The 59,836-nt window shown below is 33.8% G+C and overlaps 3 protein-coding genes across 4 annotated transcripts; all 3 read right to left on the reverse strand.

The window, feature by feature from the left end:
- Positions 1-4,955: 4,955 nt before the first annotated feature.
- LOC111367413 lies at positions 4,956-6,330 on the reverse strand. The gene has a single exon (XM_022988267.1). The coding sequence runs from the start codon at positions 5,980-5,982 to the stop codon at positions 5,218-5,220; it is 765 nt and encodes a 254-aa protein (XP_022844035.1). The 5' UTR covers positions 5,983-6,330; the 3' UTR covers positions 4,956-5,217.
- Positions 6,331-24,100: 17,770 nt separating this feature from the next.
- On the reverse strand, positions 24,101-24,538 carry LOC111366710. Its single transcript, XM_022987415.1, has one exon. The coding sequence runs from the start codon at positions 24,536-24,538 to the stop codon at positions 24,101-24,103; it is 438 nt and encodes a 145-aa protein (XP_022843183.1).
- A 28,170-nt stretch (positions 24,539-52,708) lies between these two features.
- Positions 52,709-56,549, reverse strand: LOC111367414 (F-box protein At3g12350-like). Of its 2 annotated transcripts, none has more exons than XM_022988268.1 (2): positions 55,688-56,549; positions 52,709-53,083 (listed from the first exon to the last, which is right to left on the reverse strand). In XM_022988268.1, exons 1-2 carry the CDS (start codon positions 56,051-56,053, stop codon positions 52,835-52,837), a joined length of 615 nt encoding a protein of 204 aa, XP_022844036.1. In that variant the 5' UTR covers positions 56,054-56,549; the 3' UTR covers positions 52,709-52,834. The 2 variants fall into 2 exon arrangements, with proteins under 2 accessions (XP_022844036.1, XP_022844037.1); XM_022988269.1 differs by having other exon boundaries at positions 52,709-53,283.
- Between the last annotated feature and the right edge of the window lie 3,287 nt (positions 56,550-59,836).

Raw genomic sequence — 59,836 nt, forward strand, 5'->3', positions numbered from 1 at the left:
TCTAATAATGTCTGAGAATTTATAATATCAATATCTGTTATCATATCTATATCTGTTCTAAAAGGTATATCATATTTTGAAATATTTTTCTTCCTTTTTTCCAATTTATCTATGATATCTTGTATATCTTTTATAATTATTGTTCTAACAATTCTTTTAGCAAAATTTTCTAATAAGTTTTTTTTGAAGCATTTTAATATTTCTTGTGATGCATATAAATGTTCTTGATATCCTATCTTATCAATTTCTTTTTCAAACTTAATTTCTTTTTTATTTTTAACAACCTTTTTTATATTATATTGTCCTCTCTTATATTTGGGTTTTTCTATTTTATAATTAGTCATTAATAATTCTCACAAATTTTTAGAAAAATTATTTGTTAATTTTTTAAGAACTTAAATAGAAGATTTATATTAGATAAAGGGTTGTTCTTTAATATTTGTTTAAGGGTATTTTAGGTAATCCAAAATGTTTAGAAAAGTCAAAGGCTATTTTGGAAAATCCTTCCTTTATTTAGGTCAATTTGAGGTATTTCCCGCATCTATAAGCTATCTGGCAGTTATTCCCGATATGGAAATAGAGTTGCCCATGTTGTGTGGCTAGTATGAATGTCTCCCATTTTGGTCCTGGAGTGATCGTATCTTGTTTTATTTGCCGTCGTTTTGGGTTCAAGACGACTTGATTTAATGAAAGTTTGAATTTTCCCTTCAAAAAAGGAAATAATTAATAATTAAAATAAACTTACCTTGATTATGGTTGTTATTATAAACTGAGAACTTTAGTATAAAAAAATTCAATTTATAGGGTGATCAAAATTAATTATCCTATGTCAAATATTTTATTTTGAAACGGATTTCAAATAACATATCTTTTATGTGCATAAAATCAAACAAAAATTTGATTTACCAAAATCGAATATGTAAAGTAGAAACAAGAAATGCATGAATATGAATTCGGTCGAGGCAAGAGTTTGACTCTTTCTCTTTAAGACAATAATGTTCTGCACGGGTGCTATCGATTTTTCGACATGTCTTCCAAAACACAACGATCACATCTCATAATAGGAACACTCCAAATTACTTAGACTAATGGACCTATTTATGTTAATAAATGCAAAATTTTGACATGAATATGTATTAATATAATAATGCAATTATGAAATGAATGAATGAACAAAAACAAACACATTATATCTACATATAAATGTTAAAAATATTTACTCAAGAGACACAACATATGAAAGAGATATAACTATTGGAATTAATATCTATATTTGTAGACACATGTCTATTAAAAAAATAATATAATGCCAAAAATCGCAATCTTTCATGCAGAAAGACATATTTTTTCAACCAAATAATTTTCTCACAATTCACGTATTTAAGTGACTTAAATTTGATTTAATTTTCAATTCACCAAATTATAATTTTCACATAAATAATTAAGAATTGGTTAAAACCAATTTCATATACAAATTTTCAACTGTATAGGCTCTATTGAAGTTTATTTTAAATTTGGTAATATATGAAAATACTCTTAAAATGGGACATAAACACGTAATATTTAATATATGCTTTTCACATGTTGAACTAGCGTCTAAATCCTGAATCTGTTATGAAAGCAAATTATTAGTCAGAGTTATTTGATGTAACATGGAGTCTGATTAATTTTATAATTAATATATCGTTGTTCTTTGATTAGTTAACGAGGATGAAATCGCAATCCAAAATCCGTGTCCTACGATCATTAATACGAGCAATTTAATATGAGTTATGATAATGAGATTGTTGGACTCTTATTTATGACTCAATCACAATATATTGTAAAGCGAAAACGTTAGTCGTGGAGTTTCATTATAGTTAAAGTGGCGGTTGATCAAACGAGGTACTTATAATTATTTAATGGCAACTTGTTAGAACGACTTGTAGGAAAATTTAATAAAAATTAAGTTGCAATTTCGGATTGATAATGAAAAAAGTCGAGACTTTATTGATTAGACTTTTAACGATCAAGATTTGATTACTACAATATTTGATTACTACAATATTTGATTAATCGAAACTTAAATCTGTATAGGCTCCTCACATGCTGGGTAGGGGGTGAGGGGAGAGTGCGTGATTATTTTTAAAAAAAATTATCCCACCCCCTGGATTGTGTGTGCCCTGTACTGGCAACAGAACCCATCAATTATATTCCATCACGTCCCTTTAATGGATTCAGTTATTGATTATAGCGATTTACAATTAATTAATTATGGAAATTGCAATTGATTATAGTAACTATGCGTAAATTATTTTATTTAAGATTGAAATACACTACGAATTCATCGAATGACAATGACAATAATGAAATAAGTAAGAACAAAATAAGAATAACAAAATTTATATGAAAACCCAAAATGGGAAAAATCACAGGAAGATAAAAAGTAATCGACTATAATCAATAGTAATTTATTTACAACATGACCTCAATACTCTGAATTAAGATCTAAAACTCTCAAAATGTTGTATGAATATTATAGGAACAATACAAACCGTGAATTATATATATATATATATATTGTAGATGAACATGAGTCCAAAATACGCATCAAAACGTGAAACGGGCATGGGATGGATATCCCTGCTGTTCGAACGACAAGCGAGTGGTAACAACTCCGCTGCTCGAACGCCGAGTGAGCGACAAGTCTCTGTAGAAAATGTACAGGCGCCGCTTGAGTCGCTAACTAGCTAGTGACAAGCTAGCAAAAATGCGACGACTTTTCTTTCCGTTCCATAATTTTGATCTCTTCAAAACCATTTTAACCAATACTCCAATATCCACTAGATTTTGAATCAAACAACAACAAAAATTTTTATAGGTAAAGATAAAAATGTATGAATTATGGGGTAGTATGGAAAATCGTGCATCGGATATGTGATATGAGGATACGGTTTGATATGATTTTGTTGTGAGAAAGGAAAATATTTTATCGGCCTTGCTAGTCATTTGCTTGAGCGAACAAGATGACTTACTCATGTGGAATCCCTTCTGGTGAGACTTTGTGAAAGAGCGAAAGATTATAGAAAAAAAAAAAAATCGTACATGAAGATCCTAACTTGTTAACTTGTCCATGAATGTCAAGGAGGACAATATTAGAGAGAAACGTCTCACTAATTTTATTATAATAAAAAATCAATTAAGTCCATCCAGGCTTATAATTCACATTTAAATTAACAATTAAACTTTGAACGTTAACCAAACTTCTAGATAATGATTAATTCTAGGCAAGGATAAGAATAAAGATAACGACGGATTAAAATCCTAATATAATTTAAACTAACAAAATTATTTAGAAAAACGTGTTTTTGGAGCCCCCAGACGTGGTTTGTTAATTGGGACGTTTTCACATAAAATAGACACAAAATTATCCGAAAATGAAAACTTGGAAAATTTATTTCTTTCGATCCCAATCTCACTTTTCCATGAAATTTTATTCTCTCTTTATTGTATCACTTTGCAAATAATTTCGAGAAAATTTGGCCCTTTAATTCATCATAACTTCGTGTTTTGGTCATTTTAATCATAGTTTTTAGACACAATCCGAGCATCGACTCTGATAAGGTATTGGGATTTGGGTTACTAGTTGAACCGGTGGGTCATTGCATAAAACTATATAAAAAGAATTAAAAAGTACAAAAAAATTTTTAGGCAAAATTATATTTTTTAAAGTTATTTTTTCACTAATTGTTTATGTTTATAAAATAAAGTAAAGGTTGGACCAAAGTTTTTAATGAAAAGTAAAAACACTTCTAGAAAATCTATATTGCACATAAAAATTATTAAAGTATTCTATTACTCCAATGGTGAGGAACTAACTGCTTTTGTTGGAGGTCCAATGTTCAATTTCATGAAGCCCCAAAATTTTAAAAGGCAATTTTAAAAGTCGGTAAATCGAGCCAACGATTTTCTCAGTCAAAGTCGGTTTTCGACTGAGTCGTGTGCATTCTTATTAAATTAATCTACCCTGCTCGGACAAGAACCCAGATCACCGATTTTCCGGGCCAACTGATCGGTCCGGGCCGAGTTTTATAACTATGATTTTAATGGTTTGCAAGCTATTATAAAAGTCTTTCTAGTTTTCTCGATGGGACGTACTTAAATCATAATCACTTTCGCGTCAATATGGCACATTCATTGTATTAGTCAACCAAATGTGCTCGACGCTATGCTTCAAGTGGATTATAATCTCCAAATTCTCCGAACATAGGAAAGATGTCTTTCAATTGCCATTGATTGGAGGGAAGACCCTCAAATGGCGCAACCAAAATTATGGAAGTTTTCCACCGATATGTAAAGCTCCAATCAACTCTCAAAGGCAAAAGTCGTGTCAAGTCCTCGTACAATTAAAACAACTCAGGAGTCCTAACAATATTTCGTATTTCATTATATACTTCACCAAATTAGAGAAGATTTCATATTTACTCGAGTAGGGCAAAAAATAGACATCTAATCTTTACATAGTTAACATGTCACATCAAATAAACTGGACACAACATCAAAATGCAATGTTATTACCAAGAATTACCAAACTACAAGTCCTAGTGCCGATCGGGTTATGAATATTAAGCAGTTTGAATAAAAAGGAAAATATAAATCAATATATAAGAGTTTGAGCCTTTTCTTTTAAAAAGGTTGACATTTTAAGCTGGAATCTCAAATCTTAAAATTGTATTAGAGTTTATTAAACTCCTACTAGTAATTTAATCTAATTAAGATTAAAAATGAGCACGAGAATTTTAAAATTGGTGTGCTCAAAAAAGCCACTTTCTTGTGGAACGTGTTAACAGATAATTTTCACATTGATTATCAACATATAGATTGACATATAATAATTTATGCTACTTATTTTAACAATGTTGACTTCTTAAAATGAAAACTAAAGTGTGAATAATAGATAAGGCATTACACCGATGTTAAGGCTGAATAATGTCAAGCCACCCAACAAAACTCGAAGTTGAAGACAATAATACAATAAACGACATGCCAGGGTGGATTATTTTTCGATTCAGACCCCAACCAAAATAATATTTACAATCCTGAAAGACAGAAACAAAAACAAATTCTCTGACACGAAAAATGATAAAGCGAAATTTGAGGGAAAAAAAACTGAAAAAGATGAGAAAAAGAATTCACAAGAAATTAAACATTTGAAGAATCAATCTTCACCATAGTTTCTTAGCCATGCTGTCGAGGGGACTTGTCTTTTGGTCCGTTTAGGACACTTCTCGGGGAAGACAATCCTTCACTTGTAACAATCTTTTTCTCACTCACTTTTTTGACATATTCCTTTTTCTTCTTTGGCTTGCTTGAATCTGAGCTCCCTCCGTTGATTGTAGGTATTAAATACCACCCAATAGATGTACACATAATGGCAAAAGATCGTCCGAAAATAGCCAATAACATAAGAATAAACATTATAACCACCAGAAAATAGTAATATGGTTGCCTAAACTTTTCCAACTTAAACCTTCCACATATCGAGCAACACTTCATATTCCTAAGGTCGGATTTTTCGTCCTTCGCTTGTTGAGCTTCATTTGTGACGGCCAAACCTTTGGACGTCTCGACTGGAGACTTCTCGGACACTACAGAGTCGTTTTTAGTAATTACGCGAGCATTTGCTTTGTGGTCTTGTGATCTTTTCTCTTTCACTTTCACGACGATCGGCTTGACGCGATTGGAATTTGAGTAAACAAAACGAACGAGAGAGACATCTTCGAAGCCCATCTGTGTATATATTTTCTGTCTCTTCTCATCAAGATCTGCTAAAAGTGCATAGAATTTCTCTAAACCCCTATTGGCATAAGGGTTCTTGTCTTTTCTTCTGCTGCCAAAACCGGTGCTTCTTTTTGATATTTTCGGAGGAGAATAGTCACATGACCTCAAGAGTTCATCATCTTCTTGAATGTTGAAGCCTCCACAAGTGAACGGACTGCACATTTGAAGAAGGGGTTGATCAATAAAAGGTTGTACTTTTCTTGTTTTTGGTCGAGGATTTGGTTTGATTGTCTGAGGATTGTGATTAGACGGACTGTCATATAAGATCGAATCAAGAAAACATTGAGAGACGCATAAGAAATATTTAAATAATTCTTTGGAAGAATTGATCAAAGAGGCGATTAGTCAAACAAATTGCAAGTCTTGCAAGCATAAATTATTTAATTCCATGGAAGCTTCTATGTTTTTGTAGATCTTGGATTTAGGATTTTATCGTCCCCTTTGACTTCTTGCAGAAGGGGTTAATGAAAATCTACATCCCGTTTGAATGTGCAAGATGGGTTTTCTTGGTATTTTCTGCAAATAGACGTGTGATTAAAGGAAAAGGAATACATGATAAAGAGGAAATTATGCTATCCACTTCAATAATTTTTTAAATTCCAAACTTAATATTCTTTTTTATTCTCAGCAACTAACTTTTTTCATTTATTACAAACACATACCCTCCCATCGGCACATCACCGCCACAAACCACGACTGCCAAACATGTACCACCACCCCTCCACCGTTGACCACAACCACCACTTACCACCATTCACCCATACGACCACTACCACTAAGGATGTACACAAAGATATTCAAACAAGAAAATCAAATCGGACCGTTTAAAAATAAAAATAAATTAAATTAAATTATATTTTTTCAAGAATTAGATTGATAAATGACAGCCTTACCCTTTAAAATAAAATATAACTATTGAAATTAATTTTAAAAAGGGTAATTTGGTCAACTGTCCATTACCAAATATTAATAATTATGTAATACCTATTATGAAAAGAGAGAATAAAAGTTAATAGACTTGTGTATGCTATAATGAGAACCAAAGTCCCATATTTATAGGGAAGGATTGGAATAAAATGGTAATAATTTTTAGGGCGAGAGTGGTACAATTGTCATTAATTAATAAACTTACTATTTACAATACTTCTCCTTAAATGACACATTAAAAAATATTATCTCTTTAAAGCCTTGTTTATTTAAAAACTCAATGGGACAAAAATGTCAAACGAAGGAAAAAAGTACAGTTATTTTGAAATATTAAAAAGAAATGCTCGCTCATTAAAACCCTACTAGGAAAATCCAGTAGAATAAAATATTAGAGAAGGAAAAAGAGTTCAGCTACTTTCTCTGATGTTGATTACTGAAAATTTTTGAGTTGACGCATTCTAGTCTCTTGAACTAATTTTTTGAATGTAGATGTCGGCAATACTTTTGAGAATAAATCAATCACATTGTAACTGGGCGAATTTGTGGAACACTAATGTCGCCATTATTTTTAAACTTACGTGTATGAAAGAATTTTAAAGAAATATACTTCATGCTATCACATTTGATATAACCTCCTTTGAGTTGTGCAATACAAACTGCATTATCTTCATACAAAATTGTTATAATATCTTTTGTTGAAGTTAATCTACATGATGTTTGGTAATATGTCATATTTCTCAACCATACACATTGTCTACCTGCTTCGAGGATTGCTTCACAAATCTCTATGATATAGCTATTCCTCCACATGTAAACACATATCATATTTGTGATTTTACTTTATGTAGATCAGAGAGATAATCTGTATTTACATATCCTACTAAAGCATATCCGAATTTTTGTGAATAAATTAATCCCAAATCAATAGTACATTTCAAGTAACAAAGAATATGTTTAACAACATTTCAATATTTTTAAGTTGGTATAAGCTATATCTTGTGAGAAGATTTAAAGAAAAGCTATATAGGCTAAGCATAGTTTTCAAGATTAGTTAATACTTTAATAGTACTAAGATATGGTTAGGGATGGTAAAAATCAGTCAAACTCGATATCCACAGGGCCCATCCCAAACGGGATGGAGATTACCCGCTTAATCTAATATTCGGGTCGGGTTCGGTTCGAGAAATTTCGCCCCGAGGCGGGTATGGATAATACCCGCCCAGCCTCGTCGCGCTCCGTTTAATTTTTTTTTAAAGAGTTCAATACTTTTAATGGAAAAACGTTACGAAATTTCATTAATTTTAATAAATGATGACAACTAAGATTATTTAAAGAATATGATAAATAATAAAAATCTTAGTTTACCAAATATATTCGAATAATTTAACTTTTAAAAATAAATAAATTAAATAAAAATTTTAATAACTATATTATTTTCCCACTTTAATGAATGGGTGCAACAAAATGAATTTAAAAAAAAAAATGGATACCTAAACGGACAAGACCTACCTGAGCCTACTAACGCATTAGAGATATAGTGGTAAGACTTGAAAAGATTCAGACACATTACAACCCTTCGGATATGGGCACGAAAGTGCTACCAATAGTAAAGTTTAGAAGTTGCAATGATCTTCTAAACATTGGTCCAGATAAATGATTTCCAATTTTATTGATTTTCTGTTAGAAGTGTCACTAACGGGAGATTTTTTTTTTTGCAAGTCCTTTGATACCATCTCTAAAGTATATTTAAAGGGCTGCGAAATGGTTTGACGTCTCCCATTGCAAAATTTTTGGTACGTATTAATGTAAAAATGAGAATAAAAAATATAGTCTTTACGATCTTCACACAAGAGATAGAAAGTCAAATATGATAGCTTGATGTGATTAATAACGTTCATATTTTTCATTTTAATGGGTAAATAATGGGAATCAAACATGGGCTTAATTTACACAAAATACATTTTCTATACTTCTTATCGAACATGTTATCAAAGTGCATTAAAGGTAGGGATGTCAAACGGGTCAAGCGGCTCGTTGGCTCGTTAAGACTTGGCTCATGGACTCATCCAAAAATTTGAATTTTTTTTTTTTAAAAAAAGGTGCAAAAAATGTGCAAAAAAATTTTAAAAAAAAGAGCTCGCGAGTGGCTCGTGGGCCGAGCCGAGCTCATCCCCGAGCAATGAGCCGAGCTCAAGTTCGGCTCGTTTTTTAGGAGCCACGAGCTCAGCTCACCATGAGCTCAGAGCTCGCCACGAGCCCGAGCCGAGCTCATGGTTTAAAGGGCCCGTTGCCATCACTAATTAAAGGGTCCACGAAATAGTCCAAAAGTCAACCATGAGATGAATTGAATAAATGGCATAATTTTAAATTCCATTCGTAGGTTAAACCCCAAAAAATAAATAAATTTAATGCGACTTAATAGATAGATATATGTCCATGTTTAGTGAAAATTAAAATAGAGATTTTAATTCAAATCAAAATTAATAATTAATTTTAACCACATATTTTATGGAATCAACAATTTTTTAATTATATATTTCATTAATTTCTATCAAAGTCTGTTAAAAATCTAATTTTAAGCCCTATCAAACAAGACATAGAAATATTAATTTTATGCCATCCAGATCAAATACTAAAAATATGATAAATGAACTCCACATACACCCTTAAGGCCATGGCACGGTTTACCCCTCACATACCTCTTTCTTTAATATTCATTTATTAGCCTCCGCTACCCTTAAAGCCATGGCATAGTTTTCCCCTCACATACCCATCTCTTTAATAGTATTCATTTATTACCTATTTGCGTGCTTTGCTAACTCCATTTATTTTATAAGATGTCACCACGTTTATGAATAGAGGCTCGTGTCGCTTACACAGAAAAAATGCCAAGTCTTCAACCTTTCTTTGTCGTGTCATAATGCTTGGAACCTAATTTTGCAGGCATTTTGTTGTTCAACATTTCTAAACCGTAATACTGTCGTCCGAAGTGGATGGTTTCTAAACCGTAATCTTTTTTAACCAAACCCGCCCCATGTGATATGCGTCTATTAAACTGACTGTGCCCCTATTTGGCCTCATTTTCATTTTCATTCTTTTTCTCTTTCTTATTTTCAACCACACAATCTTTCATAAAATAATATTACACGCAAATAAAAAACTTTTTCATTCTTTTTCAACCACACATTATTGAAAACAATACTATTCTAACCATTAAAATTTGGCAAGAATGGAGCCAAACGGGGGCTATATATTCATCAAACGGATGAGAACCGTCTACGTTAGATCAAAGTGTTACGACTTCATTTTATCATTTCCTTTTTGCATAATTACACACTTTAGGTTTCTGGACTGTATGTCAAGAAACTTTAGGTATTTTTAATAAGTTCAATTTTGATAGGATCGTGTATTTTTATTTGGTCAATCATTACTTCTGTCAATATGCTTCAACGAATTTATTTTGATATCCTCGCAATTTATAATATAAAGCGGTACATCATGTACAAAAACGTTAATGACATATATATATATATATATATATATATATATTTGATTCTATTTCTTTCTCATAACAACACAACTCATTGAGATATTTCCATTTTTGACATTTCAGATACTTGAACTTCTTATGAGGTTTTATAATTAGTTATGGCTATATTTTTTCAAGAGTATATGTCTCCTAAATGGGACAATCTTTCTTATTTGCTCAATTTTCTTTTGAAGATTTTTGTTTTAGAACCGAGTGTATTTATGCTTCAGGCTTCTCATAAATTTATCAAATATAATGTAAATGTATTGTTCTCCCAAGGTGCTAATTCAAGTTAAGCATTTAAAGTTGGTGTATAAGATATTATTGATTTATTTGATTAGCAAATACATCTAAATGAATTATTTTTCGAACTTCTGATTCAAATATCTTTAGCAATTATTTGGATAATATAATAATGCATTTATATATTATTTTTCAACTTATTAATTCCCCCCTAATGCTAAGAAAATTGTTTAGTCAAGTTAACAATTAACAAACCACATTATATAAATATCACCTATTAGGGTTTGAGACATTATATAAAGGTTTAAACTATACATTTATCTTCAACATTCTTTATTTTTCATTTCAATGCATTGTGATGGACCAATTGTACATATGCTGCACTATCAAAATAATTAGATTAAAAAAAATTAGACTCTGACCATAGGTCAAATATAACGGAAATAATTTTGATGTTTGCATGATACTAATAGCATTCCCTAAACGGAGTTGGGAAGTACTTTGTTCTCAATAGTAGGTTTGGAAATTAATTGAAAGCATTTAATAATAGTGTTAAATCATTTATCGTTATCCCAACTCACACTTATTAAAATGTTGAGATTTAGGCTCATTAGTATTAACAAAATGCACATTCTTTAATGTATAATTTGAAAATTTTGCTCATAATTTAAAATTTGAACAATTATTATGCAAACTTTTGGTTACAAATACCATGCAACTATCTAGATGTATTATATAAATAAAGCAGCTGATTCAATAGCATGGGCTATAATAAAGGCCCAGTGTCTAGTTATCTGAATAATGGATCTACGAGTGAAGATCCCTACTATGGTCGTTACACTCCTAGGTATTCTCTACTTACCCACCTGTGTTGATTTTGGGTACAGTCTCATGAAATCTTCCCTCTTTGCCTTCAATTACATCTGAAAATGACTTGTAAACAAACGCCCTCGATCAGTGCAATGGGATGTGGCCTAATTGAAAATGAAGTGAATTATGGATTGTGTCATAAAGACTCTTATGCCCTCGTCCCAATCCTTCCTTTCTTCAAACGAAAGGAACAGAGATAGAATTAGACCGATTCTCGAAATGCCTTTCTAGATATTTCTCAATCTCCCGGCTATTCACGTAACGTGAGGATCATCTGCTTCCAAAAAAATCGAAGAATTTCTTGAGAATCCTACAAGATCCGTTTGTTTTTTTCTCTCATCGTTGGTCAGAACTTCATCATATACAAATAATATCTAGATTGTCAATATAAAGGGTGAAGGCACCATATATCACTTACAATTAATAAGATTATAAGAATTTAATCCCAACATTAGTCAATGATGGTCAATGACCAATTTGTACAGAGAACAAGCATTACATTTGAATTTGTTGGATTGAAGAATCTTTCAGTTCTTTATTAATTTTCATTTGAATTCTCATTTGCTTCTTTATTGATCTAGTGATAATGTAACTTAATATCCCAAAAAATAAAATATTAGAATTATTAAATCTCTGGTTAATACAATATTTATTGCAATTGTACTAATATTAGTGTATTGTACAAATTAAGAAACATTGTTAGAAATTTTTTAAGTTTCTCTTTCATTTAGTGGAGAACAACTTAATAACAACAGTAAGTTTGTCTCTATATCACAAAATATTTACTATTTTGGAACCTTGAATAAGAATATGCAGATTCTCATATTTTACTAACATTGGTTTATACCAGTATCTAGAAATACATCATCTTTACTAAACAAAATGTGATATTCTTTTGAAATATTAATACTGTAAATGGATTCCATTTCAGGAATAATGCGGCAATATTCTTATAGAATATAAATATAAAATTGTGCTTTTTCTAGAGCAACACAATATTCTTTTAGAATATTGACTTGTATAAATTTATTTAAACTATTTTGTAATATTCTTTTTAAATATTTAAATATCTGAATCGTATTTCCTTTTTAGAACCACAACTGTTTATTCTTCTAAAATATTAATTTAATATAAAAATATGTTTCTTTTTGAGTAATATATCAATATTCATCAGGAATATTGAATTTGTAATGACATGTTATTCAAGAGCAAGTAATTTAAAATAAAATAAAATAAAATAGGATATCATTGTGCTTATTCGAGAGCAATAATAAATTAAACATATCAATTAAATATGTGCAAATAATATATTTTACTCTATGATCAATTATAATATGCAAACATAATTATGCACCGTGTAATTATTATAATATATACATATTCTTGCAATTTGTGTAATTAGGCTAATATATGCGATTCTTATAAGTACCAATTCAGAAGAACATATGATCTTGTGGATATAAATTGATGGGATCTGTACTCGACGTTTCAAAATATATTTTGATATTTTGATCATTAATAAATGAATATTTTTTTGCAAGAATTTGGCTAATGTCGCGAATGAAGATTTGGATTTTATTTATAATCGATCGGTTTCTAGAATAGTGAGTTGTGAATTTTCTGTCCAAATTTCATGAGGATCGGATCATGGAATGTTAAGATATCATTGTTTTAATCATAGCTGCACGTACTGTCCGTATCGTGTGAATTACTGTACTTTTGATCTCTAATTTTCTCTCTATCTTGAGTGAGATTCTTTGTACTGATAACGTGTTATAAAACTAAAAAAATAAGACAAGAATAAATAAGAGAAAGATGTAGCAAGTCAAAACTCAAATATGTATTTTATTGAGAATTAAGGCCACGTATATTTAAGGTTCAAAATGAGAGTTACAATCTGAGTAGAACATATCTAAGTATTCCAATAATACATCAATAATTATCTCACAACTTTAAACACAATTTTTTTGAGAGTGCACTTACTCTTTATTTTTAAAAAAATTGATTTTTTTTTTAATAATAATAGTTGTTAAGTTTGAAATTCAGCATTTTCTTGGTTGGTTCATAAGTCCCTGTTTGATGTCCATTAATAAGAGTTTTTGAGAAAAAATGAGTTTTAGAATAATTAATTTTTGGAGAATATATGATTAAGAAGTAGGAAAAATATTTTGGATTTAAATGTAATATTTTATTGTGAGAATTTTTATTGTTGAAAATGAATTTAAAAAATAAAAAAAGGAGTTTTTAAAAATGGAAGACAAACAGGGGGATGGATTGGTTAATACAGATTGAGCATTCCTAGTAATGAAAAAATTTGAAAACTTGCCTTTTCTTTCCTTTGCAAAGACAAAGACAGCATTTATATTTACAAGAAAACGAATTAGGAATGTAACTCAATTTGGATAGAATTTCTGTTGCAAGGAATGTGTATTAAAATGTTAACACCAGAAATTTCTAGAGTGACCTTTAAAATCCCAATTAATTCACATGAATATCACAAAGCAAGGAACTCGTCCATTTCAATAAAATACCGAAAGTTCAATATTTATTTACTTTTTTTTTTTGAGAAAATTAAATAGGCAATAATCAGATTGAGCTGATATTTTATGGTATCAAAATGGATTGGATGGTTTAGGCTCATAATAATTCACCCTATTAAAAATTAGGGAGGAAAAGAATTTCTATAATAATCATTTCCCTTTGAATTACTTCGATTTTATCTTGATTTAAAAGTTAATTTGAATATTGATTTCAATTTCTGCCGTCACATAGGCAAGATTTATTTTGTAACCTCAAAACCTAACCCCGTGAAAATATTATTTGAATGGATAATGACGAGACTCGAACTCATATTTTTTGTTTGTTCTGACAAAATATTGATACATAGAATTTCTAATTAAAAAGTTAATTATGTCAATATAAATAGCATAAATTCTTATATATTGATTATCAATGCATAATCGACAGTATATTCAGCCCTTGTTTGACACACATTATTTGAAAAATTAAAGAGTTTTAAATAGTATTTTTTGTATAATGTGTGGTTAAAAATAAAAAAAATTTATTGATTTGTGTATAGAATATTTTATTGTGATATGCGTGATAGATAATGATACTATAACAAATAATTTAAAATTTTAAAGGAGGCCAAATTGGGGCTTCATAGTAAATAATTGAGTCAAATTGTATGAATTAAAATTAGATTTTTTAATATTAACTTTACATAAATTAAAATCAAAAGATTTAAATATATATCAATTGAAGCTGAGAATTTGACATGATTAATTCACAGCATTGGTCGCACCCTTCCGTGTACGCCGTCGACTGGCCTCAGCTGTCAAGTCAGCCGCCAATACGAGAAGTCATTTTTTAGTGCAAGAACCGTAGTCTTACGGTAATTACCTGTCGTCAGGCTAAGAAAATATAAGAAAGTGTGGCCCCTCGCACAAGGTAGCTTTCCATTGATTATGTCATATTTAGGGGCGGAATCAGCGACTAATTAAGTAGGCCTGAAGGAGCCGTTCTTGACCATATCAGAACTCTCTAGTGTATAGTCGTTACTTTTATTATCCGTAGTAATTATCTTTAAAGATGTAAAATGTTAGGGGGTAAAATTTCACTAAGATTTCTTTTTTCTTATTTATAAAAATGGAAATTATTTAATTTGAAAGTAAGATAAAAATTAAATAAGCAATTTACTCTTTTTCCACTTGACATAAAATTTACTTATTTAGGGGTCGTTTGAGCCCCATTTTTCTCAAAAAATGCATTTTGAAAATAGTTTTATGATGAATAATGTGTTGTTAAAAAGTAAGATTTTTTTTTATTTTGCTTGTAATATTATTTTATTGAAAAATATGTGATTAAAATGGTGTTGAATCATGCTCAAAAATATATTTTAATGAAAAAATGAGGCTCGAACAGGAGCTAATTCAATTAAACCGTTTGGCTCTATTTCAAAGAATTAACTACCCAAAACTCACGTCCTTCCATTTCACTTTGTGCAAGTGATCTCGATTTTTTTTTGGATAATTGTAGCAGAAGTTTTGAAACTTTGAAACATTAACAAATTTTTTTACAAATTTTTGATTTGTTATAGCCGTCACCCCAACCTTTTCAAATATTGCATCTGAGACCCTTTTGGACAATTTTTATCAAAAAAAAATTTCGTCAATTGACCAAAAAAATGATTTTGACTACATTTTAACAATATTTAAAGAGGTAAAATGATAACTTTACAATAAAATCAAATTTAAAAAAAGAAAGAATAATATTTGTCTTCTTCCTAATTCACCCCAAATCCACCGCCATCCCACGAACCAAGAATAGAGAGAAACTATAACCTGCGGCCAGATTTATTTGGTATGGAGCAATCATTTTGGAGGAGGATCTCTTGTGCGTAGAAGTGTACAGGCGGTGGGAGGAACATGTGATCCAGTTGAGGCATAACTCGCGATTTATCCCCTCCAAGGTTCTAGGAGCAAGGATCTTGGGGGGTCCAGGATTTAGTTTAGTGTAAGTTGAGATACCTTAATTAAAAAAAAAAAGAGGGAGAGAGAGAGACTGAAAATGAAAAAATGGAGCTTTTTGTATTGTGGTTTAGGTGGTGTAAGCTACAAAAATGGTTGGTGGGAGCAAATGGAGTAAAGCGAGGATGGCTCTTGGATTGAAGCTAAATACGTGTCTTTATCTCCCAGCTTTTTGTATTGTGGTTTAGGTGGTGTAAGCTACAAAAATGGTTGGTGGGAGCAAATGGAGTAAAGCGAGGATGGCTCTTGGATTGAAGCTAAATACGTGTCTTTATCTCCCAAGTACCAAAAATCCATCAACCTATTAAATAATTTTTGCAATTTCACTTCATTTCGATTCAAGATCAAGCTTCCATGATAAAGATTTGGCTATTCTTTTTAATTTATATCCATATACATAAAGGTGCTCATCACATGATTCAACTGTTGAGGCCTGTGTGTTTTTCCCAGTAGGACGTTGAAAATGAAAGAAAAAGAATAGGTATTCATCAATTTTTAATCATTGGGGTTTGAATTAGCCATATGATTAGTGTTTTGATGAACATTTTGTCCTCGAAAAGGGTGGATAATGAAGAAGGTGACTGTGATTCCTTTGCAAAGATGGCTCTAAGATTGAAGTTAAATACGTGTCTTTATGTTTCCAAGAACCATAGAGGACGCGCCAGTGGTGGTATCACCGTCACCTTTATCGCCTCAGCCTTAAGCTAAGAGGTTCTTAGATGCAATATCTTTGTGGGAGGGGGGTGGATTTGAGGTGGGTTAGGGAGGAAGACAAATATTATTCTTTCTTTTTTCTTTTTTATTTTGATTTTAATGTAAAGTTATCATTTTGTACCTTTAAAAATTGTTAAAATGTGATCAAAATTATTTTTCTAATCAACTGACGAAATTTTGGATGAAAATTATTCAAAAGGGCTTCAGATGCAATGTTTAGAAATGTTAGAGGTGACAATTGCAATAAATCAAATGTTCGAGAAAGGTCTGATAATGTTTCAAAGGTTTGGGGTTTCTAATTATCCCTTTTTTTTTTTTTTTTTTTTTCAAGTTGTTCAAATAAACCCCTCTACACGTTATTCTCTTGCATTTAATTTAATTATTTAATAAAAATAAATAATCTTATCCTCAAGAACCATCTAGAACATGCCAAAAAGGTCAAGATACATTTTCATAGTAAAACATCTAGAACGTGCCAAAAAGGCCCAGATTCATTTTCCTGATCCTTTCTGGCGTGTTTCCCAACTTTGGTCCAGGATTTCTACTCTATTTGATTAGTTTGCGCGATCATTTCTTTTGTAAGAAATATAATTTTTTTGTGTTATAAAATTATGAGATAATTTGTTAATGACTATCTAGTCTTATAAAAAATTTTATCCAAACATTCACAACTATTTCTTATTCAAAATCCAATAATTAATATCAAAATCGAATAGAGCAAAAATATTATAATACAATATGACGTTATTGCTACTTAATAGCACAATTTTATGAACTTTAATATTCTTAAAGAATAAAATAATATTAATTTTCTTGAATAAAGCAAAAATATTCAATGATGTTGTAGCTTCTCAAGTAGCACGTTCTATTCTTACTAATATTCTTGAAGAATATTTTGTTTTTCTTGAAGAACTCTAGTTTTAGACAATAAAACTTTATATTATGTTAATATTTTAGTGGAATATTACTTGCTCCTCAAGAGTGAATTTAGTAAGATTTAGTACATTTCATGATTTTTAAAGTTTTCTAGATCTAATACTCTTTTAATATAATGATTTAAATACTCATGAAGAAGCATATATTTCTTATATCAATATTTATGAAGAATATTATTGTTATTTTTATTCCTGAAGAAGTACTTCTATATAAACACAATTTTTTAGAGAAGTATCGTGTTAATGCTCCAAAAGAAGCACTATATTCTTATATATTTCAAAATAATACTATATTTTAACTCTTTAAGAAGCACAACTTATATAAATAATATAGAGAAACCTATATCGATATTCTTGAAAAAACATAACTCGACTACATAATATTCAAGAAGAATATCATTTTCCTGTTCAAGGATAAATAAATTTTTTGTATATATTGTGTTAGCCTCGAAGATTAGCTTCATAAAAGTCCGAGTCTGATAAAAGTATTAATGTTCCTCGTGAAGCATAGTTTATATGCAAAAAATTCATTATTCTAGAAAATATATATGATTAGTTCAAAGAATGGCTTTATGCATATTAATATTTCAGAAGATTATTTTTTCGTTTCAAAATAACCACCAAAATTTATATACTAATATATTTGAAGAATATTGTCTCAAGATTTCTAGATAATCGCAATTTTATTTAAACTTATATTCTATAGGAATACTCCATTATTGTTCTTGAAGAAACATAAAATTTATACATATTAATTGTTCACGGTTGTTCAAGAACAATATTTTATTAACGCTGAAAAATTGTCATATTGCTCCAAAACAAGTATAAATTTAGTATATCAATATTTAATATGTATAATGATGAGGCTCTTGAAAAGGCACAACCCCAATATCTCAATTTTCATTTGTGATCATTCTTAAAAAATATGAGACCAAGATTTGATTGGATACTTTATTAGAATTTTATGAAGTTACTAGAACCAATATTAAGTGATATAGGGAGATAAACTTTACTATTACTAGTAATTCATTCTCCATTAATTATAAAAGAAACTTAAAATTTTCTAAAATTTGTGTGTTAATTAGTAATCTATATTAGTATAATTAAAGCACGTATTAAGTTGAACTAGAAATTTAATTTAATTTTTATTATTTGACATGACTGATTAGACTATCCTGGATCAACAATGATGTCCAAAATATTAAGAAATTGAATTGACATTCAAAAAAGAATTTGAAGTTTTTCAATGCAATGAATTCACATAAAATGCTTGTTTTCCGCATCTTAAATTGGTTATTGACCATCACTAGCTAAAGTTTGGTCTAAATCACTATAATTTTGAAGATTAATTAAAGTGATATATGGGGTTTGTCACCCTTTATGTTGACTATTTAGAAATTATTTATACTTAATAGATACATTTACTAGATGATTGATTGAATATCGTTATTATACATTCACAACTTGAAATTTGTGATATTACTTCTTGAAATTTTAAATTATGAGCATAATTTTCAAATGATAATATTAAGACGGTATGCTTTGTCAATGCTATTGAATCTTCATCCCAAACTTGATAAATGTTAGTTGAAATGATGATAAATGGTTTAACACAACTAATTATTAAGTGATGTTTAAACCATTACAATTGAAAATATGGTGTTTCTATTTTTTGTCTAAGAAATGCTATTTCATATGTAGCAAAACTTATAACATCATACCAATATCAAAATTCCCTTACTATATTTGGCTTAAGGTTAGAAGCCTAATATTTCCTGTCTATATATATATACATTGGTTTCTTATAATCAAGCGTAGTTTTCTTCTATAGCAGGATACTACAAAATCATCATCCAAAATTAATATCCAGCATAATTTCAGATTTTCAATGTAGAAACCTATTTCAATTGTCGAAGAAGAAAAAATCAGGTGATGGTGTACATTCACGATTAGTACAAATTAATTGATTTCATCAACATTGATGGTTTTGTGTCACAGGTTTGGGAATCGATTTGGTGAAATGTGGTGAACATCTATTCCATACACACCAATACATTTGAACTGTGTTTTTAGGCGCACATATGAGACTATATATTCCATTAAAAGCGTGAACTGTGACCTGCTTTTGAGTAAAAGTGTGAACTGTGATATGCTTTCGCATGGTTTCTCTAGTCACTTGGATAAGATAAATATGATCTGAAACGTGGTCCACAATAGATGTGGTGTGAGGCAAAAAATATGTGACCATTTGTTTAGTAGAAAACGTGATCTGTGACCTACTTTTGAATGGACACCATGAACTGTGACCTGCTTTTCACATTGTTTCTCTAGTCAGTTGGATAAGATAAATGTAACCTGAAACATGCTCTACAATAGATGTGGTGTGATGCAAAAACTATGTGACCATTTATTCAATAAAAAACGTGATATGTGATCCGAAGTTGAGGAACAAACGTATACGTGAACACATATATCATACAGACCATTAGATGTGACCTGTGGTGTTAGACAATCACATGTGACAACATATTCAATAAAACACATGAACTGTGACCTGATTTCTAGTGAACACAGTGAACCTGTGACCTGCTGTTAGTATAATCTGTTTTGCAAACAAAATCTGTGACTTGCTATTCATATGATATTTAACTTGGTATTTACATATGGCATGGCAAACCAAATCTGTGACCAACCATACAGACCATTAGATGTGACCTGTGGTGTTAGACCATATGTGACCACATATTTAATAAAACACACGAACTGTGACCCGATTTCCAGTGAACAATGTGACCTGTGACCTGCTTTTGGTATGATCTATTTTGCATATTAAATTTGTGACTTGCTATACATATGATATATGACCTGTTATTTACATATGGTATGACAAACTAAATCTATGACCAAAAGCACTACTATTATATATCGAGTGATATGATCGATGCTGATGATAAAATGATAGTGTTGAAAAAGAGTGTATTCTAAATTACTGGAAGTGGAATCAACGAACGGATTACAATCCTGGGGAAAAACTTTTGGGAAGTTTGGAATTGTGTGTATTTGCGAGGAGACGTGTAAAGGATTGAGAGATAGAAAGAGAAAGAGAGTAGGAGAAAGATGAAATGGATTATTATGGAAGTTAAGAGAATTAAAATTCGAATTGCGATATTTAAGGAAACCCGTGTCAGTTGCAATACATATCATTTAAAGATTAAATTATAATTTAATATTTAAATATATAATAATTAAATCAAAACCTGAGATTTGCATAACAAACTTTTGAGCCTGACTCTTGTACTGGGATTTCCAAATATCGGGATTTCTGTAATTTCCATTATTCTATTTTAAAATACATTTTCACTAAAAACTAATTATAATGGAGCCCAAAAAGGGGCTAAGCCTTGACGGAATAAAAGAGGCATGAACCTGAGGTCTCTATAGGTATCCAATCTGTCCTATCAAATGTGATTGTAATATTACATCATCCGAGCGACGCAGTGACTAATTTGATTATGTATACACATATACATGATTATGAATCAGTCTCAATAAAAGAATTATTTATCAAGTTTTTTAAAAGGTGATGAAAACTATCTTACTGGGCATAGAGCATGACCAGTCGAACCAGAATATCATCGGTTTGACTAATAACCTGATGAACACATATCAATGTCCAAAATCCATAACTTGGGCAGAAAAAATTGATCTTCATGGCATAAAGAATTTTGTGACAATTCCGAAATCTAAATGATAAGAATGAATTCTGTATGTATTGGTTTGTCTAATTTTTATTTTTTGAATCTGTATGTGTTGATTTTGAAAGGATATTGAATGACCAGCTTAATCCTATTCCTAGTGGCATTTATAAATAAATAAATAAATAAATAAATAAATAATAATAAAATCAGTTGCAAAGACTGTTTGATCTATATTTGGTATATAGTATTTCTTAAAATATTTACCATATCACAAAGTATTACTTGAATTATAAATGCCACAGTAAATTTTGAAATTTTATTTTGTAATGATGTAGATACAAAAATTTCCAATATTTATATTTAAGCTCAAAATTTGCACTAAGGTCTCCCTCGTACAAGACTTTTATCGCCGTACATATTGAATTCAATTTTTTTTTTTTAATCTCTATAAAATATTTACTCACCCAAGACTTTAATGCTTCATTTTCACTTTTTAAATGTGATTTTCGACCATGTACTAGTTTTTTAAAATGACCCACTATACACGTTATTCTTTTGCGTTTATTTTTAATCATTTAACGAAAGTGAATGATCTTATCCTCATTTATTTGTTCATATCAAGCATCTAGAACATAACAAGATATTATGTGTTGGATAAATTGTGCACAAGTTATGTTCTTGTTTCGCTCAAATTTTATTTTGAGTCAAAGTTAAATAATCAATATTAATCACTTTTTTTATGGGTTCTATAACTTTTCAATCATACATTTCAAAAATTTCTATTAAAATTTACTAAAAAATTTAAATTTAATCCCAACCAAACACCATCTATATTCCTTTAACCAAACATAAGTGCATGCAAATACCGATAGAGTAACAAGTTATTGAAAACACCATATGTACATAAAAGATAAGGAAAATGACTTATTGACACGTACAAATAATAACGCGATGAAATGAAGTGAGGTATGCGAATGCAAATGTCTTTAGGACGGATTTTGTCATCTACATCGGTGCTAACAATTTAAATGATGCAAATCTATCAAGGTACTACGCTTCTTCCAAAATTAATATAGTACAGTATTAATTTTGATGAGTGAACCAAAGCTTGACCGTACGCTTCTACAATCATTAGGAAATTATTTGACATAATTAAGAGAAGGAATTAGAAATCAATTATATGAAATTGATTTGGAGTAGGAGAAAATAGAACTAAAGGTCTCTATTTGTAAATTTTCATGTGTCTCTTCGAATTGTTGCATCTTTTGGCACAAATCAATTTTAACCATTAGATCGCACCATTTCAATTTTAATGGTATGGATTGTATCCTATCACAAGGTCACACCCATTCTAAAACAACAAAACTCTTTGACGTGATTAGTCATCGCACCGATTGGAGATTTTTCCAATTCACAACTATAAAAATATCCCATAATTCCAACACTATGTTATTTCACATTAGATAACCCTTTGAATGACACAACAGGTCCTGTTAAATATAGATTTGAAATGTTCGACTTATGGATAGAGCCGAAAATGTAGGACAGATTTCATACCAATTTCAAGATAAATCTTATAATGTAAACTACCTTGCACAGTTTGGGTCTTGTTCTACCTCACCAAAGCCCTATATCTGGATCAAATTTAGCTGGATCAGTCAAGACGGTTCTTGTGAGGCGTTGAACTAAACAATCAAGGCCAGCAAGATCCATCTATTATCTTGGATCAACACGCGAATTCGCCGATATTGAGTTCGGCTGGTTTTGATTTGATCGGTTTACAGGGTGATCATTGTGAATCTTTGCCGCACAGCCCATTTTAGGCCAATAAATTATTGCACTTTACGTTGAAAAAGCTAGTTTGATAAACAATGATTAAAAATGAATAATGTTATTCATGAGCACATTTTTGCTCATAATCATCCAAGTGGTGGTGGACTCTCCAATTCATTGTTCAATACATTACTCCATTCAGTAATGAATAAGGCGAACCACTACAACCTAAACTAATAATCATCACCACTAGTTATGAATAACCTTATTCGATTAAAACTCGATTGGCTAGTTACCATAACTTGCAAATATTGGCACAAATTCTGGATTCCACAAGGCAAAACAATTTGTCGAAAATAGAAAACTTTGAAATGTGCACTTCTTCTTGAATTTCTTTTAATTCTATTATTTGTCTACTTGGAATTACTATTCTGAAATCAAATTTTCAATAGCATTCAGACCATATTATTACAATATTCTGTTTTCTATACTTTTTTGAACCAAGATAGCTCATATGCGTCTCTTGACTAGGGGCGAATCTAGCATCAATGTTCAGTTAGGACGGAGGTTGACTTTGACTGTTGGCCGTAGACAATCAACGATCATAAAAACCTGATCCAGTCGGCAGCCGATTATTTATTAAAATTTGATTAAATAATATTAAAAATTATACAATATATATATGTAAATGCAATAAAACGTAGAAATTATATACATATGAAAATATAGTTCAATACAACCCAACATGCTAAAAAAATATACAATACAACCTTACTCTATAATTGTAAACTTAGACAACTTAATTTTATGGGGTCTTATATTTTGAAAACGTTTCAATGTTGCCTCATTCTTAAGTTTTATAAAAAGATCTTTTTCCATGTAAACCACCAAATTGTCATTCAACAATTTATCTCTCATTTTGTTGTGCGGGTCATTCTTGATTAGATTCATAGTAGAGAATATCCTTTTAACACTTACAGTTGCCATAGGTAATATTAAAACCAATGTGATCAGTTTATAAACCAATGGAAAATAACAAGAACTTCCAATTTCAACCAACTTCTAAGCTATACAAGATAAGCTTTTGAGGTTGAAGAAAGCTTCGTCTATTCTCATAAGCATAAGAAACTTGTTAAGTTGAGGTCTAAGTAATAAAAGCTCTTCACTATTAAAATTCGAAGGATAGAACTGAGCAAGACGTTGCAATTTACATACATCAAAAGCTGCAAATGAATCTCTTGGACTTAAACACGAAATGCAAGTAAAAAGCTCGGTAGTTGTTTCTAGAAAAAAAGGATCATTCAACTCTTGTAAGATTGAATCTATTACATAACAATCCAAATCAACATAAAAGCAATGATAATAAGTCACTTGCTGAGTTGAACGCATAGGTCGACCTTTCAATACTACAATATCCTTCATATTGGGCATTGAAATATGTTTATTAACACAAAACTCAATCACCTTACTCAACAAAGTATCCCAACCATTGTCTCTCATTTCTGCAATGTGTACTAACACAACTTCAATGACCTCATAGCATTCTGAATGTCCCGATCCTTTTTCTACAAGGCTTGTGAAAGGTTGTATGTAATTGCAAGAATTTCAAACACAAAAAGAAGACTGAACACAAACTGAAAATCTTGTATAGTATCCATCTGTCTTACGGTCATTGATTTTTTATCTAAACTTATGCCGCCTTCTGATATATTCTCAATAACATCTATGATCGCATTAAACATACTAATAAATCGAGTAATTATCATTAGATGTGAGCCCCATCTAGTATCACCTGGGCGTGTCAAAATCATTTCTTGAAACTGACCAGTTCTACCAGAAAGTTCCCCAATATGAAGCCTCTCCAGAATTTCAGAATGATAACTTGTTCGAAGAGCACCTACACGTTTACATGATGCACCTTAAATAAATCACCAAGCATAACATTCCTATGTGCCACAGAAACAAGTGTATACTGAAGCTGGTGAGCAAAGCAATGAACATACATAGCATATGAGTTCTCTTTTAAAATTAAAGCTTTTAAGCTATTGAACTCACTTGACATATTGCTTGCTCCATCGTAATCTTGACCTCTCAAGCTAGATATGTTCAACCCATGTGTAGAAAATATTGCATCAATGGCATCCTTGAGTGATTGGGCACAAGTATTAGTGATATGGGAAATGCACAACAAACGCTCCTTCACTTGCCACTTTTGACAACATACCTTAAAACAACTGTCATTTGTTCTTTTATAGAATTATCACGAGCCTCATCAACTAAATTGAAAATAGACCTTGTCGTCCCTACAACACAACAATTAACTAAATCCTTATGGATGCTTGGTGAAGTTGTTTAGTCATTTCCAAGTGCATTATTAAATACTACTTCATTAATTTCCTTGCAACGAGCTGCATACCAATTTAGTAGCTCAATAGATTTTCTTTATTAAGAGAGACTTTCAATTCATCATGACCATAAGATGGCAATCCTTGCATTAAGAGGAATCTAGTACAATCTAGCACTGCAATCAACCTTGTCCTATAACTTTTTTGTTGACTAAAACTTTGGTTAGAAATAACATAGGAGATATTTTGTTTTTGATTCATCAAGTTGGTACACTTTGAAGAAGCTTGATTATGAGCACTATCAATGAGCCCGACATGATATTTCAATATATTTTTGTGCTTCCAATCCCTAAAGCTGGTCTTAGTTAATATATGTTCACCCAATTGATCCCCTCTATCAGGTTTGAACAAGTAGCAATGCAAACAATAAGCCGCATCATTTTCTATACTGTACTCCAATCAATAAAATTTAGAATACCATTCTTTTCGAAAACACATATTATCATTTCCCATCCGTTCTCTTGGAAAGTCATGCCCATGTGGTTGACAATGACCTTTTTCCAATTATATCATCCTAACATCATCTTTGATATTAGGATTATATGACTCGATAGGGGGACGTTTTTCTGGATCAGATACAATATCATCCACATTGAATTGAGCCTAAGAATTCTTTGTGTCATTTAACAACTTGTGTGCTTGGCTAGAAACACTACTAGAACTAGAAACACAACTAGAACTAGGAGAACTAGGTATAGACTTTCATTTCGGTTGAAAAAATCGTTCCATAATCTGCAAAATGCCCCAATTTAATTTTCAATTAGAATTGATTAAAAAATCAACAATTCAACATTCAAGTTTGGATTGAGCATATCTAGACAAATCAACAAATCAACAATTCAATTAGCTCCATAGGTTCGGTGTAAAAATAGAAACTTTCATTATTGAGCCCGTTTCTCCCATTACTTTCCACCATTTTTTAAAAGCCATAAACATTTCATAAAAACTTGAATCAAAATAAAACCAATTCATAAAACTTAAATTAAAAGGACAAGACTATTTACAGATAAAAGTACTGCAAATCTCTAAACCGCTCAATTGAAAACATCACAATAAAACCAATTCATAAAAACATAAATTAAAAGGACAAGATTATTTACAGATAAAAGTACTGCAAATCTATAAACCGCTCAATTGAAAACATCACAATAAAACCAATTTCAACAAAATCCCCAAACAATAAATAAGCCTCGAAGCTGAAGCAATTCAAAACCCTAAAAATCAATACAAATCAAATAGAGGCAGAGGTGCAGAGCATAACATATTACTAAAAAAAAACCAATAATTAAACATAAACAATCAACATGCTAGGAAAAACATCGTACTTGAAATTGAAATGATATCATAAATTCACAATTCTCATCAGTGGACAGTGGGTTCACCATTCATGCGGTGCACTGCTACTAGCTCAATCAGTAAACTCAGATGACCGATTTGGCAGGAAGGAATTAGGGGGGAAGAACTGAAGAAGGGTTTGCTCTTCTTTGATCTCTCTGGTTGCTGGTTTTGATGGAAAGGAAATCAAGAATTGGGGGAAAAGAGAAATCGATTATGAAATTTGGACGACTGAACCTCTGCCTCTGGTAGTGGCTGTGGTAAGTAATTTGGTTTTTTAACTATGGGTGATTTAGGCCAGCCTAACTTAAAAAAAAGGCCCAACAGTATCACAGACAGAGCCAGGCGCAGGGGGTGAAATTTGTCATCACAGTTAGCGCGGCGCCTGGCAATTTCGACGAATCCAGGTAGGGCGGTTGCTCTAGATGGCCACCACCTGAATCCGCTACTGCTCTTGACCAGAATAGAAGTCAAAGTTTCTCCTTCCCATATTGAGAGAGAGAGAGAGAGAGAGAGAGAGAGAGAGAGAGAGAGAGAGTAATTATACCAAGTGAATACTAATATCATAATCTTTTAACATGCTTTACTAAGGTTGATGATAAGTAAAATTTTTACACCCATCCGGACCATCAAAAGTGAGTGTTTAAAAGTCAAATTGACGAAATTACTACTTAATTTGTTTAAATATCGATTGTTCAAGGAAATATTTAGGTTTGGATGATTTTCAACGAAAAGAAGTGGAAATTGGCAAAAGAGGGGCAAAAAGGAAGAATTTCAAAGTTCATGACTAAATCGCATATTCTTAAAAGTTGATTTAGACACAGAGATTATGATTGAAGATTATAAATATCAACTTGGGGTGAATTTAGAAGATGAAAAACTAACACTACAAGTCAAAATGACTCAAGATAAAAAGAGGAAAAAAAGTAAGGGCCAAACTGTAAACTAACAGAAAATCCCTCTTTCCATTAACAAGGGGTTGTCTGGCATCAACAGAACACACAACTATACTTTGTCGCGATCATAACCCAGTACAAGGAGATTACACAGCACAAAATCTGACAGATTGGATAGTTTTCGTATCTGATTCAAACTCTTTATGGCAACCATTTGGAGGTGAATTTTGACCTAATATCATCCTCTGTAAGCACAAAACTTGAGCCTACAACAAAGGGGATCGCTCATACCATACAATACACAAATTTTGGTAGACAAAAGAAACAATATATCATTCTTTTGGGAGAAATCTAGTGGCAAGACACAAGAAGTAAATCATTTTAAGATTATTTCTTAGTTTTTGGACAAAGAAGAAGAATACGTAGTTGGATATTGGTCAAGGAAGATAGAGATTCAAGATTTCAAGGCTTTTCATCTCTTTCTATAAACATCTCAAATCCGGGCGATATCTTATAATCTAATAATGATTTCTTATACCATTGTAATTTCAGGTTAAATTTTTTGTCGCTAAGACATAGGTGAACCCTTGTTTTAAAGATTTAATATTAATTTCAATATTTTGATGATCGATATTTGTTTATCTTAGATGATTTTTATAGACTTTAATATTTCAATTCCTTAATCATTAATAGGATTGATGTATTATTTTTGTTATGTTCGAGAGAAATAATATGAAAGATAGCACGTTATAACAATTGTTGTGATGTTTGATTGACACACAGACACACACGCGCCGTTATGCTTTATTTGATATCAATAGGCGTTCTAATGTTTTAATGCATTACTTAATGTTAGCATCTTTTATATAAATATATAGGAATGTTATATGAGATGATAAGTTCAAATCTACGCTAGAGAGACTATTAAACGAATTAGGAATAGGATCAACAAGACTAAATAAATCTTTTCTTGATGTCGAGTTATATCAAAATGGATTAATAATGGGATTCAAAAAGGTCTTAAGAGTGTGTTTTAATCAAGTTTGCAAAAGATTTCTTAATTGCTCTCTAGTTATTAAGTTAGATGATTAGTTATAGAATAATCCTAAAAACTTGGCTATTACATTAGAGGTGGCATTGATTGGAACTAGATTAAGTACATAGTGTACACAGGTTGATACTTAATCCACTATTTTATTACTTATCTATGACATTGTGCACTTGCTAGATTTTGATCAACCTTTTAGCATTGCAGTGCTAGAAAATATTCGAAATCTGGTTGTCAGTGTAGTGAATGAGAGTGCAATACATCTGGTTGTAGCTGTGAATAATGAAACGAGAGATTAATGTGAGAATGCATGGTTCCACTAGTGGTAGAGATCGATCAAGCATCAAAACTTATAAAATATTCGGGCAAGCAAACTTTCATTTAAGGACGAACGTGATAAATATGTTCCATAACTCCTTACAGTTCTTCGAGAGACCCAATGACAATCCAAATTCTCATCTCCCTATTTTCTCCATCTAAATATCAATTTCATTATTTAGAGATCAACACTTATTCAGACTTGAAAATTCAATATTTCAAATTTGTTTTATAAAAATATCCTCAAATATGACCCTGGTATATTTCTATTAAGGATATAAATATGTAAGGATGCATGAAATCTGAAGAACATTCATAAGATAATGCAAGACATGGTTGTACGTCTTTACCCCTTATTGAACCTTACAGTGATTGTTACTACATGCTATAATTTCTCTTTCTTGTCTAGTATAACTAGAAATTTAAAGATAATTCAATTGTTGATCAATTAATTGAAAAGGCATTAAACTCGTCATAACCATTCAAAAAAAAAAAAAAATTGTCAAAATCGAAAATTAATTCAAATCATTAAAATATAGGATTTGGCGGTACCATAACACCTATACACGAAAATCATATAATTACTAAAACCCAAATTTAATGATACAACTCCATCGGAATGAAAGCTGGGAAAGATTGAAATAAATCTTAAGATCGTTGAATCTCTTTAATGGCTTCTTGACCAATCTCCTTTTCCTTCATATCAAGCAAACATGTATGAATTTGGTATGAACTATATGTTATGAATCAAAAGCTTCTTTTGAGCTTGTAAAGAATGTATTATTTCTATCGAAGGCTTCCTCAAAAGCTCTCTTTTTAATAAGAAATATGTAATATTTTACCCAAATACATTTTTTTTTTGAATAGTAGATGAATATATATATTTATAACTGAAGAATTAGGTGATCAAAACTTGTGCCCTACCTGCATTCACATGATAGGCCTGGTACATTTTCAGGTAATCAAATGTTAGATCTTGAAATCTCATGGTATTCACCCAGTGATCGCATGGGCAAAAGTTTTCCTTTCTCCTCAACTTGGTTCTTGAGTTTCTCCTTTGTTCAGTTTGAGTCCCTATTTATTTGCACAATGGATCCTTCATCTTTGAATCATTACACTTCAATCATCATCATCATCTACAATCGTTCATAATTGAGCCGGTTCAAGCTCCAAACTTTTTAAATGTCGAATTTAACTTCCGAAACTCATGAATGTCTTTTGATTGCCCAATTAATACTTCTAATTAATCACATGCAAATCAGTCGTTCATCAATTTCTCCGAATGTTTGTTAAGCTCAAAATTATCTTTCTTCATACCAATTTCATCCAAGTAAGAGTTTTACCTACATAATGTATAATAAATTAGGTAGATATCCATTCAACTAACAATAATAATCAAGTCGAGAGAGAGAGAGAGAGAGAGAGAGCCATGACATTTGCAGGAACAACCAAAAAATGCATTTTGCATGTGAAAGGACTATATAACTTGTGGACAAATTAGCAGCAAATAATTGAGTTTGTCATAAATCTTGTTTTAGATGCCACCACTCCAAGGGAACTCTATAGGTTCACACTTTCTCTTTAGTTTTCTTTACTAATATGATTTAAATTTACCAGGACAAATTTTCTTTGGTTGCATTGAGTTCATTATTTTCAAGTTAACAATAAGGCTATGTTTAATAGACAATACTCGATCTGATTATACAAGATTTTAACTTCTCTAATGATATCGAGTCATAAAATGTTTAACATCAACTTGGTTTGTACAACCTGAGGGTTGTCTCTAATACGAACGTGTTATTAGTGCAGTGTCCTGATTTGATGTTTTCTCTTCTAGTAATTTGAGTTTGCTTCCTGATCTGATGTGTTATAAAAGTACAGCTTGGGAACTACAATTCCTTTGAGGGAATTCTATATTGCAGGCCATATTTTGATCAGCTCTTCAAGAGAACCGACAGTCTAGACAAAAGATTCGAAGGTAAGTAAGAAAAAACAGAACTTGCAGATTTAGATGAAGTTTTTCCGACAGAAAATTTACTTTAAGTTTTAACAATCTTCTCATGGATACATAGAGTTACAAAAGCAGAGATGCGTGTAGACTTCAAGGTAAGAGCCCTCTTCTATATACCACGATAAACTGAGGGGCGATGGAAACATTGTTTTGTACCTCGTACATTTATTAACAACAATGACAATACTAGTCCTTGTTCTAAATAAATTTTGGATTTTCTACAATGAACCCTATTTAGTCACCCCATCTTCTAGATCTTCTAGAAGATCTGAAGCAACTAAATAAAGATTTGCTCGTCTTTAAATTTCACTATGTGCCTTTGTGATTATTCTTAATCTACTTATTTGACATGGAAACTACTGGTAAATACAGTTTCAAGCATGTTTATTGAAGGAGAGAAATGTGGGCTACAACAATACTGTTTATCCAATTGAAAGGTTAGTCATCTCAATATAAGCAACACAACATGAACTACTTTTAGTTCCCTATTTAATGAGGGGATAGCTGCACAAACAATTTAAACAAAAGAATTTCATTCATACCGTTCAATTTAAGTAGAATGCTATGAAAACGACCCAAATCCCCTTAACTACTCCCACTTAAGGTTGCTTCTTGTTCACCCACTCATGAGGCACTTAAGAAGTTATATTCAAAGCATAAGACTACCCACAAAGGCTGTGAAGTGAAGAAAAACAGTAGCCATAAACATAAATAGAGAGCTACCCATTTTCAGTCGAAGAAAGAGAGATGGTGACCTATTCATATAAACCAAGCGAAGAAGATGGCCAAGATAAGTAGGTATCATTAGAGTACAATAATGAGTCAAGCCCCTATACTTGGACTGCTAAGTGGGTTCCCATTTGTTAGTCATTCAAATAAGTGAAAATGGGCCTTGAGTAGTACTAATTAAATTAGTCTGTTTCAAATGGCCCAAATAGTTTTGGGGTTGGGTCATTTCATTTGGGTGTCAATTTACCATTCAGTCATATTTGTCGATTGTCTGAGAAAATTTACTGAGTGACATTAGTTTGGGGGGTAATTTGATAACAATTTGACCAACAAAGCTCTACCTTTGTGTCGAAGGATCTGCAAAGAAACATTATCATTTATTAGTAATACTTCTAAAATAGGGAACTGATAAAATTGGAAATTAGTTACTTCCATTTATGTTTAGAAGGTCCTTACAACTTCTAAATTTCACCAACAAGAGCACCTTAGTGCCCATGTTTGAAGGATTGTATTGTGTATGTATCTTTTCAAGTCTCGCCATTTCTTGTGACACTACATCTCTAATAAAGTGTAGCCAACATCAATGTGTTTGATGCGTTCATGAAAGATAGGATTTTTGCATAGATGTATAGAAGATTGACTATCTAAATATACTACAATATAGTCATTTAGAACGCAAAAATTTTCGCCAGTAGTTGTGCCTATTATAGCCGTTACGTGAACCTTATCAATTCATCAATGATTTTATAGCTTAAGTGTTGGGGTGGCTGTGTAAGTAATTTTATGCCGATCGATGGCCATGCATAGAGGTAGAGCGCTCATGGGGGGTTGATGGCCTCGTGTAGAAGCAGAGCTTTCATGGGGGGTTGACTCGCGTAGAAGCAGAGCGTTCAAGGGAGGTCTGTGGCTTCGTATAGAGGTACAGTGCTCATGGGGTCTCGGGATCGATGACCTCGTGTAGAGGTAGAGCGCTCATGGGGGTCGACAACATTACGTAGAGGTAGAGCGCTCATGGGATCGACAACCTCTCTTAGAGGTAGAACGCTTATGGGGGGTCGACTGTCTTGCATTAGCGCGCAATGCATTACCTTCCTCGTCGTCGCAAGCGGTTGTGTACGCCATCCAATATCACTAGCCCCTATCCCTTGTCAATATTTTTCGGCAAGGGGTAGTATCTTCCTTTTCTCGAAAAACTTTATTTTATTATTATTTTATTTTTTGTCGTCGAAAGCTTTTGTTTTCCCGCTTGCCTTGTATCGACTGTTAGGTGTGGAGTCTGGCGATTAAGGGCCTTGCCAACCTTTTAACTTCTAAGGCTCTCCGCCTAGCCGCGTGGACTATGTCGACCGTCGGGAAAGGGGTCTAGTGGTTAAAGGCCTTAGCCAATTTTTTGGCTTCTAAGGCTCACCGCCTAGTTATGTGGGCTATGTCGACTGTCGGGAGAGGGGTCTAGCAGTTAAGAACCTTAGCAAGTTTTTTGGCTTTTAAGGCTTTTTCCCTAGCCCCGTGGACTATGTCGACCGTTGGGAGAGGGGTCTAACTGTTAAGGGCTTTAGCCAATTTTTTTGCTTCTAAGCCTCTCTACCTAGTCGCATAGGCTATGTCGACAGTCGACAGAGTGGTCTAGCGGTTAAGAGCCTTAGCCAATTTTTTGACTTTTAAGGCTTTTCGCTTAGCCACGTGAGCTATGTCAATCGTCGGGTGAGGGGTTTAGTGGTTAAGGGTCTTAGCCAATTTTTTTGGCTTTTAAGGCTCTCAACCTAGCCGTGTGGGTTATGTCAACCATATACCTCTATGGAGTAAGCAGTTCAGATATGGCATGGTAAAGCCTCGCTCGTAGAGCTGTCCATCGATGATGGTAAACGAGGCTGCTTGAACCCTCAACCTCTTTGCTTCAAAGGCGTTTTCTGACACCTCATCCTCCGTGAGATACTTAATTAGTGGATCTATTCAGCTTTCTTTATACTTAATGTTCTTCAACTCGGCCCAGCGTTGAATGCTGGGTTGTCGTAGGACTTGCACGTTTGTTGCCCATAATAGATTTCTCGAGCTTGCCAATGCGTCTACCCGCTCATGATTTTTTCATAGGACCTTAGTCATGTTAAAGCTTTTGAATTCCCTTTGTAAATCCCTTACTTCAATAGATATGCCGTTATCTTTTTATCTTTTGCTTCAAACTCCCCAAACACCTGTCCACCTATTAACTACAAGTCACTGCAAACCTCTAATGAAAACACCCCCAGCCTAGCCGCCAGACCTAGGCTTGTGATCACTGCCTCATACTCAACATCGTTGTTGGTAGTGGGGAACTCGAAGCATAGTGAATATTTCAATTCTTCAGAGTCTGGTCTGATCATTATAATCATTGCTCCTAATCCTTTTGCATTCGAGAAACTGTCCACAAAAATCTTCCAATTCACTTTTTGCCCTTCTAGTGGTTCTGGTGAGGTGGTGAGCTCATCGATGAAATCCGATGGAGCCTGCACTTTGATGGCCATCCTGGGCCTAAATCCGAACTCGAACTCGCTCAATTCGATCATCCATTTCAACAGCCTCCTGGATGTCTCTAGTCGATGTAGGATCTGCTTGATGGGCTAGTCAGTCATTACTTGCACTATGTAAGATTGAAAGTAAGGTCTCAGTTTCCTAACCGTGACAATCAACGCAAGCACCAGTTGCTCGAAAGGGCTATATTTCGTCCCTGTGCCCTTGATGACTTGGCTTATGTAGTAGATTGATTTTTGTGCCTTTGGGAATTCTTTCGCTAGTACTGTGTTAACTGTCGGGACAAAATCGCCCCATAGAGATACAGTACGTCCCCCGACCATAGGCTGGTCAAAATTTGAGGTTTCAAGGATTCCAGCGATTCTTTGCACTCCTGTGTCCACTTGAAATTAGTAGAGCCCCCTATGGCTTTGAAAAAATGGTAGCATCTATCCGCTCTCGGACTCATAAAACGGTTAAGGGCCTCTACCCATCCTATCAACCACTGGACCTCCTTCTTGATAGTGGGGCTTTTCATTTCTAGTATTGCTTGTATTTTGTTGAGATTTACCTCAACACCTCTCTGGGTAATCATGAATCCTGGGAACTTTCCATCGGCTATACTAAAAACACATTTTACGAGTTGAACTTTATGTTATTTTTCCGAGCTATGTCAAACACTTTTTATAGATAGGCTACGTGGTTACTGGCCCTGACACTTTTTACCACCATGTCGTCGACTTAGGCCTCTATGATTTTCCCGATCAACTCTTGGAAGACCCTATTCACCATCCTCTGGTAGGTTGCCCTAGCATTTTTTAGGCCAAATGGTAAGTCCGTGTAACAATAAGTCTTCTCCTGGTCGAACTCGACCATAGAGATTTGATGATATTGAAAAAATGCAGTCAGGAAGCTGAGTCTTTTATGACCTGATATGGCATCGACCAGGTGGTCTATCCGAGGAGCGATATGAGTCCTTTGAGCATGCCTTATTCAACCTAGTGTAATCCACACACATGTGCCATTTTCCATTTGACTTCTTTACTAGCACGATGTTGGCTAGCAATTTGAGATACTACACTTCCTAGATGAAGCCAGCCTGTAGTAGTTTTTCCACCTCTGCTTTTACTACTTCTTGCCTTTCGGGACAAGGTTCCTTTTTTCTGCTTTACTAGTTTAGCTCTTGGTAGGACGTCGATGTGATGTTGTGCGATCGCTGAGTTGATTCTAGTAATGTCGCCTGGGCTCTATGTGAAAACATCCAGGCTATCTACTAGGCATCTAACCAAATTCCCATTTTCGTCAGTTTCTAACTCGACCCTGATGTTGAACTCTCGTTCTTCTAATACAGAGATATTTTCAATCATGTCAAGTTGTTCAATTCACCCTCTTTGAGGCTAGATATCTAACATCATGATCACTGGTGCCCCTCTGGCTGATATACTATCGACATAACATCTCTTGGACACTTGTTCGTCCCCTCCCATGCACCTGATCCCCTATTGGTTGGGACTTTCATGACCTGATGATAGATTGAAGGAATGGCCCAGCAGCGTTTAGCAGTGGTCGACCGTAGATTGCATTGTAGGCCATGGGAGTTTTGACAACTAAAATGCTTGCCACAATCACCACAATGGTTGGATATGTGCCTAGTGTGACTGGGAGCTCCACACTCCCCTTGAAATTACCGTGGCCCCTTCAAAGCCCTGTAATGGTGGTTACCATCTTCAACTTGTCAAGGAAGATTTTTAGGCCCAAAGAAGTCCCAAGTGAGCACTATCGCAGCACTTCCTCCATCGACCAGTATCCTCTTAACGTCGAAATCAACTATGTTGCCTACTATCACCAAAGTATCATCGTGGAGGTGTGCTACGCCTACCAAGTCCTCTTCACCAAAAGTGATGCTTAGACTAAACCTTGCTTTATTTTTGATGGAGTAGATCCTAAGGGAATGCGTGTAGCTCTTCCTTATCGAGTTTGAGTCTCCGTCCCCTGCTACCCTCCCTATAATCATGTTTATTACTTCGGCTCTGGGTGGGGACGATCCTTAACCTTTTTTTTACCCCGGTTGTCTTTCACATATTTGCTCAAGAGCCCCCGTCTCAGAAGGCCTTCGATTTCCTCCCTTAGTTGCTGGCATTCCTTAGTGTCATGCATGTGATCTTTGTGGAAGTGACAATATTTTTCTTGGTTTCTCTTACCGACTGACGTCACCATGGGCCTCGGCCATTTAAGCTCATTCATGTCTCGTATTTCCATCAAAAGCTTCGTGCACTGGGTATTTAAAGGGGCGAACGTCTTAGTCTCCTCTTGCCATTACTTGACTGGTTGGTCTTGGCCAACCCCCTTGCTCACGTGCTCATTCTTTGGCTTATTTTTGTCGATAGACTTTAGCTCGTCTCCTACATTTTGCTTGTGACTCTCAATATCCAATCCTTTTTCTGAGGCTTTTTGTGATTAACATATTTGTCTCCCTTCTTCAACAGGTCATGCATTGACTCCGGGGGTTCTTGGAAAGTGATGTCTTAAAGGCTTAGTTTCGAGTTTCATTCATCAGCGCGGTCACCACTGCCAACATCTGAAGGTCTTTTATTCAAAGGGTCACTCGACTGAATCTGGCCAGGTATTTTTACAAAGACTCGTTCTTCTCTTGGACGACCCGTATCAACCCAATGGTCGTCTTCTTTTTCCTCTTGCTAATGAGGAAATAGGCGTAAAGCTTTTCGAATAGACCGAGGCCAATGTCACCACCCAGTCTCTAGCTTTCCTCTTGAAGGTTGGGAGAGGGCCAGCACATCACTACATCAGGTGTCATATAGAGCCTCATTAAATCAATGAAGGTCTGGAGGTGGTCAATCAGATCTGTGACCCTATCCTAAGCTTTTATCATAGGCTACTTGAAACTCTTGGATAGAGGGATCGTCATGATTTTAGGTGCGAATGGGTCTTCTTCTAAAATCATCTTCCTTTGTTTGTCCTTCCTCCTGGATAATGCATAAATTCATCCCCGAATTCTTCGAGCCCACAATCACCAATTGGATGACAGGTGGGGCTTCTACGTGCGTCCCTTAGGTGATGGAACGGCCTTCGTCAAATGCGACGGTGGGAGGGTGGCTCTCTATATTTGATTCTACAAAAGATTCATCATCGTAGCCAACCGGGTTTCTAGGGCGCTGAACTGGCCTTGTTTTACATACTGCTGTAGCAACGGTACGTTAGGGCTCCTTGTGACTGACTCAAACTCTGTCTTCGTCGTAGCTTTCCTTAAGTGTGTATCACTTTTTGTTCATCTTCTTGACATAGCATTTGTGTTTAGTTGAAAAATTTCTCACAGACGGGGCCAATGAAATAGTGGTGAAACAATACCTCTTTATTTACCTGGTGGCATTTGAAGTTCTCGCCACTCCAATGAGTGTGTGTAACCTGAAAAATGAGTGCGGGGCTTTCTCCCCCGTTTTACCTCTAGCGTGAGAATCAGTATGTAGTGTTTGCAAAAACAAAGGACGGAATTCAGATTGCCAAAGAAGTGTTCTCTCTCATATCTATTTTGCCTCTGGGATATTTATAGATACTGGAAGCCGGGTGAGTGAGGGGAGGTAGTGGTGCCACGTGTCCCACGTACCTTTCCCACTAGCCCCACATTCTGAGTGGGGAATTTTTAATTTTTTGCCAATAGGTTGTGCCCGTGATAGCCGTCATGTGAACCTTATCAATTCATCAATGATTTTATAGCTTAAGTGTTGGAGTGGTTGTGTAAGTAATTTCATGCCGGTCGACACCATGCGTAGAGGTAGAGTGCTCATGGAGGGTCAATGGTCTCGTGCAGAGGTAGAGAGCTCATCGAGAGTCGAGGCCTCGCGTAAAGGTAGAACGCTCATAGGGCATCGACGACCTCATGTAGAGGTAGAGCGCTCATGAGGGGTCGATGACCTTGCGTAGAGGTAGAGTGTTCATGACGGTCGACGGCCTCGCGTAGAAATAGGAGCTCATGGAGGTCGATAGCCTCGCGTAGAGGTAGAACATTCATGGGGGTCGATGGCCTCGCATAGAGATAGGAGCTCATAAGGGTCGATAGTCTCGCGTAGAGGTAGAGCGTTCATGGGGCTCGACAGCCTCGCGTAGAGATAGGAGCTCATAGAGGGTCGACGGTCTTGCGTCAGCGTGTAATGCCTTACCTTGCTTGTCATCGCAGGTGGTTGTCTAGACCATCTGATATCACAAACCAACAAATGCTCTTCTACGAAATGAGGAGAACAAGGTATATGACCAAAGAACAATTCTATAATAAACATTAATCATCTAGACGATTCAGAACTGAATATTTCAAAAAAAGAAAAAGAAAAAAAAAAGAAAGCAATTGGAAATACATACAAATGATATCGCAATACTAAATTATATCTCAACAATGTAGGAATCACAAAAACAAGAATAACAATCAAAAGACAAACGAAATAGCTAACCATTTTTATATACAAGTTTGTTTGCTTTGGCTTTAAATAGGAAACAAAAACACAGAGGAAATAAAATAGCAAAAAAGTAAAAAAAAAAAAAAAAAAAGGTAGGAAAGATAATATATGTCCGATCAGGTCCCTATGTAAGCTCTATAATCATTGAAATTGGTTACCATAATTACAATAGTTTTGAGCTTAATTGTAATTATAATAAAGTTTGGTACTTAGTTATAATTACTATGAAAGTTGTAAACTTAAATTACAATTTTAATTGAAGTTCTAGGACTATGCATGTAATTAAATTTGAACTAATTGGATTTGAACTTTAACTAAAACTTCTACTTGGATTTTAATTAGAAATCTAATTTGAATGTAGAATAATTATTGTATAAGGATTTAAACTACTCTATCTCTATAAATATAGACTAGATAGAACCTAGAATTCCTACAACAATTATAATACCTACTTTCATAGTATTCAAATTTAGAGAGAGAAAAAGAGATAGAAAATTATTTTCGTGCTTTAATTAATTGTCCAATTTAAGAATTAGTTTCTTGATTAATTAAAAGACGGTGTCCAACCATGGTGTAATATTCACTTTAGAGAATACAATAGAAGACTGGGATGTTTAAAGCATCAAGTTCTTGAAATTGAAATGTTGGAAGTTCGTTATTCAGAATTAAATAAAGAATTGATCATCGAATTTATATAAAAATTCGAATAATCTATTCTTGATGTAATATACACGTGAACATTTAGACGATCTTGTTTATTGAATTAATGTAATTTTTAATTTTTGGATAATTTTGGTTCTGCATTTCAACAATTACTATCAGAGCAATCTAGATTGTTCACATGCTTATTATTTCTAAATTTTGATTGCATGTTCTAGTCGAGTGATGTCAAGGAATAGTTTATTATGTCATGATTGAATGATTGAACTATTTTATACCGTGATCCAATTATTTGTGGCTAGTTCTTGATGTAATTCGTTATTTCGAGTCTATAATAAAATGGGTGGATTATGACACCTTCATCTTGATTTAATTTTTATTTTAATGATATTCAAAATTGTGAGTTTACTGGACATAGAAATTATATAATTCTTTTAATTGTTGAATATTGTAAATTGAATGAAGATTGAAGACCTAGAAGACATGACAAGGGAGATCAATAAATTTTGGCAAAAAAAAAATTCAAAAAATTGTAGACTGATTAACTATCTATTGATGTTTGCCCAACGAACAATTAGTTTTAACTGTCTGCTTAGTAGATAGTTTAGGCCATGTTTGTGCCTTTTAATTTCACAAAGTGTATTATGGAATTGTAGATTGATGAAGAACGTGTGGTTAAAAAAAAAGAATTTTTTTTTATTTGCGTGTAATATTATTTTAATGAAAAATGTGTGGCTGAAAATAAGTACTGTAGAAAAAATAATAGGAAGGAATGGGAAAAAATGGATGACAAACAGGAGCTTAATTTTATGCCACGATAGACAGCTGTCTATAGGTGCAGACAAATTTTGATCTAAACAGGCAAATGTTTTTATGAATCGGGTTGAATTTTGAAAAAGTAGATTTCGAAATTAATTTTTTATAGGTACGGTGGCATAATCCTTTACTGTTTAGGTTACTACTATTGGATCCTTGTAAATTTTTTTGAGCTGAAGAGTTAGATTAAATATTGGACTTGGGTCCATTTAGTATTTAATTTAATTACTGAGTCTTTTGAGCCAGAAATAATTGTTAATTTTATCGTTTTATGGATGTTTTATATTATTGTTTGAAATATTGTCATTCTTGATATCATGACACAAAGATTTATTTATGACATCGTTCGTGATACTATGAATATGATGCATATCATTGTACATCGATTTTTCCTTAATTAATTTTTTATGAATGAAAGAATTATAATAATTAAATTATAAGCTAATTTGATTAATGTGAACAATTGGTAATCATTTAAAATTAAAATCCATTAAGTTAAAATATTGACTGTGTGATGGTGTTTATTCAAATAAAATCCATTGTCTCCTTTGGTCAATCCATAAGCAAAGTGACGCGGTTGCTTCGTGTCGGTAATGCAATGAACTCCCCATGAGAAGGTACATATTTCGAGTTGCTTGATTGGATTTCTTTATCATAAGATTGTCTAGATAGAATATAGTTTGTAATCATCCTGTAGATGATGAAATTATTTTCAAGTATTTAGAGATTGAGACAAAGGTTATACATTTAAATCAAATTATCTATGAACCTCCTATAAAAGCTTTAGTTTACAAGTTTGGTGACCAAATAAAAATGATGTTAGGCTTAATATAGACATTTGTTGTCAAATATAATTTATTTACTGAGAGGGTCTCAGTTTGATCAGTGGACACATCGATCCTTCCTATAGAGAGACATGTTGGATAATAAGGATCAAATTATCGTTGCATTATTTTATTTGCATGGTTCTACATATGCATTCATGCATCATATACAACATTATTATTTGCTACTCAATTTTAATATACAATAAATGGTTTTTTAGTGAAATGTCTCTCAGCGCATTTCCCTTATAATAAAACAAAATACCAAAACTTGTCGAGGATAATTATGTGAATTGGAAATGCAATTTAATGCTTGTGCGTGTTACCAAAAAAATTTGATTTTGTGCTCAGAGAAGAATGTCCCGAGGGACCTACTGAGACAACAAGCATGTCCAAGACTGCTACGTATAATAAGTGATTGCAGTTGACAAGATGACTCGTTATTACATTTTTGCATCCATGTTGTGTTATAGGGAAAGCTTGAAAGTCAGGTGATCTCTTATAACATACTAGAATGCCCAAAGGGCATGTATGGACATCAAAGTAGGAGGGCGCATTTTGAGGCTGTTCGTACCTTACAGAACATTCGCATGAAACTTGAAATGCCTGTGAAAGACATATGTTGACTATGATTGCACACTTTAACATGGCAGAGAATCTGGGTACAACTATTGATTAGGAAACTCAAGTTGATGTGGTATTGATTTCTTTATCTAATATGTTTTCATAGTTTACTATGGACTATCACTTCCACAAAATGGATATACTATTAATTGAGTTGATGAATGATTTGCAAAATGTGGAAGTGGCCTTAAGGGTAAGGGTGGCAATGCTCATGCGGCAATTGCGAGCTCCTCCAGTTCAAAACTAGAAGCCGAAGTTGGAAAGAAGAGGAAGAGATCCCAAATTAGATGTAACGCTGAAAGGCAAGTGTTTCTACAATGGTTGGAAAGGACATTGGAAAAAAAATAATGCCCTAATGTACTAGCTAAAAGGCAGAGTGTTGGTGAGTTTTTTATTTCTGAGTCATGTTTGGTGGTCAACTCTACAAATTCCTGTGTTGTAGGCCCTAGAACCACTAATCATATATGCATGTTTATGCAAGTCTTTCAAGAGAGCAAAGAGCCCATTGAGGTCCATTTTAAAATTCTCTTCAGCTTAAGAGCTATAATTCTGGCAAGAGTAGTAGGAGTAATTTACTTTTATTTCAGTAGTGGCAGGCATTTAATTATTACAAACTATTATTATGCCTCCGCGAATGAAGCTGAATTTGATTTTTGTTTCTTGTCTAACAGGACAAGGTTATTCTATAAATTATGTGCACAATACGCTCTATATTTTAAAGAATAAAGCTTCTATTTGTGCCGAATATTTGATAAAACAATCTTTATATTTTAAATTATGCAACAAATGAAATAAATGTTACTTCTACAATCCACAAACAAATGTCTTACCATACTAGTGATACATATCTATGGTATTTTAGACTTGGACATATTAACATTAGCAAGATACAAACATTGGCTAGAGATGGTCTACATAAAACACTTGAAGTCGAACAATTGCTAGTTTGTGATTCTTGTTTGGAAGGCAAAATGAGCAAGAGATCCTTTCTAGCAAAAAGGATATACAAATGATTACTCTAGATTCAGATAAGATCCCTAATGGGTCGAAAGTCAGATGCTTTTGAAAAATTCAAAGAGTATTGGACTGAGGTCGATAAACATCTGGGTAAGAGTATTAAGATATTTCGATCAGATTAAGGTAGCGAATATCTCTCGGAAGAATTTCAGGTACCACTTGATGAAAATGGTATTGTTCCTCAATTGAGTGCGCCTGGTACACCTAACAAAATGGTGTTTTGAAAAAGAAAAGACATGGTTAGGTTAATTATGAGTTTCGCAACTCTACCTATCTCATTTTAGGAATATGCACCGGAAATATTAGCATATGAACTTAACTTAATTCATTCTCAATCTATTCCAAAGACTCCCTTGGAATTGTAGAATGGGTGCAAGTACAATTTACATCATATTTGAATTTTGGGATGTCCAGCTCATGTATTGAAATGGAAGGCAAAAAAGTTGGAGTCCAGATCAGAGATATGTTTGTTCGTGGGATGCTCTAAAGGAATTAGGGAATATTATTTTTATAGTCCTCTAGATCCGAAAGTCTTCATTAGCACAAATGCAACCTTTCTAGAGGATAAGTATAGTAATGAACGTCAGTTCAAGAGTAAGGTTGTGTTGGAAGAAATGAGCAGGAACAATTTTATCCCATCGATCTTGAAATGCAATCTCGTGATAGACAACCTTTGGCGTAAAAAAAATACCTTAACAATGTGCTTTGAATGGGAGAGATGAGTAATCATCTAATCTCATAGATCAAGTAAAATTTGAAGGTATTGAGGAGGTAATGGCAATATTTAATGGTGATACCAACATTGATAAAAATGTTATAATTTCAAACGATGCCATAGTACATGATCCATTACCTTTTAGTCAAAGTCAGAAGGTCATCAAACCACATTCTAGGTACTTTTAGTCGGAGAGTCCAATCAAGTAATCTCTACAATACAAGTTGAAGTTCCGACTTCATATAAGGAGGCTATAAATGATATGGATGCAATTGGACAAGGGCTTTCTTTTATTTTGGGTTTCTATTGACACCCTTCAAATTGAATGAATGTATTGTTTGACACTATCTCTCTGATGATTGATCTTGGTTACAATTGGCCTTATTATATATGTCAATAAGCTATGAATACTGAAATGGAATCTATGCATTCCAATAAGGTTTGGGAACTTGTAGATTCACCAGAATGAATAAAACCCATCCGATACAAGTAGGTCTATAAGAGAAAGAAAGGAGTTGATAGGAAATTAGAAACTTTCAAAGCATAATTAGTGGCTAAGGGCTTTACCCAACGAGAAGGCATCGTAAGCATCCGAATTCTCTTATACATTGCTGCTCATTTTTTTATTATAAGGTCTAGTAAATGGAAGTCAAGACGACATTTTTGAATGTCCATCTTGAGGAACGTATCTATATAATACAACCAGATGGATATATAGAAGGTGGTCATGAAAGCAAAGTCTGCAAGTTTCAGTAGTCCATTCTTGGGTTGAAACAAGCATCAAGATCTTGGAATAAAAGATTTGACGAGGTAATTAAAACATATGGTTTTGACTAGAACTTTGACGAACTTTGTGTCTATAAGAAGATACAGGACAAAATTGTAATTTTTCTGGTGCTTTATGTGGATGATATTCTATTCGTTGGAAATGATGAGGGAGTGTTATCATCTACAAAAGTGTGGTTGGTCCAATAGATTCATATGAATGACTTAGGTGAAGCTAGCTATATTCTAGGTATTCAGAACTTAAGAGATCAAAAGAACAAGTAGATAACTTTATCCCAAGATTTATTTATTGACAAAATACTTGTCAGATTTTCCATGTAAGATTCCAAGAAGGGTATTTTTCCCTTCAAACATGGAATCCAACTATTTAAGGATCAGTCCACTAAGACTCATGAGGAGATGAGTGCATGAGTAGGATACCTTATGGTCAATAGTTGGCAGTTTGATGTATACTATGCTGTGCACTAGACCTAACATTTGTTATAATGTTGATATGGTGAGTCGATATCAATCTAATCCTAGCACGAAACATTGGTTGCTATAAAACATATCCTTAAGTATCTTTGAAGGATAATGAATCATATGCAAGTTTATGCATCACCAGTTTTTGTTCCTGTGGGTTATACATATTCGGACTTCCAGGCTGATAAGGACTCTCGCACGTTTACATCAGAATCACTATTTACCCTTGGTAGTGAGGCCATTATTTGGAGAAGTATCAAAAAATCATGTATTGTCGATTCCACCATGGAGGCTGAGTATGTGGCAGCTTGTGAAATTGCTAAAAAAGTATATCTCAGTTAATGCTCTTGAAACTCTTGTAAATAATGGAAAGAGTGTGGGTATTTGTAGAGTTCAAAAAGTAAAATAATCTTTCGAATCGGATAACTAGCCAAACTTCTGCCCTTGTGTCTAGATGACCAAAATACCCATTATGCGTTTGAAATCACAATGGTTAAAAAATTGACCATTGCACCAATCGAACATCCACATGATGTAGTCGAATGTTTGGCCAGATGTAGCATGTTTGATCAATTTTTTTTTTGACCTCATTTAATTCGGTTTATAATTTTGACAAATGTAGACATTTAGAAGATATTTTTAACCAGTTTTCAAGGTAAATGGTGTTTTAAAAATATCGTCTAAGTTCAAACATCATTTTGAAAATCAATTTTACTTTTGATCAAAATATTCTCTACGAGTGATAATCAAAATAGCTTTTAGTGCACAAAATGATCTTTGAGTTTTTATCATTCATTACTACAGATCAAAATATTAGTATATTTACATTTGAACTAAGAAATTTAATCCTTGTTCTTTCTTCGAAGTTTGGCTCTTAGACTCTCTCTCTTTTATTTTTTATTTTATTTTATTTTATTTTTGGCTTTTAGGCTCTTGATCTTGATTTTTCTTTAATGTTTGTCTTTTAAGATCTTTTCTTGAAAGATTTGTCCTAAATGTATAACTTTGATCTTGACCTTTTTCATGAATTTAGCTCTTGATTTTGATCTTTTGATGACTTTTAATCGATTTATCATCGAATGTTTTGAAGTCTATAATCACTTTAAATTCGATTATTAGTAAACAAGATTAACTTTTTTAAAATGAAGACATCCACATATCCTTAGCGACTTTTTAGAGTCCACTGAGGAAGGTTGATGGGGGTTAAGGTTCACCAACCATATATATACATAATAAACATAAAGAATACAGGGAAAAAGGCAACTGGACCTCCGAAAAAGCAATTGCAAGTGAATAAAAAAGAACTTACTGTAGTAAATAAGGAAGTGCCACTTCTCTTTACACTGGAATTAATGTAAAAAATGGAACCTAATCTAGAAACCTCAAAAGCCAGGCAGTCCATGTCTATCGATCTGCACCAATGTCCTAATCTATCGTGGTAGGTCGGATGGTACATACTTCTGATAGCGCTAGTGATCCCAACCCTCTAAAGCAAGCGAGTCTCCAACCTAGTTTCCCTCTCTGTAGATATGAGAAACCATGTCTCCATCAAAAGGAGATTGCGTTTCTAATCTATCCAAGAGTGACCTAAATCTTCCGTGGTCCTCTGTCCATTTAGAACATATTCTCTCTATTTTTTACAAATTAACTATCATCCATTTAAAACATATTAAATAATAACTGATTTCAAAGTGTTTCATTTAATCATTCAAAGCATATCATCTCTCTTATTTCCTCATTTCATTGCTTTTCAAATCTATCTTACTCAATTTCTCCTTTCTGACGTAAGCAAAAAAGGTAGCACATATGAGAACAATAGTATGGCGTATAAGATCAAAACTTTAAATCAACCATAGAAAATAATAGTCATCCTCAATTAAACACGAAGTGCCAAATAAATGCGAGTCTAAACAAAAGGATAATCATCACATTTATATCAAAATATTAATCAAAGAATGAGCGATGAAATGTCAAATGCATAATCAAATTAAATTTCAACCAATGATATGGAATGAATCAATCGTGTAAGAATACAAATTAGCCACATACTTCAAATTCATCATTAATCTTCAAACCTTTTCGAATACATGAAGATCTATCAAGTGTTAAAGGTTTACCAATAATGCCAGCCAATTATTTTTTCGTATTAACAAATTTTAGTTCAATATCTCCATTTTGTGTATAATCTCTTAGAATGTGGTGTATGATCTCAATATGTTTTGTTCAAAAATGTAAAATGGGATTTTCTTGACATGTTTAGGATACTAGTGTTATCACTTAAGATAGGTATATGATTGAAAAACAAATGATAATCACTTGGTATTTGTTTCATCCATAAAACTTATGCATTACAATGACTAGCCGAGAAATTTTCAGCTTCTAAGGTAGACATTGCAATGGAATTTTGTTCTTACTAGACTATGACACAAGTGCAAAGCCTAGAAAATGACATATTCTGCTAGTGTTTTTATGATTAATTGTGTAACCAGCCCAATCGACATCCGAATAGTTAAGTAAGTCAACGTGGGTGCCCTTTGGATACCAAAAGCTAAGGTTCTAGTTCCACTATGGCATCAAAAGATTCATTTCACGGCATTGAGATATGATTCTTTAGAACTGAATCGGAATCTAGCAAATATACACACATTAAACATAATATCGAGTCTATTTGCGGTTAAGTAAAGAAGAGATCCAATAATACCTTGATATTTTGTTATTTTTACGAATATTCCATCATTAGTTTGTTTGATTTGGAGTCTTAGGAAGAATTTGAGTCCTCCCATCATGCTTATTTCAAACTCGTTGCTCATACATTTAGAAAATTCCTGACAAAGTGTGATGTTAATTGCACAAAAAAAATTATTAACATAAATTTTAACAATGATCATATCATCATATTTTGTTTTGATAAAGAGGGTTGTGTCCACTTTATCCATTAAAAAACCATTTGAATGTAAAAATTTGCTTAATCTTTCATACTAAACTCTAAGAGGTTGCTTCAAACCTTAAAGAGCTTTTGTAAGTTTGAAAACGTAATTCAGATACTTGTGATTTTTTCAAAAACTGGGGGTTGCTTTACAAAGAGTTCTAGACATGCAATTTAAACATTCATCTGATAAGGAATGAATTCTTTATGGTAAGCAAATGCAAAAAGCATGCAAATAGATTCTAATCTAGCCTTGTTATATACAATTATCCCATTTTTCATCTCATTTATTTCTAAGAACTCATTTTGTACCAATAATGTTTTGGTAATTTGCCTAGTAACTAAATCATAAACATGATTTATTTCAAATTGATTTATTTCTTCTTGCATAGCTAGAATCCAACATTTATCAAACTTGACTTATTTAAAATTCTTTGGTTCAATTTAAAATATAAAAGTACAATTAATAAAATAATTAGTATTAGAAGACCTGGTACTTACATACTTGGAAGGATCAACAATGATGAGTTCTTTTGAAAGATAAGGGACAAAATGCATCATTTCGTATTTCGAAAGATGTTTTTTCATCTTATTGTACATTTGCTTCTTCCTTATGTTGATCTTCAAGATTTTTGGGATCTTCATTGTTTTGATTTTGGATGTTCATTTGCTCAAAAGGAATTTTCAAACCTACATCATTATCAATACCTTTCTCTTGATCAAATGAATTAACTTAATCAAATATTAAATGCATGAATTCTTCAACAGCTGAAGTTTTTTTGTTGAAGACTCATAAGCTTTATTAATAGATAAATATCCAATAAAACTTTCAATATCAGACTTTGAATCAAAATTTTCCCAACTTTCTTTAGTGTTCAAGATATAAAATTTACAACCAAATACTTTGAAGTAACCGATATTGTGAACTCTATTTTTCCAAAGTTTGTAAGGGGTTTTTATTTTTTTTGACTAACAAAGACTCTAATATGGCAAGAGTGTTAACAGTTTCGGTCCAGTAGTATTTTGATAAACCATTTTCATTTAACGTAGTCCTAGCCATTTATTTCAATTTGCAACTCTTCTTTTCTATTACATCCTTTTGTGTAGAGGCGTTGTAGGAGTTGATAAATTATGTTCATAGCCGAAGTAAGACTGTTTATGTCATAAACATTGAGTTTATCGTACAAACATCACATCTTTAAATAGATTATGATAATCTTTATCGTACAATTGACTAATACTAAATAGATTATGTTTAAAGTTATCAACTAAGAGAACAATTTAATAGAGGGAGACGAATGATTACCAATAATTCCAATGCTAATGATTTTTCCTTTGGCATTATCTCCCAAAGTGACATGATCACCGTCTATCTTTTGAATCTTGATAACAAAATTAGATCTCTAATCATGTGCTTTGAGCATCCACTATCTAATAAACATTTGCTCTTTGATTTCTTAGGTACTTACGACAAAATTTTATCTTTGGTACCCAAATAACTTTAGGTCCTTGGTAGTTAGAGATTGTGGACTTTTGAATTCACTTGTGTGTTGCCTTCAAAGTGAATTTCTTTTTTTATAGAACAATTGAAGGCTATATGTCCACTTTTGATGCAAAAACTACATGTGACATTTGGAAGAGGTGAAGTAGAGGTTTTAACAAAGAAATTTTTAAAAGAATTTTGTTTCAATAATGGTTTATATCCAATACCTCTTTTATCAAAAATAAATTTTTGCTCACCAGACATTAGATCAAAATTTTTCTTACCTTGAGTAAATTTGTGAATAATTCGAATCATTTTTTTTTTAGAATAGAGTGTTCGAGAACAATTTTTTCAAATTCTTCAAAGAGTTCATCATATGAGGTAGATAATTCATCATATGAAGAATTGTCATTTGTGTTTACCTCATTTCCAGTAGCCATGAAGCACATATTGGAAGCTTCGTCTTGACTTTTTTCCTTCAAGGTCTTCATTAATTGCATATTTTAATACAATTTGGTGATTAGGAAGCTCCTTCGTTTCCTCCTTTGCTAGTACTCGTATGATGAGTAAATTCATTTTTATCCAAAGTACAATAGAGTAGATTTTTTACTCTAGCATTTAAAGACAAGTATCTTTTATCCTCTTCATCATACTCCTCTCTAGGTTTTGGAATGATTTGGTCTTATTTGCCATCAAACTTAATAAACTTAGTAGACACATAAGGACCATATTCAAGACCCTCCCAAATAATATAATATCTAGCATTTCAATAGTTATTAATGAGTGCTATCAAAAAAAGAATGACAAATTGTAGAATACCCTCAAGATATAGAATATTATGGTTAGCCATTACTCAATACTAAAAAAATCTTAATTTTAAAACGAGTACCTAGCACCGATACCAATTGATAGCCCAAAAATAACAAATCAAGAGGGGGGTGAATTAATTTTTAGAAATTTTTCTAAAAATAAACTTAAATCAGACTATTTAAGAATACGTTGGTCAATTAATAATAATCATAAGCAAATAAAAAACAAGTAGGTCAATCAAATAATAAATGTAAATGAAATAAGAAAAAGTAAAAGGGTAGAGATAATGCAAAAAATATAATTATAGAAGTTCGATCCAAAGTAATGATCCACGTCCTCTATTACCAAGCTTTTTGATATGAGTAAGACATTTTCACTATATTGATTAATTTATAGTGCAATGCAACCTTTTACAATGCTTTCGATGATTACAAACGAGGAACACCGATTTTTATACAATATTGAGGTTTACGGAACCTCGATTTGACCCGCTCTAATGAGCATTTCGAGAACTCAGTTTGACCCATACTATTGAAGTTTACGAGATCTCAATATGATTCATACAATGACGTACAACAAAGAGCACTGATCCTTATACTATTGAGCTTTCACAAGATCTTAATAGGGCCCACAAATTTAGAGCAATGATTTTACAATAAAATTTATCTCTCAACAAATAATACAAATGAATTAAGTGCTAAGAGAAACTAACATTTCAATGAATAGCAATAAATGAAAGCTCAAGTATTAGGTAAGAAAACTTTGATGAATATGATGATTTCGAAATTTGATTCAATCAGTCAAGGTTTTCAATGAGAAGATGAAGATGAAAGAAGTGCTATACAAGTTCAAAAATCTTTTCAAAATATTTCTCTCTTTTAATGAATAATAACAATAAATTAAGTAGTAAAAGATAGATGAGAAACTTTGGTGAATATAATGGTTTTTCAAGTTTGATAGTGGCAATGTAAGTTCAAAGATTTTCTTCAAATTATTTCTCTTTTGTGAATGATATAGATGTAAGTTAAGTATATAAAGAGATATGAGAAACTTTAATGAATATTGTAATTTAAGAAGTTTAATTCAATCAATTAAAGTTTTCAATACAAGGAAGTGGAAGAAATAGATGGAATGTAGATTCAAAACTTTTCTTCAAAATATATCTCTATTTTATGAATGATAAAAATATGTCAAGTACAAAAAGAGAAATGAAAAACTTTGATGAAGACGATAAAAAGAGTTTGAATCAATCAAAGTTTTTGATATAAAGAAATAAATGAAATGAATGCAACGTAGGCTTAAAAAATTCTCTCAAACTATCTCACTTAATGCTCTTGAAACTCTTGCAAAGAATGAAAAGATTGAGAGAATTTATGGAGTTCAAAAGGGAAAACAATTTGTTGAACTAGACTATCAACCGGACGTCCAACCCTGTGTCTAGACCACCAAAATAGCCGTTAGTGCATTTGAAATCACAATGGTAAAAAAAAATCCAATCATTGCACCAACCTTACTTCCGTACAATTTAACCTGACGACCAGTTGGTAAAGGTCGATTTATCCCTTTTTGACCCCATTTTATTTGATTTGAATACTTCGACAAATATAAACATTTGGAAGGTTTTTTTAACTAGTTTTCAAAGTAAATGATGTTTTAAAAGTATGATCTAAGTTCAACCATTATTTTGAATATCAAATTTACTTTTGATCAAAATATTTTATGTGAGTGATAGTCAAAATAGCTTTCAATGGACAAAATGATCTTTGGGCTTTCATCATTCATTGCTAAAGATCAAAATATTAGTGCCTTTGAATTTGAACTAAGAAATTTAGTCTTTGATCTTGCTTCGAAGTTTGGCTTTTTGGCTCTTGTTTTGATCTTTCTTTGACATGTGGCACTTAAGCACTTGATCGTAATCTTTGGTTGATGTTTGTCCTTTTAAGATATTTTCTTGAAGCAATTGTATTGAATGTGTGACTTCAGTCTTGACCTTCTTCATGGATCCGATTTGTAATACTCTTGATTTTCATTTTTTGACCATGTTCAATCAATTTATCATTGGGTACTTTGAAGACTATAATCACTTTAAATTCAATTATTAATAAATAATATTAACTTGTTTGTTATAACCAAAACTTTAAGATTATATTCAATCACAAGTCAATACTATCTGCTTTGCTAGAGCATCCGTTCTCTTAATCCCTCACGACTTTCTATTGTACCCTCAAGGATTTGAACCCGAGACCTATGCCTGATTAGATATTTAAGTTGAATCTTTGTTCTAGTTGAACAACCTTCCAATTAGTATCAAGATTAAATTTAAGTGCTTGTTTGGTAGAGATTTTGTTAATTGATTTTTTAACTATTAGAGATAAAGTGGGTCATACATTGAGGGAAGAATTCAAAAATGATAGCTAAAATAGTGAAATAATGGTCAAAAAATTCAAATACTGGACAACGCGATAAAAATCCATGAGAAGCAAGATAAGCTCAAACTCCTCCAAAGCGGACGATACACACAGTTTAGCCACGAAGCAGGGTCATTATGAAAAACAAGCGTTCAAAGAATTCTAAGATAGAACGGCCTAGGCACAAAACTCATACTTCTTGTACATTCTAACTTTCTAAGAATACTAATTAAAAATTCTTTTGGTTACAGAATTTTCAGCTATATAAAAATCGAGAACAGAGAACTTGTCCCCCTTTTACTCGAATTTTTTTTATCTCAAGAACACCAATTTTTTAGTGATTGCCATTCTCTAATCCTTACTCCCCAACCTCGGAATAGAAAACTAACATGTTCCACCCAATTTATGTTTATTACCCTGAAAACTATACTAAAATAATGCAAAGGAGTTCATCAAAGTTCCGACTAAATTTATACGACGACAATCCAAAAGAAGAAATACGTCCGCAGGTGCAATCAATCATTACAAGTATCTATTGCATCTAGAAGGTGACCATTTTTTTAGCACTATGCTTCAAGTCTGTAATGTAATTGTCTCGAAGAAACCTGAAACCAAATGTTCCATTTTCATAAAGCCAAATTCTTCCCCCGCACTACCGAGGATTTGTAGTAGGCCCTGAGAAGTCTTGAATGTCCGAATCATAGGTTGAGTTGATGAAAAGCATGTGGGAGACAGGTCCATTATCTGAACATACCAGATTATCTTCACCGTGATATAATTCTGCAGGCGGCCGGGGATGCATGCGATTGCTGTATGTATAATCTTCTTCAGGAGAAAAAGGAGGGTCAATAAATGTAGTACTAGATGACCAAAATATAGAGGCACGAAAGGAAAGAGTTATTGATTCTCCAACTTTTCAGGCAAGCAATACCCCCAATGTCATCATAGGACATAAGATATAAATCCAAGCTCATGTCATCACAAATTCCCGGTAGCGACAAGCAGAAAAAGCATCAAGTAGGCTGCAATGCAGTAGAAAAGAATCAAACAGTTTCTGAAGACTAACATATTTACAAGGCCAAGGCCTAGCCAGATGACCATTTTGAGCAAGCACAAATTGGGATAGATTCTACAGTGTGTTACAAAAGTAAAAGTTACATCATAGCCTTTGAGAAGATTATTGAAGAAAAATAGAACTGAATATGATTAATTATAGCTCCAGAATGAGATATCTTGTTAAATATGATAAAATATAGTTAGATTAAACCACACTACGATTGCAGAAAAGTTAACATCCTGGATTAAGAATTCAAACTAAACACATCAACAGTGTAAGTGGGTCATCTGCAAATTGGTATATAGGAATGCATTGTGGGATATGGCAAGGGATTTGGAAAAGGAATGAACCGGCTACCTGGTCTTGATTTGTTTTGTTCATTGCGTAAAATAACCACAAAGGGTTGTAATGGAACAGAAATGATGAAATGACAAAATATACCCTAGGCATATGGCTGAGGCCTAAACCTTGATAAAGAATTCAATATGAGAAAGTAGAGACAAACTTTAGCCACAGGATGGTATAAAACACAAATTAAGCTTAGACCTTGTTTGAGCCCATTTTTAACCAAAAATGCATTTTGGATTAATGATTTGATGGAGAATGTGTAGTTAAAAAATAAGGAAAAATTTTGGGTTTGCATGTATTATTATTTTATTGAGGAATATATAATTGAAAATATGAGAGAGAAAAATGCATTTTGGAAATAATGGGACCAAAAAATGGCTTAATATTTATAACTATTTAACACTAAATATGTTTCTCGTGAAGTGTAAAATTTCTCAATATAGTAAAGCCATAGTTACATATTAAGGAAATGTCCCAATTTGAACCAAATCACGTTTCATCTTTCAAAGCCTATTGAGACAACCATGCTAGTGATTTTGTGATTGATTTGTGTGATCACGAGGGTTTGCAAAGAAGAGCAACTAAAGGAAATCCACATGGCCAGAAGTGTATTTGAGGGCAAGAGGAAATTTATTTATTTTATATATCAAAGTTCTGTTTATCATATTGCTAAAGTCCCCTTTATATAGGTTTCAATTATCTTATTCTAAGTAGGAGATTTCTAATAAAAACCATTAAATCAAACCACAATCAATTTTTCTAAAATAAGCATTAAAATTAGAAGCTATATTTAATAATATCTATACTAATATTCCATCGGAAACATTAAAGTAGTTTATGATAAATCAACAAGAAAGCAATCATAAAACCAAGACCAATAATCCAAAATCAAATGAAAAAGTTAACCAATTGTTCGCACACTTTTATTTGTTTTAACTTCAGACAGAAAAGAAAACACAAAGGAAAGAAAACAAAATCATAGACAACCAACATGATAAAAAAGAAAAAAAAAAAAAGGGTTTCATGTTGCCACTCCTCTACCACCAAAAATCTACAATGTCACTTGACTGGTGAGGTGAGTTTTCACTTCAGCTCTAGTAGTCCAAAAATAGGGATTGCAGGTCTCCTCACTTCTTTTCTTCTCTAAACTTTTAAATTATTTACTTTCAGTTTCTAAGGTTGGATTGTCAGTAAACCCCCCCTCCCCCCCGGGGGGGCCCCAAATGCCCTCAAAACATTCTGAGAATGCAAAGAACCAGCTAAATGGTAGAGATCAATAACAATCAGGGTAAAAAGGGCACCTTAGGAGCACACTCCTCAGGCACCCGAAGGCATGAACCTGAATGATTAAATGAGTAAGCCTAGAGCATAAACTTTAATGCGCCTAATGAATGCCTCACACAACGGAGAGCCTTAAGGTATGAGATTCCGTAAACATTGGGATTGAGAAGGGTTGTGGATGGCAAAGAGGTAACACGAGTCAGCTGATTTAGGAGGGGAAGTGGGACATAAATAGAAGCAGTATAAAGTGGAGGTAGCTGATGCTTGGAACGTTTTAAAAGGGGTATTGAGTGAGAGACGAAGTCACACCTTGTTTTGGAAATTGTTTTGAGGAACTTCTGGTAAACCAAATTTTGGGTCCAATCTTAGTTGTGCAGGTATATTGCTAATATTATGGGGTAAGGGAGGGAGAACAACTTTGCAGGATTCGATTATCAATCTAAACGTAGAAAGGGGTAAAGTAGGTATAGGAACTAATGAAACCTAATGCACGGCCATTGCAGGGCAACTTTGCAGGATTCGATTATCATGTCAGGCTCCATTGTTGCTATCCTACATGTTATTAAAATAATCATTCTACTATCCAATTTAAGACATAAAAGAGAACAAGTTAAGGACCTTATTTAAATACCAATCCAAAAATATTATTTTAACAAGTCAGAGATCAGTCTAAACTATAATCAAAACATTGCTGAAACAAACAAATTAACCAAAAAGCTATTTTCAGCAAGATTCGCTACCTTCCAGAGGCCTTGCAATGGCCGTGCAAGCGTGGGCGAGCAATTAAGAATTTTCACAAGATGTTCTGGCTCCCGTTTCCTCAACCTCTCCTGGCTCTCCTTCTCCCTCCTCTGCCTCCTCGACACTGCTTTCTCATCATGGCTCCTTCTTTTAGCCAAAAACTGATTAATCTCCGACCTCAACTGGTCCCGAGGGGAGCGACACTCATTCTGATACTCCTTTGCTCTCACATGACCAGAACTAGGAACCTTCCCCAACCTCAAAGATCCCAAATTTTCCTCCACTACCACATAGCATTTGCCTTTAAAAATCATATTCACCTGAATCAACTCATTCTCCGAACACCCTAACTTCTCTGAATCCATCAGTAATTCATCAGTAAACTCGAATCTCCCCTCAGGATCCAAGTAATTCGCGGGCTCCCCCTTGGAAGTAACGCAAATCCACAAAAATTGAGATCTAATTACTTCATAAGATCCGTTTTTTGAAGGCGAAATTCTTGACCCAGTAATATAAAACGGACCCCACTCAAAATACACGAGAGTGCCATGCGGAGATTAACAGAAGTAGTATTGATCCTATATCGCCGCCAGAAGCCAATGAGATTCTCATACTCACTAAGAATCCTATACAAGTCTTTATACGAAATTTTGCCCTGACCCCATCTCTTCAAAAGGGTACAGGAGCCCCACCTCCGGTCACACATAGAGAACCAGAGACTCTCATCCCTGCATAGAGAAAAGCATTTCTTCGAGGTACACGCAAAAGAGGCCAACTCCGATGGATCAAGAAACGATAGTATAAAAAGTTGCACGTCCTCCGGGAAATCCGAAAATGACAACGCAAAAACTGTTTCGTCTGAATCTTACAAACCTAAACACCCAAGGATTTTACATCAACCCTGACACCACTTGTCAAACAATTCCATTACAAGTAGGACACTCTTTATAATAGAAATTCCCTTGGATAAAAACATCCAACCAACACAATCCTACTAGGAGTACACTACCTACTCCTACAAAAGCAGAACCTTGGGCCATTATTCAGGTAGGTTTTTACATTGTTCTTCAGCACATAGCCTCACGCATATATTTCCCTTTCTGACTTAAGCATCGGAGGGGCGACGAGAACATACCTCGTTGCCTTTGTTTGAGGTATCGGAAGATCACGTTCGTGCTCAACATCCGTCATCAAACTCGAAAAATTTACAGGTACGATTTTTGGTAGCATCATTGGCGCCGTCTGTGGGAAGCGCTACCAAAAGCCATGGTAAACACACGATCAGGTCTTCCACCCGCAAGCTCATCCGCTCCAAACCAACCCCCTCCTGAGGATATCCCTGTTCCTCAAGAGGAATCATCAGAAGTGCCAGAGCCCCAGCCGGCAGTCGTCACTACTGAGAGCCCCAACCGGCAGTCGTCACTACTGGAGCCTTTGAAGAGCTCAGACAACAGGTCGCCACACTGACTCAGCTGCTAAGTCAAAGAAATTCGCATCCGTCACCCACACCGGCACCCCGGGGGGTTTTATGGCTGATGCTCGAGCTCGAGCTCACGTCCCTGACAATGGCGGAGCAGGGGCCTCGGGTATACCACATGTGACCTTGGCCTCGAGATCAGTGACCATGGAGTCCGAGGAACTCGCTAGGATTATTCAAGAAGGAATTACGACGGGCCTACTTCAGGGCAATAAAGGGACGACAAGATTCAGTCCCAACACTCCATTTACTCTCGAGATATTAACATTCCCCTTGCCGGACAGATTTAAGTATCCTAGGATCAAAGAGTATGATGGGACCACCGATCCAATCAATCATCTGAACATATACACGGACGTCATGAATCTACAGGTTGCACCAGATCATGTGATGTGCAAGGCCTTCCCGCAAACTTTGACGAATGCTGCTAGGGATTGGTTCTCAACCTTAGAGTCCAACTCCATAGCCTCATTCTCGGATTTGGCGGACAAGTTCTCCGCTTTCTTCGCAAGCAGCAAACGCATCAGGAAGACAGCAGCTTCCCTCATGCAACTTAGACAAGGGCAAAATGAGACCCTACGTGACTTCATGACCAGGTTCAACAAGGAAAGACTTCAGATTCCCGACCTACACATAACTGCAGCAGTTTCTGCCCTCACATATGCTATAAAGTGTGAGGCTTTCAAGATGTCTTTATCCAAAACTCCACCAAAGACAGTCACCGAGCTTCTTACCCGAGCCGAAAAGTACATAAATATGGAGGAAACACTGAACCCGAGAAAGGTTGGACCATTCCATGACAGGGTCGAGCATAAAAGACAGCATGACCCGAACCCCCGTGAAGAACAGCATCGGAAAAAACAGAGACAGGAGGTTCCCCCGACGCCGTTTACACGTCTAAACACGTCAAAGACCAATATATTGATGGAGATCAAGGATATGAAGGAACTGAAATGGCCTGTCAGAATGAGGTCACCACCCGAATCCAGGGACATGAACAAGTACTGTGAGTTCCATCGGGATCATGGGCATACCACGGAGAACTGTAAGGCCCTGCAACGGGAGATTGAAGCCCTTATTAAAAGAGGACTCCTGAGCTCCTACGTCGGTAACGACAAACGCCCGAGGAATGATCGTGGCAGGGAAAAAGACCCTGAGGCAAAAAGGGATGGTCAACCTACTGCTGGAACCATCAATATCATCATTGGAGGTATTGCCTCGGGAGGAAACTCCAACAAGGAAAGAAAACAATATGCCCGACGATATGCCTTGGCCTCTGGGATGCCTCAGGGAAAGCTGGAGGATATTACTTTTGGGACCGGAGACTTAGAAGGCGTATCACTTCCACATGATGACGCCTTGGTAATCTCAGCGATTGTGGCCAATTTTGAAGTAAAGAGGATCTTGGTTGACAACGGGAGTGCGGCCAATATACTTTCACAAGAAGCTTTTGCCAAAATGGGTATCTCATCTCAGCAACTCAAAGCAGTTAAAACTCCTCTCCAAGGGTTTGGGGGAGGAGTCATCACTCCAGAGGGTGTCGTCGAGCTTCCACTAACTTTGGGTTCTGGCCAGAAACAGGTTACGGAGATGACATCGTTTCAAGTGGTACGTGTCTCAATGGCCTATAACGCAATTCTGGGAAGACCACTCCTGAACAGGATTAAAGCCATTGTGTCCACCTTCCACCTGGCCATGAAGTTTCCAACACGTAATGGCGTTGGGGTTATCCGTGGAGACCAGACAGCTGCCAGACAATGCTATGTTGCCAGCGTTCGGGAAATAAATAACGACGTCATGTAAATCTCAAGGATTGATCCCGAGGACGGGCAACAATTCAGACTTGCCCCTGTCGAAGAATTGACGAAAATTGAGCTCGAGCATGATAAGAAGGTGACTATTGGTCGGGATCTTGACATCACCTTAAAGACGGAACTTGTTGGTTGCTTATCTCGCAACATTGACGTTTTTGCCTGGAAGGTTGAGGATATGTCAGGGATAGACCCTAAAATTACAGTCCACAGGCTTAACATTAGCCCAGGGGCCAGGCCAGTAAAACAGAGGAAAAGACAGTTCGCCCCAGAGCGTCGGGAGGTCATCCGCGAAGAAATTAACAAACTCATCAGTGCTCGGTTCATTCGGGAGGTCCAATATCCCGATTGGCTTGCTAATGTTGTTCTAGTAAAGAAGGCCAATGGTAAGTGGAGAGTCTGCATTGACTTCACAGATCTTAATAAAGCATGTCCAAAGGATAGTTATCCCCTACCGCGAATTGACAACTTGGTGGATAGCACGTCTGGACATAAGCTATACAGCTTCTTGGATGCATTTTCTGGTTATCATCAAATCCTCATGGCCGAGGAAGATCAAGAAAAGACCTCATTCATGGCCGATTCTGCCATATACTGTTATAAGGTCATGCCTTTCGGTTTAAAGAATGCAGGGGCAACATACCAAAGGCTCATCAACAAAGTCTTTGCTAACTTGATTGGAAGGAATGTGGAGGCGTACGTTGATGACATGGTGGTCAAAAGCAAACAGGTGGACCAACATATTTCAGATCTTGAAGAAGTGTTCAACACCTTGCGAAAGTACGGAATGAAGTTGAACCCCGCAAAATGTGCATTTGGCGTGGCCTCGGGCAAGTTCTTGGGCTTCATGATCACTCACC

Source organism: Olea europaea, chromosome 18 (genome assembly GCF_002742605.1).
Source record: "Olea europaea var. sylvestris chromosome 18, O_europaea_v1, whole genome shotgun sequence".
Taxonomy (NCBI): Eukaryota; Viridiplantae; Streptophyta; class Magnoliopsida; order Lamiales; family Oleaceae; genus Olea; species Olea europaea.

Excerpts from the sequence above, each read along its gene's own strand:
- LOC111366710 (XM_022987415.1), bottom strand. The coding sequence starts at position 24,538 with ATGAGAGACAATGGTTGGGATACTTTGTTGAGTAAGGTGATTGAGTTT.
- LOC111367413 (XM_022988267.1), bottom strand. The coding sequence starts at position 5,982 with ATGTGCAGTCCGTTCACTTGTGGAGGCTTCAACATTCAAGAAGATGAT.
- LOC111367414 (XM_022988268.1), bottom strand. The coding sequence starts at position 56,053 with ATGGATTCAGAGAAGTTAGGGTGTTCGGAGAATGAGTTGATTCAGGTG. Across the intron at positions 53,084-55,687 it reads CATTGCAAGGCCTCTGGAAG|ATTATACATACAGCAATCGC; the intron begins GTAGCGAATCTT and ends CTCCTGAAGAAG.